The sequence below is a fragment of the Tinamus guttatus genome, unplaced genomic scaffold, assembly GCF_059628265.1.
Source record: "Tinamus guttatus ecotype Peru unplaced genomic scaffold, ASM5962826v1 Tinamus_guttatus_pri_ptg000524l, whole genome shotgun sequence".
Lineage (NCBI taxonomy): Eukaryota > Metazoa > Chordata > Aves > Tinamiformes > Tinamidae > Tinamus > Tinamus guttatus.
Window position 1 is genome coordinate 456,339 of NW_028289058.1, and position 72,089 is coordinate 528,427.

The following is a 72,089-nucleotide window of genomic DNA, read 5'->3' on the forward strand; positions in this document are numbered from 1 at the left end:
TAAAACTAAATCACAACTTTCATATTTTAGAAAGAGTTTATTTAAAAAGGTCTTATCTACTTAATTAAAGTAAAGAGACAGACAAACAAATTAATGTAATATGCCTCAGCATCTCCTGAGGAACTTAATTCGTTTTTAACAGAACCCTAACTTTAGCAACTAGCGTTGTAAAAATAAGTGCTTTGATTTTGTGAAAGTATAGGTACAGGCGGAAAAAATGAGCAAGTAGAATAGCATTCTGGTGCTCAGATGAAACCAGGCATTTAAATATTAAGGTAATTTTACTCTAATGAGGAAAAATAAGCATTTAGCAAATTAATCCTGGTGAACTGATGTTTTTCGGTGCTTTGATAACCAGCATGTTACTGAAGGATTCAAAGTAAAACTCTCTCTTAGAGAGAACTGTAGCAAAACGCCGAGTAATGTGGAAGATTGGTTCTGCCTACCCAATTAGGCAATGTTAATACAGTTCATGTACATACAAAATAAATTGGAGTTTATTGTGGTATGCGCGCAGCCATCTTTAATGTGCTGATTAGCAACATAATGCAGCCAAACACCATCATATATTTACATATTGTTGAGTGCAAATTAAGTCAAAGTACTCTTCTGTATTAATTGTGTTGAACAGTTGAGTTGTTTGGGGACTGAAGATCACCAGTAAATATTCCACAGGTGTTCCTGAGATGGAGACAAGTGTCTCAGCACCAAATAGGCTATTAATGGGATGTGTTAGTGGCTTAGGAAATAATTGGTTGCAATCAGTAAGACACAGGTAACTGTTGAAATGATTTTTTCCCTAAATCCCTGGTGGGAAGCCACAAATCTGGCAGCTGGGATGCGGAGAACGGCAGAAGTCTTGCAGAAGGCGGGAGGCAACCGTTTGCCTAGATGTTGTCACCATGAATTCTGGCTTGGTGCTTTCAGCCTTCTGGCCGTTCTCACCTCTGTTTTATTGGGAAGAGAAGGACTGGCCCAGGTCAGTCAGCCAGAGGGATGCTAGAGAGAAGAAACCCTCGGTTCATGGTCTGGCTCATACTTCCCATATTTCTGTTTGGTGGGACTTGCTTCTAGTTCCTGGGTTCCTAAGTGTGTCCCAGAAAATAAATCCCATGGGATTGCTTGCTTATATTTCTTTATTCTAATTGAAGGAGTTTATACTCTTGCCTCGCTTGCCTTGCTGACATCCACCTTGTCCCGAGCACTTGAAATACTGCAGTATAAAATTGAGCAGTCTCTTTCATCTGACTTCTCAGCAAGTTCTTCACTAGCTACACCAATGTCCCTTGGCTGGACTTCGTTTTTGTGCCATAGATGTGCAGAAGGAAACACTGCCGTTACTTGGAATGTGTTTCTTTTTCTTAATTTGCCTCTAATTATCTCAAGCAATTGAACCACCAGCATAATTCCTTTCATCGTAGCCCAACTATTAAATTCAATTTGCTAGGACTTTTTTTTTCCCCTGTATCTTTCATGACATGTATCAATAATATTAAAGCGTCTAGCAACGCATAGGTTTTGCTTGTACCTTCAAAGTGGTATTAATGTTTTGTTAACAGAGAGAGCAGCCTAATACGACGGATGCATTTATTTATTACCAAACTGTCCTTTCTCCCCGTGAGTTTTAGCATATGGCTTACTATTCACTACATGAAGCAAATTATTTCTTTTCACTAAAACCCAGCAGTGACATTCTCTGGAAGAATTTTACTCTTTAAGATTTATTTCCATAAAGGCCCAATTCTGAAGGGGGCTGGTCATGGTTAGTATGCTCTGCAAGGAGCACGTTTTGTGTGCACCATTCATGCACATGTGTAATTTGTATAGGGGTAGGGGCACAGAAGCAGAAAAGGAAGAATGCAGCCCAGGAGAGATTTTTAAAAAAGGAATAAATGTGCTTTGCTGCCCAGAATGAAAGCTGCCAGTGGCAGCAAATGCCTAGATATGATTTCTTTTGTGCTGGAATTCAAGCCTTATGCATATGCAAGTGCTACCCGGCAATTAAAAGGCAATTTGAGGGAAGTAACAACATCCTCAATGTCAAGAGAGCCAAGATTCACAGCCCCAACTGCTGGGCTTCCCCGACTCTCATTTCAGACTAGGTATTTCAGGGAGACATAATTTAAAAGATGGAACCATGCTACATGAGTTATGTAAATGACTCTAAATCATTATTCTGCCATCAATAATACAGCAATTTTAGGAACCTCTAATTTACTCAGTAGGAGAGATTTTGATGTGGCTCATGGAAACGAACGAGCCGTGTATGCCGCTCTTGTGCAAACCAGCGCTTTAGACTGTGCAATGAGCCTATAATGTCCTGGTTTTCTATACAAAAGTCCACATATCACAAAAGGATTTTTCTCAATCCTAAAATATCTGACCTTGACATTAGTGGTAAGTGGAGGAGTCTCACTTCCCTTGAAATAAGCCCTTTTTTTGACTATGTAGGCAATACACTGATTTTTATATTTAGATGCCACATTCAGAGCTGTATCTAAATGATATTAAAATGTTTTTTTTTTTCTTCTTTTAAGACACTGGCATATAAGAAACTATATCTTTCAACCCAGTATAAACTAACAAACTGCTGTTCACACCAGGTAAAATCAATCTATTGTGCAACAGCTGAAGATCGAGGATTTGATTTAAATACAAAATAAATGTTCATGATATACTGTAGAATTCTAATGAAGAAGAAATACAAAATACTTTAAGACTGCGTTTCCTTAATAGTAATTTAAACTTGAAATTCTTTATATATATACATATTAGCTACCTTGAATGTAAACATGGATCTTGAAAAATGTCAATTTACAGACAGAAAATATATTAAAAACCGTAAAATAGGTCACATCTGTGTGACAATCTTAATTAGCTGAAAATATCTTTCTTCTTTAAACAGGATAAATTTAAGAATTTAACAAAAAAATCAATGTTTAATTTAGTAAGAGTTAACTCAAAGTATGCTCAAGGTGCTTATGGACATTATCTGTATTTTGGACTGAGGGAAATTATGTCATAAATTTATTTAATATGGAGAGTTAGAAGGTAATATGTAACATTGCTTATAGAAAAACTTCCAAATCAATCTTTAGCACTTTTGCAGCATTGGGTATCTCCTTATAACAGAAGCTAGGAAAAACTCCACAGTGGGACAGCAGTGAAGGAAAATAAGTTGATAAATGAAAAATGCTAGAAGTATTACAGGATCAGGATGATTCACTGTTTGAAATAGGTGAGCATACCCTGGTAGACTGTGTGGATGGTATTAAATTTCTCATGAAATGCCATGCTAAAGTCAAGTCCCCAGGTTGCATTTATGCATATATGCATTTAAGAGATGTTTTGTATTTCTTTGAACAATACAAACTCCAACTTCCTATTTCTTTTTGCACAACACACCTGAGATATTTGTACGTGATTTTATGTCATGTTTTGAAGGTGTGCAGATTCCTCCCAAGTATTTTCTTTTCCTAATAGTCAAGAAAATTGGGAATAGGGCAAAACAGGAATAAAGAGGATGCAGGTTATAGATAGTTTGTGGGACTGTGATAAAATGAAAAAGTGAGAATTTTTTTGCGAATACAATTTCTGAAAACACAATATTAGCCGTTGTTGCAAGCCAAGCTAAAGACAAACTTTTGACAAGAAAGACTACTAAAAATTAAAAATGAAAAGGTTCACCTTTTTTTTTTTCCCCTCATGGTAAGGTCAGGCGAGTAAGGATCAGATGTCTGCTTTAACCTTGAAGGTAAAGAGAAAAAAGCAAGTAAATATTGAGCACAGCTGACCTGGACCATTGTGTGCCATTAATCTAACACTGACAGCAAGGGACATACAGCTAGGAAAGCCATATTGATCTCAATGTTGACCTAAGAGTGACATTTGCAATGGTACCTTGATGTGTCATTGAGAATGAGGACAATTTTATGACTTCGCTTGTCACTTCTGCATTCCTTTGACTTTTCTGTCCCCTCAAATAGCAAAAACCTGAATAATTTCCGTCAGAGAAGGTAACATTTGTGCAGTGTCAGCAGAACAAGGAGGTAACGTTGTTTTTTTAGTCTCCTTTGTGTTCCAAGGAGATGTGACTTTTTAAGAACAGCTGAAAGGAGGGGAAAGTGATATGATAGCTGCAGAGACAGAGATTGCAATTTTTGCAATGTGTCTGGACAACTTTATTTCAGATTGCATGCTGAGGGTAAATTGTGTAACAAATTCATATTCCCTACCAAAATCAGAAAAAAAAAATATGGAAGAATAATGACATAGGAAACCAAAATGATAAAACAATAAAGAGGAATTAGTAAATGATTAATAAATCCATATGCAGCCAGAACATCATCCTATAAACACTAGTCAATTAGTAAAAACCTTTCCTCTTACATCAGTAGTGAAGGTATCCCTGTTATCATAAGTCAGGTTCTGACACGGAGAACTAGAGCTATTATGTAATGACTAGGAGTCAACATTTCAAGTTTTTGAAGTGAACAACAAGGACATTACAAACCCAGTGTTATTGGGTCACCCATTTTTATTCCTTTTGCCATAACACATAATTAATCTTTTTTTATATTCCAGAGTTTTCTTTGATTTATTGTCAATTATAGTATTGATTTTACATGTTGTTTCTTTTCTCAAAGTTAGATGAAAATACGATGTTGATCATACTGTAATATTTAGATGCCTGAAGATGCTATCTGGTGCCAAATACTATTGCTGGCTGCTGCTCTACCACAGTCCCAGACTTGAGTGTTGAGCAGATCCCTTTCCATTTGCCTGGTAACATAGAGCTCTTGCCTAAAATAATATCATAAAGATATAAACACTTCAATATTTCAGCCTTCTGCAAGCTCTGTTCAGTAAATACTATTTGGTTGCATGTATGCACAAATCTTGAAAGCAACTGATGGAAGGAGACATGTATCGTAACCATGATGAAAGCAGAATGTCAGTATGAAACTACGATTTTTTGATTTTTCCTGTTTTTTTTTTTTTTCTTGACAGATAAACCACATTTTGTGTTCCTTGAAAGACTGCAGTGACCTGGGAAGAGTCATCTTTGCCTTCTAACAATCTTCCAGGCGTTTCTAGGAGGCACGAGGGTTTCAGCTTGTGGCCTCGATCAAGGTTTGATTTTGGCTGGCTCTCCAGTTCCCAGCCATCCTAGGAGTCAAGCCTTTCTACAGCGGATTGATCCCATGAGCTAAATAGCAGCATGATCACAGCGTGCTGGGTCTGCGTAGGCTGGAAGAAAAACACATCAAAGGAAGCTGTCTTGTAGCCTCTTGAGTTGGGGCAGCTCAAGTCAATGCTGGAGCAATGAGTTAACTGCCATGCTCTTAAGCGTAGGATTTGCTTCCCTTTTCATTAATTACTGCCCTGCATTTTTATTGATATTTCAACTGGCCAGTGATAAATATACCAGTAATAATGAATTGATTTGACTGTACAAGATAATTAAATGTTCCTTTGCAATCTCTTTTGCCTGAAAGCCTTGGATCAAAATAACACGGTATCAAATCTGCTGCGAAAGAGCATAAACACCTGCATTAGTATTTTATGTTTTAGTAGCTTGTTACTTTTGCCATCACATTATATTTATTCTATCTTGATTTCTAGTTCCAAGCATGATGAATGGATATACTCTTAATTTCTCATAAGTGTGGCAAGTACTGTAATAGATAACTTCAAAGCACAATAAAAAGGCAAATGCAATGAGCCATATTTAGGACTCTAACCATTTTCTTCTCATCAAATTGACGGATGAAAATGGAACAGTCTGATCTGTATGAATGTATAATCCTTTTTTTCTTTACTTGGGAGACTTCAAACAGTGCCTAGGCTTTTGAAAAGGCGTGATCACGACCAAATTGCACATTGCCAAGAAGCATTCAATATTTCCAAGAACATAGTAAAGTAAAATTACTCAGATTATTAATAGGTTATTGCTTATTTGAGCCATCAGGAAACCAGCTACAAAGTGACCATTAAAACAGCTTTCTCCTCATTCCTACATGCAGCTTTACATTTGCACATTCCTATTAACTTTGCAATTTGTTTCTGAAGACAGTATTATGCATAGTGTAGTAGAAATGAGGTTGATTTTTTTTCCAGGAAGACTGGTAGAGAAAAATTGATGGGCAGGCATCAGCTAGTGTTTTGAACATTATTTTAGATAAGTATTTTCACTTAGGGAGTAGGGAAAAATTAATTCAAAATCAGTATAGCTTTTGGACCTTTAAAACTGAACTTGCCTTGAAGAGGCTTCAAGTCTTTCAGGTGAACTATATACTAGAGCCACTAAATCAGAAATGCCAGTATTGTCCTGAAGAAAAGAGTGTGATAACTGATAAGCCAGCATATGGCTTTACAAGCTACATTATTTAAAATTCAGACAAAGACTTATTTTTTCTGACAGCCAGCTTTAACTTTCTGGGTAAGTGAAAACAAATTTTTCCCATTTCTTAAAGGGTCTTGGTGTAAGTTCAGACTTACACAAGAGCAGTGAAATGGACTTGGACAATATGAACATACAGGCAATTAAAAAGAAAAAGTCCTTGTTCTGAACTGCTTATTCACATAATTCCTTCTTGCATAAGGAGCCCAGCTACCTTCTAGAAATAGGTAAATCCAGTAGGAATTATGACTGTCACGTTTCAGAAGGGCTTATCTGAGGCTGTATGATGTGAAAATGAGCCCATGTCCAAAGCTTATCTCCAGAAGCATATGGTTGTTTGTATATTTAAAACTCATCCCTGAATTTCTGCCTCAGGACTGCTTGTGTGAAGTCATAACTTTACATGCGTATGCATGCTTGGGATGGGGGAGAACAAAACAGAAGAAGAGGAGAGAAACTTGTTTATAAGAACTGGCATTTTGTGATTTAACAGCTTGAGTCTGTGTTTTCAGTGCTTTCTGTATGTATTGAAAACTTTTTATCTTCCAGATAAATAGACTAAGCTGAAAAATTCCAATTTATTTCTAAATGGAAATGCACTAATGCTATCTTGATTTGTTTCCAGAAAATAGATGCACATTCAAGTAAAACTAAATACTTCATAGTTTATAAAAAAAATTTGGACAGCTATTTCCCTTATGGCTATAGTAGGATATTTGTATGTATTATCATGGTATTAAAGAAAAAGCATCAACTGTATTTGGATTATTGCCCCTGGGGTTTATTGATCCTGTGATTTATCATCATTTTACCACTGATTCCAATGGGAACTGTCCCAGGTCTTAACTATAGCAGGACTTAACTGTAGTTTGATCATGTCTATTGCCAGCTAAATTGAGACAGCACATTTTCTTGCAGATAAACATATGGATATACATATAAACACATGTAGATATTCCATTTGATAGAATCTGCAGGGAAACTAAAATTGCTTAGGATTGCACTTGCTTTTAGTTTGTGCTAATTAATGAAAAGGCTGCATGTGGTAGAGAGGGTTAAAAGGAAGGGCAATTAAGGAAACATCCCTTCCCACTTACGCACAGAAAGGCAAAGATGATAAATAGAATGATCTACATTTTCCAGCTTACTTTTAATCAATATCAAAACAGTAAGTTGCTATTTATATTCCGTGAATACTGGGGCATTTTACACTATCATCAGCACACTGTTGTATAACCAACCTCCTAGCCTGTTGGAGCACTAATATCAAACTGTATATGTGCCCTAAAATACATGTTAGATTCTCCTTCTGTTCTTCACTCTACCTACTTCTGTAAAAGGCCTGTTTTGCAATATTTAAAGCATTTTTCCCATGGTATAAATTGTAAATCTATTTGTAATGGAAGCATTTCACTGAATAAAAGTAGGGTTTTTTTTTTTGTTTGTTTGTTTTCAAAGCTGATGCTCTCAAAAATACAAAAATTTGTAAGAACTTCATTTAGGACAGGTAGATGTTACGGCCGTACCCTGCAATCTGTGGACATACATAAGTGAAGATGGCAAAAGGAATTGTTGCACTTCAGAAGCTCTCTACGCTCAGTTAATCTAGGCTTTCTCTGCAAGAAATTGAGGGGCGCAGAGAACGATGCAGATCTCCAGAGAGAGATGCATATCACCCATCGCAAGGGTTTGAAGAACACTGGCAGGAGATGGCTCCCTGAGAGCTGCCAAAGCAACTCGGTTAAATTAGAGGATACTACAAATACACTAATTAAATAGCATTTTTTCTGGAGGTGTTTTTTTGTTTGTTTTGTTTTGTTTCCTTCTTTTTGTGTCATTTCACAGCTCCTGAGGAATCGAAGTACAGGATTTTAGTTTAGTAATTCAATAAAACCTCTACGTCACCATGAAGTTCTTCTTTTTTTTTTTTTCCCTAGGCTGAAAGCTGCCATCCCACAGTTACTGATCACTGATTTTGTGCCTTTAATTTCATGTCACACATAGTTAGACAGCATTCTATAACTTCCCTGCCTCTTAGTTTGCTTTCCGCTTCTGCTTGTTTTAGCTTTATTTTGTTACCTGTGCCTAAAAGCTGTTTTGTTTTTCAGGTGGGAGCAGCCTGTGCCTCTTCTGATTCCTGACATATCTGTGGCCAGGAGCAGCTGAAGGTCCTGGTAACCTTCTTGGTTTTAACCTACATGGCTACCTAGATGAACCTCAAGTGATGGCCTTCAAAGATATGAGTGCTAATAGTCCTTACACGGGTTTGCAGTCAGATTGTTAGACTGATGTGAGATGAAGTATCTACTCTACAGATCCATAAATCCAGAATACTTATTGCGTCCTGCCTCCAACCTGATCAAAAAGTCCCATGCAGTCTCACTTGGGCATCACAGTTTCTGGGTAATGACAATGTCATTGTGTGGGACGTGTGTCCTGGAAATTCTAGTGAGGTCTGTCTGATTTTCTCCAGAGGAAAAAAACAATCATTAGGGAAAGTCAGCATTTTTTTTTTAACTTTTTGTGATTTTACGAGACATGAAAGGCAGCTGGGAGCATGTGCTGTGATGAAACTGCAGCTCCTTGCTGATGACAAGAGAGCTAGAGCAGTATTTGGCTCGCAGTGGAATTAGCTCGCAGGCTAGCACGTTAAGGTAATTAGCTAATTAACACTGATTCTGAGCTACCTCCATGTGCTGGGAAATAAGCAGCAGTGGCTGAGCAGCTGCTATATAGGGGATGCTAGAGGGGATGATGGCAGGTTGTTATAAGGTGGGGGATAGTGCAGTCAGTTGGAGTTGAGATAGTTTTTTTTTTTTTTTTTTTTATTTAAATTGATTGCTGCTCTCACATAAAGCTCTTAAGCAGTTGTGTTTCTTCTCGCAACAGTAGAAGGAGCAAAATATGAGTGTGGTGGTGCTTTTCAGGTAAAAAAAAAACCAATAAGGCTCCTATTGCTCTATGGACTTCTAAACTGAATTTTGTAGTTTGTTCAGTAAACATAGGTGCATGGTTAAATGATCTGGTTTAGGTATCCATGCTCCTCTTTGGCTGTCCTTTCTAGTAGTGGTTATCAACTGCTTGGGAAAATGTGAGGCTCCTAATAACAGAAAAGTAAGAAATTGAATTGACTCTGCTTTCTTTTATACAGCATTATTGCTCCAAAAAAAGAGTAATTGAAAAGCAAAAAAGAACATTTGCCAAGATTCATATTGTTTTAAGCAAATAAACAGACTAAAATGTAGGGTTTATTATTATTATTTTGAACCTGCGTGCAGCAGAATCTCATTTGTCCAAGAGCATCCATAGAATTGAGAGATGTTGGGGTGTTTTCATGTAGTACAGCATGAGCAGAGGAGTGGCTGTGGAGGACCTGATGCTCCCTCTGGTCTGCCCACCATGTCTTATCTACTTGTAATGGTATTTCCTGCTGTGGGCACCATGAAGATAATTCTTCTGCTATTCAGATAGGTATTTCTAAAGAGCATGTGTATTTGCCTTTGATAAATGCTTGATTTCAACAAATGCCTGACATTTTCAAATAATTTCCCTATGGAGTGTTATACTTGAGCTCTTCTGCTGTAGCGTTGTTCTCTGTTGGCAGATGCCTCATCTTTTTAATTCTGTTAATTCTAGCAGATTGCTCAGACTGTTTACATGTGCCAGCCGAAGGTTGCCAGGGTGTTCCTTGCTTCCTTACTCAGCCTTTGAGTTTTGGAAAGCATCATCCTGGGGTATTCAATAGATTTTTAACAGTCTGAGAAATCATTTTCCCGTGTTATTTTGTGCCTTAATAATTATGCAAAGAAAGGTGCTTCGGATAGTCACTGAGCATCATCAGATTTTGCTCTTGCTTTGCTTCCTATAACCCTCAATAAGTACTTGAGTTATTAAAAAACAACAATGGAACTCGTGGGACATTAAGGCAAACTTCCCTAATTACTATAATTTAAATTTACAACACTAATGCCCAGCAAACCTATTATAAATAAAAGCTTTTAAGCAGGAAAGAATTAAACCCACTAAATTCCATTAGTGACATCTGATATAGAAACACATTAAGAAGGCTAAACACCACCCTTGTTGTTTAGCTAGTTAAATCCATTAGCATTAAATACATGCTTTTCATCAGCTACTCGGTCTGAGGGATCCAAGCTTGAAATCCAGTCCTCTAAAATGAATAGGCGATTTATTTTCTTTCTTACATGAGAGGTGTTCAGTGACTGGTACCTCACAGGTTTTGCATATTATGTGTGTGCCTTTTCATTATAAAAGAAACAATGTGCAATTTTGACTTAACAGCATTCAAGAGCATGACTGTTGAGAAATACCTGTTCAGCAGAGCATGAAGCCAAAGCTGATGTAGCCTCGAATTAGCCCCCTTTCTAATACTGACTCCAAGAAAACCTTACCAAAAAAAAGAGAAAAGCCTTGGGAAGATACTAGCATTATTCTCCTGGAACTCAGCCCAAAGCATGGGAGAGAATGAATATCGTTTATTTCCTTTGGGTTTCATCAGGCTTGGGTTTTGTTGATTTTCAGTGAAGTCAAGCAGTTAAGAGAAAATGAAATTAAACGGACCTACAGCAGTATGCGCTTAGACTGCAGAGGGCTTGCAAACCTTAGAAAGGGTGAAATTCTCTGAAAACAACTGAAAAAGGTGTGGGAGAAGCAATAAGAAAGATATATTAGAAAGAAGAACTTAATGAATATGGTGTAGAGGGAGTAAATTGAAAAAAATAATTAAAAGAGGATGAGAAGGCAATAGAGGACAAGCCCATTGGGAGGTGAGCTGTTGAGTGGCCAAAGCCACTGATAGACTGTGAAGGCTCCTCAAAAATCCCCCTATGAGATGACTGATGATCAGACCAGAACGGTGATGGAAATCATGGAAGACACTCAAAATCTTTTCTGACAATTGAAGTTTTTCCAATGTATCAAGCTGTGTGTGTGTTTATACAGTGCTATGGGCCAATTTTCTTGAGTTACAGAAGAGTTTGGCATATAGTGGTATAATTTGCTTTTTAAAGTGGCAAGTATGTACTGTGCACATGCTGTTGTGCAGAGTTACACTATTTAAATTGGTTATTTGAAGGCAGTAATTATCTAGGAAGAATAGAATAATTTTACATATTTTTTCTACAGGCAATATAATTTCTGACCATTCCTTTGCCACTTACAGTGAACTGAAAGGACGGAATGTTTTCTTGATGGTTATTATTTCTGGAGCTTGTTTGGGATGTCTATATTTAGTTACCAGGAGCACACCTGCCATAGTTTCTCATCTGTCAGCTAATTGCCTGAAAAATGATGCAGAATTGTATACTAAAATGTACAGTTGCCGTCCATTTAATTTAATTTTCCTGCACACTAGAATGCTAAACTGAACATGTCCTGCTTAAAGTTTTTTTTTTTTTTTTAAACTTCTTGTTTTAATTATTCCTGTTTCTCTGGATTGTATATATGATACTTAGCAAGGAAGAAAAGATCAGGCGATCTGCTGCTGCTATATATTGACTGTTCATTTGCACTGAAATTAATTTTAGAGGTTATTTGTAAACAACACTACAGAGATATTTTTTCATAAGCAATGCAAATACCACATGTTCAAGATTTCCAGAACTAGTGCCTGTAAAACAATTCCTATAATCGCAGATGAAAAGACAAATTAATTTGTGGTAGCTATTGCATTCTTTTATTTAGAATTAATTGATAAAAGTCTTAGAGCAGTACATTAGCAGTAAATACGATTTCGTTGCAGTATGCTCCAGAGTTCCTCAGTCGGAGAAAATCTTCTGAGATAAAATCAGGTCATGTGTAGAGAGTGGGGAGAAACTTGAGAAAATAGCTAAAATGGGAAGACTGTTGCCATCTCCAGTAAGGAGGTGAGTAGGGTATGAGACTAGTGGGAAGCCTCTGAGAAGCTACTGACTACTCAAAGCTGGCAATTCTCAGGAGACATCTAAAATTTTCTCATGAGGTCATATATGTTCACATGCGAGTGGACGCATTTTTAATTATAAAAAACTAAATCTGTTTAAGATGCTCTAAACCTTGGAGTGGGCAATGTCAACTATTGACTGGCACCAGGACTGGGGAAAGTGTGTGGTGGTGGGGGAATAATTAGTTGTTTATGTACTGGGTGCTTCTTTCCCTACTTGTACAGCACCTTGGGCTGTTCCAAACGTGGCCTTCAGGTGCTAATGTTGCATCACCATTAACTAAAAATGAGGAGCAGATACTCTCTGTTTCCTGAGCCCTTTATCCAATTGGCTCATGTCATGTTCTTGCTTTTTCCCCATCCTGTGTTACTTGCCTTCATGGAAGCAGGTCAAGGCAGCAAATAGCTCAACTGACCATGGAAACTGCAAGAAATGAAGAAAGTGGGAATGAAGGGTACAGAACTTTCTTTGATATGAATTTTGCTTGAGCACATAAGAAATTATTCTCTAGAATACCTGAGCACAGGTAAGAGAAATAGTTTCTTTGATAGTTTTGCAGGCTTTTCCTTAAACTCTTGGCTCTTAAATGCATTTCTCACCAGCTATAATTTTCTCATGACAGTTTGGGAATCAGACTAAAAGGTATTGCACTATCATTAATGGCTTGATTTTTTAATTTTTTTTGTTGGATTTAGAGGTAATTATGCTTAATACTGTAATTATTTCAATTATCATGTGTACACAGTTGAGGCTTTATTTATATGTGCTTAGCTTGGCTGATGATTTGATAAGTGGTGTATTAGTGCTGCTATACTCCAAACTTCAGTCCAGCTTGTCATTAACGCCTCGACATCCACCAAACCTTTCCAAAATTAACTCTTGCAGCTCATGACTATTGTCCTGTGCTTAGGCCAAAAGTTTCCTTCTTAGATTTTTAAAATAAATGTGTTGTCTTTTTTATTTGTGGGAGAGGTCTCTTTCTTTAATTTTTTTAGACAATTCTGTGTAGCATTTGCGTGAATTCATTTGCATGAATTCAGTCTCCCAGTTCCAACTAAAAATGGAAATGTGAAGCTACAAGGAAAATCGAGCTGTCGCTGTATCCAGCTGTTCTTACTGCTCTGGTACGTGACTGCCTTACTAAATCTTGGAGACACGAACAAGAAACGCTCTCTCCTTTCTCTTTCAGGAGTTGTATTTTTGCTCACATTGATTATCAAGGGGATCACAACTCAATCAGGGATTTGCCAGCATAGGGCTAGAACAGCCTCAATGTGTTTAGGAAATGGCTGGATGGGAGCAGGCTCAAGCACTTATATTGTTTTCTGCAACTTTTTTCCCCCCAGGGCTCTTGCTCTGGGGCTAGTCTATCCCAAATGATTTTGTATTTGAGGCTTTTTGTGCACTGAAGCTCATTTCAGAGCCATGTGAAAGCCAGACTTGGGAGTAGCAATGTAATTATAAAGACCTTGATCAAAAGAGGGGAGGAGAAGAAAAAAAAAAAAAAAAAAAAAAAAAAACCTCCAAACCTTAAGATTTCACTCTGTCTTTCCTTCCAGACTCTGTTTTTTTGTTTGTTTGTTTTGTTTTTGTTTTTTTTCCTTTTGATCAGAAGTATTTGTTGATTTGTTAATTCCTGGATTGTTGGTAGGTCTACAGTTGCCTTGTAAAAAGCTCTGACAGAGCATAAGTAGGACTAAAATATAAGCAGCTTGGGGAAAAAGGGCAGCAGACCAGGTAAGAAGAGCAAGCCATAGGTTATTTCTACTTCCCAAATTATAGCTTGCTTGGATTAATAAATTATTTCTGTGTCAAGTGACTTAAAGAGGACTATTTCTGCTCTTCTATGTTGTGAATAGAAGTAGGCTTATTCCTAATTCTCTGGGTTTTTTGCTGTGATCCTGTGAACAACAGGAGGCAAATCTGCAGGGTTTTCCCATTAAATTCATCCTGGTATGTACTTTGCTGTCTGGTTTATTGTGGATAATGATAGCTTTCTGGGTGCAAAAGCCTGTGTTTTGACTTAAAATGTACATTAGAAAGGTGTTTTGGCTAGGAACTGTAAGTTTATTACCACAACAAGTATTAAAGGTGATTATTTTTTAAGACATTGTATATTTATCAGAGAATAACAGCCCTTTTCCAGAAGTTTACTGACATCAGAGTACCACAAATGTGTATCTGTTCCTTAAAGGAAAGGTTTGAAGACCTGACCTAAACTCATGTGTCCTAGGACATGTGAAATGTGATGTCTCATGGGCTGTGACATCCCTGCTGGAACCCATGTAATGATCCTCGTTGCAGGATCTGATGAAAAAGGGAGCAAAAGGGCTTCATGGTCATTGCCATAAGCAACTGAGATAATGATGCCTGAAGCAGCAGTAGCATAAGGTCTTGGGAAGAAAAAAAGGAGAAATATAGGAGTGGTTGCTTTGGGAAGACTGTGCCTTCTCTTGCAAAAAATAAAAAATGAGTTCTTAACAGCTCCAGCTTCTTATTTTGACCCAAACTCATGAAAGCTTATCTTAAAATTGTGAAAACTTTAGGGAAATGTGTTCTTCTTCATGTGCTTTCATATTCCTGGGTCATAGCATTACCCTAACAGATTTCTGCAAAGACCCTTGTAGGATTTATTTGGAGGAATAGGAGAAAAGTGCATCAGATTCATAGTAGTCTAGGTCTGTCCTGAGACCTTCAGCCTCTGATGGCAAAAAAGTATTAAGCTTGTCCAAAATGTAGATGGGTTTCTCCAGTTTTGATGTTCTGAACTGAACTTAGAGTTGCCAACTTTGGAATTTTCTTACTCCTTCCATGAAAGGATCTCTAACAAGCAAAGACAGTCAGTGACAGGAAATTGCTTTTTGGCTTCCTAGATTGAGGCAGAAATTATAGGCATGTGAAAAGGCAAAGTTATTACTGCTGCTCAGTTTTCTTACCACAGTAGAAGCTGGTTCAATGCACAGTAAATAAAGGAGGATGGTTAAAAAGTGGTGATTCATGCTTGGTTTTGAGCAATATATAAACTAGATTGGAGAGTAATGGTAGAGAAACAGTTGGATAGAGTGACTAATCTAATTAAGTTTAGTCAGGGTATGGAGTGAGTAATAAGGCAGAAAACAATAGGGAAGGACTTGGAATGTTAAGCCACAGTGATAGGAAAAGCAAGGGCAGGATTTGGACAGATTCTGTAAGAGCCAATAATAGGTTGAAAGGGGACCAAAGGAATTAGAAAGGGCTCAGGAGAAATTGTGGTGCATCCAGACGTTATGCCTATCACCTAGTGGAGGAAAAAAAAAAAAAAGGGGGGGGGGGGAAAAAAGCTATCATAAGAGAAAGGGTGAAGAAGATGAATATGAATAAACAAAAGCAGCAAACAAAATTAAGTGAAAACATGTCGCATTTTGTTCCAGGAAGAATGAGAACCCTGAGAGTTGGAAAGTGTTTGGGGAAAATGGCTAGGAAATTGAAATTAAATCAAGGCTTCATGGCAGTGTAGGCAATTAAGAAGGCATTTTTAGTATGTGTGTATATCTGTCTATATAAAAGCAGTGAGGTTCCTGAAAGGCAATGAGCGTAACTTAGTTATGGTAGAGATAAACGCTCCCTGGCACTGGAAGCTTATGGTTCTTCCAAGTGTTGTCAGGAGGGATGCTGGCACCATGTCAGGAGGAGAAATAGGCTTCTCATGTGTTGCTCATTCAAAGCTGCACCAGAAATCTTTTATCACATACTGAGTTCAAATTGCTAAGAGTCAAGTGTGCCTAGGGATTTTTTTTCCAGGCTGTTAGAGTTGGCCTCTGAGTTCTTAAAACAGTAGTAGGATGCAGAGCCAAGTATCTCGATATGTGAATGTATGGGCTCCTTTTCCTTTGGAAAGGAAAGAAAAAGGCAAAGAACAGTTTTCTGTCTGCTTCTATAGATGCTGTAGTGGTCACGCACATATGGGCATCCAATTAAAAAAAAAAATGCTGGGCAGTTTCAAGTCAAGGATGAGAGTTGTCCTTTCACATCACTTGAAACCCCATTGTTGTCACAGAAAATGTTTTTTGCGCAGCCAAAGGAAGTGCTGGTGTTTTCTTTCACCTTCCATGAGACTATTTTTGTACTAAGATATAGTTCAGTGCAAGGAAGAATCTCAAAATCAGACTTCAGCATAGACAGAAACCCTTTGACAAGTCAGATTCTAACACTTTTTTTTTTCCTTTCTAGGCTTTTTGCTGCAGAAAGACCTCTCATTTCAACAGAGCCAATTTAAAGTAGACGACAGAACATGAGCAGAGATTAAAAAGCCCTGAGTGAACCTCGAAGGATGTCTTAATATGAGATATTCTATTGCAACTTTGCCAAAAAGATTATTTTATAATCTGTCAACTGTTTAGCCATAATTACAGCTTCTCTATTTTTTTCCCTACATGGGAATTTGTTTCTCTTATAATTTCTAATTTCCCAGGAGCTCTCATTAACAGATGAAACCATTTGCTTGATTTCCCTTTACTAAATATACTGAAAAGTCAGCTGTCTAGAGAATAAAACACAATTTCGTAATTAGGAATATGTACTTATTCCTTGTACAGTATCTCAGCTTTATTCTTGTTTCTTCCTCTGCTCTGCAAGAAAGCATTTGGGATGGGGTAAGTAAACTTGGAAACAAGCAAAACTTATTCCATATATTTCTCCCAGTTGTTTTACTTGTTCCCATGCAACATATATTTCCTTTTGAATTATTTATAGAATTAGTAGGGTAATAAAGTACTAATGTGGAGTAGGTGAGAGTTTTTGGTCTCATAGCGAAGATTCTGCACGATGGGGGAAAAAAAACCCTTAGCTTTTCAGAGCCTACTCTTGTCCTTTGCTTTACAAGAGTTAATTTCCCCAAGTAACCATTTTTTCTTGATTTAGAAGAGACAGAGCATAGTGATAATGAAGCATCCAGCTAAGCTGAAGAGGCTCACAATGTATCTTTATTTTTTTTATATCAGCATTTATGTGGAGCTTGAATACTGTTTTCTGCTCCAATTTAATAATGTTACAGCTTGTTTTTATATCCCAGTATTATCTAGAAAGCTTAGGATCGCATAGGCTGTGTGTCCTACTGTGCTAACGCTGTGCACGGCAGGCAAATACGGTGCTGAGAACTGAAATGATTTGCCTGGCGTCGCAAGTCTAAATCGAGGATTAATCTTGCTTAATTAAACTTTCATTATGCATTTGATTAAAACACGCTCCTCCTGTGACTGAACATCATGCTCTTAGTCTTCAATTCTCCTTTGCTCCCAACAGCACAGCTCTTTAATCCTCAACTTTGGGGTTTACTGCGTTTTCCATGGGCAGAGTTTTTTGGTGTGATTCAGATGCTTGATAAACCCTTCATCCCTTCCTCGGTACTTCCTTGCGATCTCGGTTATGCAAGTCTTTGTGTCAGGACTTTATTAGTTGGTTTATTTTTCAGTGATACAAAGGGAGAGAGCGCAAATATGCATTATATATAAATAATACAAATTTATGTCTAGGGAGACTAAAAGCTGATTAAAAAAAAAAAAAAAAGAGGAGACCAGAGCAACCATGTTTCAAATGTCTGCAGGGTCGACTTTTTTTTTTTTCCTCTTTATTCTTTGGGCTTTGCATGATTGGAGACTTGCAAACTAAAAGGCCATGGAAGGTCATAAAAACATAAGAAATCCCTCTGGCATAATGGCAAAAGTTTGCAGGGCAATTCTGGGTGGATCATGAAGTTACACCCAGTCGCTGCTTGGTGCTGTCAGCAGGTCAATCTGCTGCTGTCTGGGTATGTTCTTGGAGCTTTTGATGACCCAAATCAGGCCAGTATGCACCAGACCTGCTGTCCTCGTTTGGTGGGGACAACTATGGCACAGGGAAGATCTTGGTGTGTTGGTAGTTGAGTTTCTGGCTCTGGAAAAGGTTGGTTGGTAGCAGTTGGTTAAATCAAGGAAAACAATAGACTTCCTCGTGGTTGAGCCTGAAGACAAGGCTGCTCTTTTCAGGATCAATTCTATTGTGTTACTTTATCAGCAAAGTTGGATTTGTTTTCTGCTTCTCTTCAAGATTTCCCATCTACTGAGTGCCTGTGAATAGCAGGGATGAGTGTATCTGAGTGGGAAACCTTGGGAATGCAGATAATGGACAGATGAGTCTCTCTCCCATCTCTGCAGTCAGCTCAGAGCTGGAGTGGGCAGCTTCGGGGAATTTACTGGAGGCCATTTGAGGAAGTTCTTGAGCATTAATTACTTTTTCTTTGCTTTCCCTTGGGTTTGGCTTGGAGCAGTGTTTTTTGTCTGTGACATGTAGATAGGCTTAGAATAAAAGGTAAGCCGGTGAGAAGAGTTGCTGACACTCTGTAGAGTCTGTGGATGGATTGGAGGACTTTTCTCACCCCCTCTGTCATACCAGGAGAAGTTGTTCTAAGTATGTTTGCAAATAATTCCTGCGAAGATGGTTTATTCTTTCCTTTAGCACTTTCCACAGACACGTTAGTCTTTGCATGGGAGACATGGTGCATCTTTCTTTCGGCAAGGCTATTTTAAGCCCTAGGTATGAATGTTTCTACTATATGAAACCATTCCCTGGGGGAGCTCGGAGTACTCTGTGAACACTTAAGCTTTTTATCACATTGGCTAAGAAAAACAACGTGTACAGTCAAAGTCTAGAAGGGGAAGGGAGCTAAAATTACTGTCAGTCAAAAGCTTAGACAAGTATTATGTGCTGCAAGGAAGCAAGATGAGCCTGCCTTTTAGTTACTTGGGTATAGAAGAGTCTCCAGAATTCTAACGAGGTGTCTGGATCTCCCTTTAGGGAGAAAAGAAAGTAAAGAACCGTTAAAGAAAAGATGTTAAGAAACCTTTACCAGGTATCTTATAAAGGGAACTTTTGAAGATGCCTCTATTCTGTGGTGGGGTTGTTTTGTTTTGTTGTTTTTTTTGTTGTTGTTTTTCTCTCCCATAGAGTTGAATCATGAATTTAGAATTAACCTTTTCAGCTCTGCCAGCACGAGGCTGTTTGAATCTTGGAGAACCTCTGAGCTGGATTAGAGTTGAGTGAGCTTGCAAACATTGGCTTGGGTTGTTTGGCTTAAGATAGCACTGCATTAATGCTAGTCACTTCTTGGCTCTGACCCCCAGGCATGACTACACAGATGTTTCTTTATTTTTTCTATCAGCATGCTTAAAATTTTCAGTTAAACACAGAAAATTACTTTCCTGAATGGCTGCAAGAAACAATGAATTCATTATTTTCAAAATGCATCTATATCCCTGCTGTGACTGTGTTTACTATCCTAAGGCAACAGAGAAATGATGATAAAGCCTATCGTTGTCTTGAAATGGTACAAAAGGAATAATGGTAATTAGATTCCATAACTCTCCCTTATTACAAGTAAAGAATGGCAAAAGTAATGAAAATAGAAACAGTGGAATAGATCCTATGGTTTATCTGTCTTTGAACCTGGCTGTCAGATTGTGTGAGGTTCAGAAATGTGTGTGAATCGCCTCAAAAATCATCAGTAGTAAGGGAAGTATTCTGAATAATGCCTGTGAAATCTATGTTTGTATTCTCCAGGCATAGTTACTTACAGAACTCCTTCTTCCTTACTATTTAGGAGGGTGTAATTAGCTTTGAAGATTATTTATTAGAGCATGCATCTGCATTCTAACAGATTTTGCCAACTGAAAAACATCATTGCTATGTGGTTGAACTAGGAAAGCTAAAGCCTGAAAACCCCTGAAACTCAGTATTAACCTTGATGTGTATCTAGCATAAACTGGGTTCATAAATCTATAAGTTTTCTCTCTTGCTTATAAACCTGAGTGTACAAAGCATTAAGGCATTAGGTATTGTGAAATGCTGGAGTAAAGCTGAGCCTTCTGATAGCTGCAAAAGCTGTTCCTTACTGCTAGATAGGTGCCAATGCAGCAAGTGTTACTCTTAAAGAGGTGAAATAACACAAGCTGTAACATAAAATATATTTACAGACGTATATATGTGTGTGTGTGTATATATATATATCTACTCTCCCACGAGGATTAACAAGGGCTGTGTTTCTGTTTTGTTAAGATATCCAGTGGACTAATTTTAGAGAATAAAATAGATGTATGAGATTATATATGATATACTCTTTGCAGCTCAAAAACATACAGCAGCTGGATCTATTTAAGTGAACTGCAGTGTTTGGCTCAGTATAGAGACCTATAGCGTGTCTTTCAGCATGCTGAAGATCAGTAAATAAACCCCTTTGGGAACTTCTTTTTAAATCTGTCATTTTCATTGCATTAACCTTATAAAAAGGAAGAAATGTGTTTTAAGAGGGAGAAATAGGAAGGACACGGCAGCAGCTGTGCTCATAAGTCTCTGCAGGTACAGAGTTAACTGCAGTTACTAATATGAAGCTGGGTGGATGCTCATACCCATGCCATGCAAATAAACTGCCTTAAATTGGCTGGTACAGATGCTTTAATTTTAATTAGGTGGAATTCTTCTCTTATCATACAATATAAAAGACTCTAAGGTGATTTATGTTACAGTTTGCCTGCATCTCATTGGTGTTTTCTGATTGTGAGGAAGATAAAAGCAGTGCAAATATTGTGGTGATTACTGAAGCAAGGTTCATGCTGTGGATTATGCTCGTTATTCATAATTATCTCTTCATGATTAGTCACCTGAATGACACATTGTTTTTCTACTCTAGCTTGGGTGATTAGAAGTGCAAGAAAAAATGGAATCATAAGTATTAGGCAGTAGAATTTTGTCTCTCCCAAAGAAAAGGAAATAGAAAGTTAAGGGAGCAGACTCCACTTATTGCAGCAAGATTCAGGGCATATCTATGGCCATTTGTTCTTTAGAGTAGAGCCTTATGCACCAAAAAAAAGAAAAAAAAATCACTACTTGGAGAGATAGAGGGAGGTAATTGGAATTCAAATTTAATTTTCTCTATGCTTCCATGTGAGCAGAACATAATTTCTTTAAGCGTTAGTATAAAGCAAAGGGAGGGAAAGGACATGACAATGTGATATATCTAATTTTCTAATTAATCTAATGTTGAGAATTTTTTTTACAATCTAGACCATGCTTCTGTTAATAGCACCGTGTAATAATATTTCAGTCACTGCAGATCCGTTTTCTTCTATTCAAAAAGTAGCAGGTCTTTTTTGGGGGAAAAAATCAAGAAATTAAACACAAGGCAAAATAGAGGGAACTGGGATATATATGTGAGTAGTGATGTGTTCTTTTTCATGACAGTAGGACTTGGTGTTTTGGATTTCTTTATTATAGTCTTCTCCCATCCCTCCCATCTTCCTCTGAAATTGTGGCTTCCAGTTCCACGGTAGCCCAGATATTCTGGTTCTTACTTACAGGACAGTAATTCCTACTGAGAAAGCAGAAGTTTAAGATGCCCTTGGCCTGGGCTTAGGCTTCTGATGTCAACCCTGCGTAGATATGGTATAAGGGCTCGTGAAATGGTATCACCACAGAGGAAGGAGACGAGGGGCACGTGGGACCTGGAAGAGAAATAAGATCTAGCCCCAAAAATCAACTTTATAAGAAGAATTTGTAACATCCATTAAGCACGGCATGTTCTGCAACCTGTGAAAAGGGAGCAAATAATTTGCAATGAATAATTCTTCTTACTAATTTGGCTGTTTATCACTCTGGATTTGGCTGTGGATCGCTCTGTAGAATACTGCAAGCAGACTGCTATGTTCTCAAAGCTTGACTCTGTGACTGGAAATGAAATATCTCCAAAACAAGTCGTCATGTTCAGTGTTTGCTTGGTTAGATGACAGGAGAAATGTATTTAGTAGGTGCCTTGGGTAAGGCCCATGCCTTCTGCTACTGAGTGTGTTTAAATGTGTCCTTCAGTAAGGAGAGCTATAGGAAAAGAACTATTGGAATCGGAGTATTTACTCACAAAGTCAACAGTTCTGTAGAGAATTTCCAGTTTCTATATTCTTTCAGGGCTAGAAGTCTCTGATTCACTGTTAGTTTTTGGGCATCCTAATTTATTCAGTATGACTTGTCCTAAGAGTTCCAACATTGTAGCCTATCTTTGTATAGGAAATACCAAAATAAAAAGAGAAAACATGTAGTGGGAACCTGAACATAGAGCTCTGCTAATTAACAGCTGCAGAAATAACCATGCCTTTCTTTGCAAAGTAATTACATGCAAAAACATAGTAGGTATACAAAAGAATAATTAACACAGAAAAGGCATAATTACATTGCATGCAAAGGAGTAATTAAATCTCTGCTCTTAAATGCCTTATGAACAGTGTCTAAAAGAAATGCCTGCACTTCTGGTGCCTATATGAATCATGAGTTCCAGGATGAATCCATGTTAATCTCCCATTGCTGCTGAATAAGGAAATTTGCTGTAGGAAGGAAATAAGGTACCTCTGCAAGGTTATGTGAGATAAAGATGAATGACACTGTCTGCAGACAGCTTAGTCTAACTTACCTGGTGCTGTAAATCCTTCGCTTTGATTAGTAATAAAGTCATGTCAAAATTAAAAGCTCACATCTTCTGAGCCTCCCTGCAAGCCTGGCTGCAGCTGGGGAGAATTACAAATTAGGCCCAGGTTAAGCTCCTAATCTTTCTGCAAGGGGAGCAATTTGAAGTGTTTACCAGACAAACTTAAAGCTTGTATTGGGTTGGGTTTCCTCCTGCTGTTGCAACGTTGTGACTTTATCCTTGAAAACAGCCCGATGGTTTTTGCATATTGAGGAAAAAAGATGATCTCTGAAATTTCATGTTGTTCTATAGTTCTAATGCCAAAAAGATGAAAAATCAGCACAAGTGCAAAGCTTTACTTCAGTCAGCAAAACGAACTTCAGTCTTTGAAGTTATTTAGGTACCCAATCTCTGTTGAATTAATGAGAATTAGAAGCATGAGGTAGGTTTAGACATCTTGCGGGTCTGGGCTGTTTATGAATTTTTGATTTAGCAGTCTTTGGATGTCCCTGGACAATTTAGTTCAATAGAATTTCTTTTGCCTGCATAACCTTTCGAGTCTCAGAAGCATTATTCTCTTGAAATCATCTTCCATCTCTGCCTATGATAGCAGAAAGGATGATTTCATTTATTTTTCTACTCTCTTTAAATCCTTACTCTAACAATGAGTTATTACACAATTTAAATACCTACTTTGCTGTGTAAGTTTGTTTTTTTTCTGTGAAGTATTTTGCTGGTTGCTTGGTAAACAGAGTACGGGAAAGTGGTGGGGAACAGGTCACAGGTGACAGACAAATCAAATGGAAAGTGCTTCAGATTAGCTTCATAATCTTATAAGAATCTTAGCATTCGATAGGTAAACAGACTGCATATTAAGGGCATTTATAAAGAATTTTTATACTAGTACCTACTATATATACTTGCCATTAAATAGTCATGAGACGTAGGCCACCTGAAGCAGTAAATCCATATTGAAGTTTGCCTTATGGCTCAAAATGCATAAGAAGATGTTAGAATTGGGGGAAAAAAACTCCATTTTCTGAATAAACTTCTTATTAATTTTATGAGAGAAGTGTGCTTGGTTGGAGTATGACCTTATATATGAATAATAGCACTAAAATTCAGAAGTTATAACACTGCAAGGGTGTGATGCTTTTGCTCTTTAGTTCCTACTGACATCAATGTTGCTGGATCCAGCCTTAAAATCTTCAGAATTCAGATAGGGCAAAAATATTAGAACACTTTAATATCATTATTTCTCAGTGCTTTTGCAGGAGGTAGCAGACATTTCTTTTTGTCTAATGCTTCAGATTTTAGTTTGCGGCTCTGTAAAAGTAATAATGTCATAGCACTGCTGCTGCTTACCAAAGACCTACATATTGTGACCTACATATGAAATCTCTGAAGTTCAAGCCAAAACCCAGAAATCTTCAAAGGGCTTTGGTTATAACAATGTGACTGCAAGAAATCAGTGCTGTTTCTTCTACAAACACGTAGCTCTCGCACAACGTTTGCACAGAAAGTTTTAGCGGGAGGTCAGCCTAATTCCATAAGATGACTTCTTCAAAAGTGACATAAAGAAATCAAAATTTGTTTATGCGTTATGGTTTTTTGTACAGGAGCACAACAAAATGACAAAGTGAGGTTTCTCTGTGCCTGTCCAAAGCTTTCAGTAGTGTGGAGTGAGGATCTGATGTCTTGCTATGCTCACAGCATGTTGCGCAGATGGGTTGTGTTTTCATTCAAAACATTTTGTGCTCTGAGATGTGTACTGAGAGCACAACTGCTATATTCCTCCTATTGCCTTTTCCATGCCTCCTCCTGCTTTCCCATCCTTTGGATTCCTGTGATTCCTGGATCCCATGAATCTGTCACTCTTCCATGTATGCTGCATGGTTTTCTGCTGTATTCATTGCATTCATTGCTGGCACCCTTTTTTAAATAGGAGAGATGAAGAAAAGCCCTGGAGATGTGTGGATTTTTTTTTTTAAGGGGGCAGGGGTGAGGGAGGGAAAACTCCAATTTCTCAGGAAGAGAATTCCAGTTTCATATGCTTGACAAACAGCTCCTTGAGGCTTTAATAAATGGAGGTGGAACATAGGGTGGGGAAAGAAGGAGGTAAAAAAAGGAGATGCGTTACTCTGACCAAGGAAATAGTCTTGGTTGAGCTAACAAGAAGCCTAATTGAAACCATTTATCTCTGCAGCAGGTTGATTAACACTCCACTGCTTGTCCATGTGTCAAGGTGGCTTTGCGCAGGAGCTAGTGGAGCATTCTGCTGTTCCTCCAGGTTATCTGCAAAAAAAAGAGCTGAAGCTTTAAATTATGGAGCCGCTCAAGTTAATTGAGTTCCTTCGGACCATCCTGAGCTTGCATCAGTTTTGTTCCCTTACTGCACGACAGGTTGTCTTCACCAAGGCAGGTAATTCTGTCTTTGTTGTGGACATCTCTGTTTTTCTGTCCCTTCAGCTGGCTACTCCCCTAAACAGTGTCCATGTGTCTTAGTGGATGCATGATATTGGGGACAGTACTGTTATTACAGCCTATGGCTTAAATGTCGTGTTGCTTTGAATTAGAGTTGATAAATGCGCCTTAATTCTCAAGAAAAGATCACACCAACCTAACAAAAATAATGAAGTATAACTGCTATTTTACTTGTTTGTTCTGTCACTCTTTTCTCCACAATTCATAATTTATCTGACATCTTCAACAGATGAGCTGAGAAAAACATCTCAGTATTTGTATAAGTCTTCAACATTAGAAATAGCATCATATTCATAACTTCAAGGCAATCAGTGTTTCCAGCTAGCATGGGATATTATGATAATTGAACTGCAGTCATAATTATAATAGAGAGTTGATTAAAAATTAATAAAGGAATTTATATCTTGCAGTGTAAATAGTACTGAGTTCATGATATCATTCTAGCATTCCTCCGTAAACAATTAGAGCTCGATAACAAATCTCATGCCTGTCTACCTTTCATTTTTTGCTTCAGTGCCACATTACTTGGGATAAGAGCAGGAAATAAATATTGAACTTATTTTTTTAGTGACGAGTTAATACAGGCAGGTATTGGGCTTGCAGCTGAGGTGGTAGAGGGCATTTGCATTTTTTAACACGGCAAATGATACAGATCTATGTGATAAATCAGGTTATGATAGAGACTAATAAAGACAGTCCTAAAACTATTTAAAGCTAAGGAAAACTGTGGAGAATTCAGAGGGGAGTTATTCTGAAAGTTCACTTTGGTGTTTAATATCAAGCACGATCCACAGAACCTTGCAAAGGGTACGAGGGTTGCCAGTGAGCTCAGCTGTCTCTTGTATCAGCTCACTAAAACTTGATTAAAAATTGCTTGGAGACCCACTCTGGATGAATTTACTGAATGAATAACTTCTATGGCTCAATCTGAAGGCAGTGTGATGAATTTTTCTGTCTAAAGCCTAACCCTGTGAAACTTCCTATGGATTGACTGGGAATTCTCCAGTAGAACTTGTCCACCACTGCCTGCTACAATGTAGTCATGGAGGGCAGCAGACTGTGTAAACCTGTTTAACCTATGAGTTATGAATTTACCTTTTTCATACACTGTTATAGCATGTCAAAGGCTACAGTGGAGAAATGCACTTGGTATTAAAGCTGAAAAATACAAATATTTTATAAACAACCCTTTCCCTTCTGGCAATTTATCCACTGAATCACATCCTGAACTCTATGAAGACCTCTTTCAGCACCTATAGTAGAGCATACAGATCATCCAGCTTAGAGCCATGGATACCGATTTGTTTGCCTTTTTAATTTTTTTCCCTATCTTTCCTATAATGTTACTGAGTTTTCAACATAGTTTTTCCTTTAGCTTTGAGAGAAGATGGAACTTATGGATGCGGTATAAAATATAATAATTGAGCATAATACATTTGAAAATTCTTTATATTGCCAGCACCACGCTGCTTGAGAGGTTTAAGTGCTAAAAGAGACTTTTCACAAATACAGGGGGAAAAAAGAGGGTTCCTCGCTCTCTTTCTGAATTCTGCGAGTGCAAGAGGATGCACTGGTAGGGTGGCTTTTGTTTTCCTATTCATCTTTGCCTTTAGTACTCAAGTATTTATGTGAGAATTCATAGTTTTATACTTACTCTCTCTGAGTGCAGGAACAGAGTTTCTTCCCACATTTGCTCCAGTGAATTATGTGACATGGGTGCCCTTTCCTTTTTCTTCCTTTCTTTAAAGCCAATGATATTCTCCTAATAGGATGGATAATAACAGTAAGTAGAGAGTGGAGCTGGAAACTCAGGTCCTACTTCTAAAAACTCTGTGTAGCAGCCCAATGATGCTGCCACTGACAAGATAAAAGATATATATATATTTTAATTTCACTAGGGTCTTATTTTTTTTCTTAAGCTTTCCTGTAAGAGTCTGAGTTTAAAGATAGTTTTCAGCTTCTTTGTAAATAGGTTTGATGTTGTTTTTCCTACTGGGAGGTGTAGCATGCTGTGTTACATTCCTGGAATGTACATTCCTGGAAGAGGGATGAGCATTGCAGGAGAAGGTTGGGAATTGAACCTGGGAGGTTATTATGTTGCTACCTTGAAGCCACGGTGCCCACGTCGGAATTTTCTCTAGGAAGCCGCTGCTCACCTAGTAGTGTTAAAATGCTCCCCCCTTTGCATGGGAATAGAAGTTTTGATGTGGCAGACGTACATTAGCATAAACCTTTGATCAGTGTAATTATCTCCCCGGCAAAAAAAAAAAAAGAGTTCTTTTCTTGCAAGTTAAATAATGTCTTGAATAGCATCAGTGGGACCAATGTGCCCCTAGCCTCATTCAAACCCGGTGCCTACCGCATGCAGCGGGGTGCTGCCACCGTAAGGATTTCTTAAATCCTCTTTCTGGCATTGATTTGTCACAGATTGGTTCTCATCAGATTTGTAGTCAAGGTGAACTGTACTTCAAAAGACTTCCCCCACCCCCCCCCACACACATATTCCTTGTTTTTGTAAATGACCTCTTTGTTTTGCTTGCTTTTTCTCTTAGCTTCATCTCTGGAGCAAATTCAATGAACTCGCAAATGTTCCAACGGGGACTAATTTGACCTCATATTCATTGTATTACTTGCTACGTTTCAAAGTAATGAGAATGAATTTGGCATATGAGAATAAAGTATCCTTCATTTAGGAGTTCTAATCCTTCAAGCCACTTCTATTGCTTTCATAAGTTGCCTCCTGGTGCCATTTGAGAGAACAGAAAGAAGCAGGAAGGGGTAAAACCATCCAGAGAAAAGGGTTTTGTTTCAGAGGGTAAATTCAATGAGGGCCATAAGGGCCACTTCATCCTACCTGAGGTAAAGGTGAAGGGAAAGAACTTAGCTGTAAAACTTCTTTTGTTGTTAGTTATCCTCATTATGTTGTTTTTCCAGTTTCCAGTTGGCATTTCATTGCAATTTGTTACATCTTTCTTGGCCATTATGTATTCTTCTTCAGTCATTTTTCTTTTTCTTTTTTAAATCGGAGTATTTGTACCATTTTAAAATGTCACTTCCTTAATAGTGCTGGGGTGGGAGGAGGGGAAGTCCATCAGAACATCTAACAGGGATTAGTAACTATATTTCACTGTATTTCTTGGAAAAATCAACTTTGTTTTTATAGGATACGATGGAGAAGGTGTTTGCTGCACTGAGTCGGCTGTTTTGTCATAAATTACAGCAGAGGAGAAAAGTTCTAAATCCTTACTATAAATAAGAAAAATCAATGACTCATCTCTGACCTCTGCAGAGTTGAAACAGGCAAACTCCAGGCTCTAGGGGAAAAAAAAGCACATTTTGAAAATCTTTGCACTCTTGCATGGCAAGCCTCACTTCCTAAATCTTTGCTCATTATGCTCATATGACTCACATGCCTATATATAAAGGTTATATTACCACCAGAAAGTAAAATCTTTTTTCCCTCTTTTATTTTATTTTTTTTTCTCTTCTCTCCCTTGTCATTGTCTCCTGTAGGGAATATCTTTTATGTCTTGAGTTATGGAGCTTCAAAAGAAAAAGCAACAGACATGATGGATATGTGCAATCAGTCTGGAAACCTGTTACCCATCCTTCACCCCCACAAGGCTTTCTTAGATTATTGAAGTCAGTTAAAAGCTGTTCCACTGGTATCAGGGTTCCTGAGAAGCAGCCTAGTTTAGGCAGGCTTCTGCTCCTGGTTTAAAAACAACAACAAAAAAACCCACTTTGTTTTCAGGCCAAATAAGCACTGTGTGCCAGTAAACAGATTTAAAGCTCTTGAAAATCTATCAGCTGAGAAGTGTAAGGTTTTTTTGAGGAAACTGTTTCATAAATGCACAAATAATACCGCAAAAACAATGTATTGAAGCCAAACTCCTCTGAAGTGTCCATTATTTGTATAAATCTGTTTATCCTTTTAATGTACTCACTGACAAAAGTTGAGTAATTCTAAAAAAGAATCTGTTTTATGTCCCATTTTAGATTTCTCTAAGGCAATTATTTTTTTATCTATCCTTAAAAAATAATGACCTGGGGGGAAAGAGATGGAAAAGAGATGTTTTGTTTCACCTCATTTGGGCATCTTCTGCTCGGATGCTGCAGCCTTGTCGAATCATCATTCCTCTATGATAAAAACAAATGAAGAGTGAGTATATTAATTGCTTACTCTTTTGGCTGAAATGCATCAATTATCTGAGTGTACATTGATGATAATTTTCCAAATACAAGTTCTTGAGTATTTTAGTTTGTTTTTGGTTTATTTTCAGATCCGTGTCTTCCTTTCAACTTGATGAGTTAGTTAAGGCCATGTGGAGTTCTAGTTTTCCCTCTGATTTGTCTTAAAAACGTGAACTTACATACCTGAATATCTGGAAGAGCCAACACCTGAACACCTATAGAGGAGGCAGGAAGGGGAAATGACTGCTTGAATTCTGACCAGAAAGCAAAATGTATGTGTCTCAAGCAGCCTTTTGCAAGCAATAACTCCTTCAGGAGTCATCCACACTGAAATACTCATAATAATAAATAATGATAAGAAATGCTTAAAATCAGCCAGAATTATATATATATATATATATATATGTATATATAGCTGACCTTTTTGAAATGTATGTAGTATTGTCCCAGTTCTACTTTAGCTTAAGGATTTAGGGTTTTAATTTGATCTGAGCTTCCCTGAACACAGACTAAATTAGTCCAGGTTTCAGTTACATCTTTTGTGACTTCATTCCCTCATGAAAGAAAAGCAAATCAAGTCAGGTTTGATTATTATCAGCTGTATGATTAATAAATCAAGGAACATAAATAATGGGGAAAAAGTTTTTTAAGGCATTAAATGCAGAATACTTGTTGCCCTTCACCTTTTCAGACACAGATCTCTAAATTAGTTAATTGAGGGGTGCATGTTGGTGGAGAGGGCAGTTACCAATTCTTCTCTGCTGCTCCTATCTAGAGCAAACCACTAGAATTATCAGTTTGGACAGTGCTCTTTCTCATTTAGAAACATAATTTCTTGGATTTGTGCCCTCCTTTTTTACAGATTTGCCCTTATGGCTATGAAGGGCAAATACTTTTATTTTAAAATGTTATAAGAATATTGCTTTAAGATATATTTTTTCACCTCTATTTACCAATATTTCCCATTTTTATTAAAAGCATGGCTGTGTGTGTGTGTGTGTGTGAGGGGGGAAATAATTTCCTGAGTAAAGCCATTGCGCTTTCAATAAACTGATGCTGTGCTAATAATTCCAAAGCGGAGAACAACATTCATTTCACAAGAAACATCTGGGAAAGCAGAGCACATTGCTGCCAGTCATATAGATTACCCCTCCAAAACCTGCTTTTGATAGAGAAGTAATGACCTAATTGCAGTATTCCATCCATCTATTTTTTTTCTTTTATTTTTTAATCCTATTTAAACATCTGAAGAACTCATCTATGCACTTATTTCATTGATGCATTTTTTTCTCTCTCTACCCTTCACATGGAAATATTTGCATGTGGCTCCCTCTAATTAACATAACTTATCTCTTGAACACATGAGAGCTGCTTATACTTTACATGAAAGAACCAAAAGAACTGTAGGAGCAGGAAGTTGCAGTAGATCCATATTTAATTGCATTTTGTATTTCTATGGTTCCTACTATCAAAAAAAAAAGAATTTTTGCTTTTTTCTGTCTCATGTTATTCTTTCGAGGTGACCTCCCGTTTATGCCACAAGCATCTGATCTCCTATCTCACTGCTGTCAGACCCTGGGAGGAAAGGGATCTAAAGGGAAAAAATGTAATAGTTCCTCACTGTTTCTCTGTTAGAGTATATAGTAATATGGGATAATTTTATCGGAACCTTTCTCATTAGAAATATTTAGGCTCTACTCTAGTGAGAAGTTTGCATAAAAAAAACCCAGTAATGTCCACAAGATCTCATGAAAGAAGTAAATAGTCTGAGTTATGACTCGTTTCATAAAAAGCTTTCCCATTGTCTTGGAAATGTGCTCTTACATGTGTTATATGTGTTGAGTAGAAGTATGGATTTATTTGGGGTCATTTGTGTGATTCATAGCTAATTTTCAGGACCTTTAAGACTGCTGTGAGAACTTCTTGCAGCTGAATGAGGTTGCCCTCCCTTCTTCTTAGGATCTTCATATATAATCAATAATTGATCATGTTAAACTACTGAAATAAAAGCAGATGATGTGTAAAATACTTTCTTAATTCCCCTGCAGGCCTCTCTCTACTTTTCATTATTTAACATAATTTTCTGTCAGTGAAAATTTCCTTCCTATGCTGGAATGGTCACTTCCCCTAAAATAACAATCAGAGTTCTGATGGATTTTATCACTTCCAATGAGGACCCTCTCCTGTGCAGTACTTATAAGCCTGGACTCCTCCCTGGGTGCACTTAGCCTCTTATAAGATCCAATCCTTCTATCCGGAATGAAGCAAATTAGTCATTTGAGTATGGACTTTAAAATTTATCTCATGCAGACCTTTAGGTTATGTTCTAGATCACAGAGAAATTTCAAGTCTTGGATTTGAGTTGACTCCGATATCAAAGTAGACGCATCCTCATGATTCCGATTCATAATAAAAATCTTAAAGAATATTTAGCATTGAATATTTTGGCTTCCACCTCATTGAATCATATTATTCTGTAATGACTTTTAAGTCTGGATGAGACTGTACGACTTACGGCTATATTTCAAAGTGTGTAATTTTTTCTCGTGCTCCTTTTGATGTTACAGAGTCGGACGGAATTATCTTTTTAGTGTTCAGCAGTGGATGACAAAAGCATCTCTCAAAGAAGACTTGTCACAAGCTGGATGCGGGATGATTCCAGGAAATCCATCATCTCTCCTACTTTGTCCTCATTTACATTTCCATGAAGGAGTGATGGACAGTGATAAGCTCGTTGCCAGTCTGATGCGATTAGTAAGCTGGCAGAGAAGTGTGTTTTGAACAGTTACACAAAACTCTCTGAGGTGGTAGGATTAAAAGGCATTACTGGCCTTCTTTGAGGGTAAAAAGAGCTGGAAAAGAAACTTTTAGTAACATTTTTTGCTAGATGTTTCTTTATTTTTTGCTTTTTGATAGCATAATACCTATATTAATTGTGTGTTTATGTAGACCTACACATTGCTCAATGTACACATATATATGTCATGTAACAATTGATTTTGGACTGTTTTTATTATTTATAACATTCTTTGCATCATTCCCCCTAATGTAATATTGGAAAGAGATTTTTATCTCCAAAGGATGTGGTCAAACAAGGATTCTTTTTTTTTTCTGAGAATTATAATCAATTTTTAGGCTAGAGCACATTCATTTAGAGAAATTCCATTACATCTGTGGTGTCATTATAACGGATGTGTAATTTTTGTACTTATGTCGCATTTATATTTAATAATCAAATTTCATTTGTAACATTTTGCCCCAGTGTAATATGAAATCTGGAATAGGTCTTTCATTCTTAAACTGCAGTTTTGGTCACAACTATCTTCCATTTTGGGTCACTGCTTTTTGATGTATTTATGTGTTCATTTTTCTTATTGTCAGAAATGGTTAATCTAAAAAACCATTGTATAATATTTTCTATTCTGTATCTGCCCGTTAATTATGCAGAATGTGTTTATTCATTGAGAGAAGGATGGCTTTAACTAACAGAACAATTAGGTTGAATTAAGGACTAGCAGCTCTTTCCTTCTCTCAGATCATTTGTTGAAATTGTAGTTGATAGCTTACTCATTTTGTTGATAGCAGTAGCTACTTGTCTTTTCTGCTGTTTGTGCCATACACTGAAATTCTATCACATGAGATGCTGTATTTTTAGCATAATGAATGCTATTAATTGTAAAAATGCAATGCTGAAATCAAGTAAGGATGCTATCCTATAAAATAATAGTAATTTGGGGCTATAGAAAGACTTTCTCTGGAAATAGTGTTTCCTTTCTGTGTTCTCACCTCTGTGAGGACTGGGTAGAAATAGGATTTTTTTTCAGCATTTACATATTGAGAACTTCAAGTACTAACAGCAAAACATGACATGGGTTATTTCTATAGCATAGTTAACTCCTTATAGCTGGGGAGCAAAATTCGGTTCTCAGTCCAGTGTTTGGTTTCCTGCAGTACATGGAGGATCCCCACTGTTTCTCTTTTTGCTTTTATATTCTGTTAGAAGTCACTAAATGATTTCTACCATATAATATCTGAGAAGATGGAAGATATTTATAATTCATTGCATGATCTCTTCTGAAAATGAATAAAACATAGCATGCAAGCATGCATCAAAAGGCCTCTTGTATTCTTGTGAAGCCATCAATTATTACCTCTGAAGAGGATTCTCTCTCTTGTGTAGTGAAAATCCTGCATTTTTAGTACTTTTTTTTTTTTTTTCTCTCCTCAAAGAGTGACCAAGGAGTTTCCCTTTTCTACCTCTTCTTAGCAGGAGTAAAGAGAATTCCATTAACTGCAGTGTGTTTTTTGGAGAAGGTCTGTTTATGGAACAACCAAAGATAAAACGCAGTGTATGCTGAAAAAAAAACCATTACAAGTATATTTGATATGACAAATGGACACCATTGATTTTGTAGTGCTCTTCATAAAGATCATCTGTATAGAGGAGGAGTCAATTAAATGCTGAAGAGCCTGGAAAGGTTTAAAGCTGTTGAAGTTGGAGTCTTTCATGGGAGAGAAGCTGAGAAAGCAGCTCAGGATCAACTGTATCCTCTCCCAGCTGTGAAAACGGGAGTGGAAGGCTTAAATAGAAGGAGTTTAAGGCACTGTAACAGACAGTCAATGTTGTTTATTGATACGAAGCTACGAGGAGTCTGAAAATGTTGCAGGGCTGTTTTGATGCAGATTCAGTGATGGAGAAGTAAGATCAGAGGAAGAAGGAAAGCTTGAGGGTCCTCCCTTTCTGAAACAGCTAGTATGGCTTAAATTTTTTCAGTGTAAAGAGCTGGGAAAGCTGATGGCACGCAACGTGTATATTTCCGGCAGAGAAATACATTTTTTTCACTGAATGCAAATAAAACATGCTAGAGAGAAACAATAAAGGCGACTGATCTCATGTCTTGCTTCTACAATAGTTATTCTAAAGGAGTATTTCTAAAAATTTTGCAAGGACATATGCCACAACTACAAAGCATTTTACCTTTTATAAAATAGATTATTTAGAGGCTGTTTAAAAAACAATACAGCAATTTGCTTTTCTTTTTAAGGCCTGTTGTAGCCGAGTACTGCCATTGAAGAGCTTCATCACTTGCATGCACTGAAGCCAAAGACTCAAGGTTAGGATTTTGCTTGAGTTGCTTTGAAAATTGAAGCACAGGTTAGCTTTAATCATGGGAAATTAAGTATCTTGTCTAATTTACGCTGCTACTGCTACTATTAATAGAGGAAGTGATAGGGGCCTCTTTATCAGCCCCTTCCCTCCCTGCGTTCTTTTTCTCTTTCTGCTCATGCAGAGGAATACTTTATAGCAGGGTTATTATTTCTGTCATGTTTTATACGGGTTATATAATAAAACTTTATATGCCAGCCCAATGATGGACTCTGTGTGGCTTGGCTTTTATGAGGAGCCAAAGGCTCTGAAATCACATTGATTTGCCAAAGGCTTTCAACATCCAGGCTCCCTGGCATCTGGTGAAAACTGTAGACCTTTTTAATATGTATATATTTTATTTTATTGTTAAATGGCTGCATTTAGAAAATAATAGTAAAAATTCACCTGTACTCCTGTGCTCAAATAGGCACATCTCCAGGATTGATATAAATGATAGGACTTAGCAAAGATCTTATGCTAGCAGGAGAATTTTTCAGTGTTCTCAAGTGCTGTTTGCTGTCACGTTCACCTGATGCATGTGACTAAGGACACCTTGGAGGAGATTTATTTGGCCTGGTATGTATGGCAATGATTGTCTCTTATAATTACTTTATATGACCACCAAGTTCTTCATGTATATTACATAATCCTCCTTTGATAATTTTCCCTGCTTAAGAGGGAATCTCATCAAAATTCCTAACCTCCTCATAAATAATTCACTTTTCTCTTTTCCTATTAGCATACAAAAAGTTTCTAAGAAGTCATTTAACTGTCGACAACCTAACTCTGCCTAAAGATTTTTAATAGCTGTTTTGTAAATCTTTTTTGGGGGGAGGGATATTTTTTTTGCATGTGCCTCTGATCTTATTTGGAAATAGTTACATGCATTGAATACTTGCCTGAATCACTTGAATTAGGGACTAGAAAGCAAGACTGTTTCTTTCAATTTTCATGTAGATTACTTTCTGATTGTAAACAACCCTGGAAGACTACATACTGTGATACCATCTTATTACTTTTTATATAGCTTAAGGAAGAAAAAAAGGTATAAAAAGAAATTTAAGTATTACTGAGAAATATATATATGGACAACAATTATGGATAGCTAAGAAGCAACCTGAAGTTAATGACTGATGGAATAAATTCTCTAATGCAGAGTAGGGGAATTTTGATGTATCCCTGTTGCAAATGTCACTCCTACTATGTCTTCCAAACCCACAGCTTTCAACCCAGCACGGTGCAGCCTTATCCAGCACAATGAATATTTGCTTTCTACTTTACAGTGTTATTGACTGCAGGATTTTATGACAAAACTTCTGCAGTAAATACTGGTACTAGAAAACCTTTCCAATTAAAATGGGAAATTTGCTGGCTATCTATAAATAGGAACAGCTTTAGCCGCAGGAATATCATCTCGCTTGTCAATATTCTTCAATCGTTACCTGAAAGCATTTAGATACTAAAACCGAAAGAAAGCAATGAAAAAGAAAGAAAAAAAAAACATATCCCAATTTCCACATCTTTATTCTCTGAGAGCACAAGTGCCAGTAACAACATTTGCTACATGATGGTAAGTATTAGGAGCTCATAAAGAGTGCCTAGACCTTGCCAAAGAGTTGTCATCTAAATGTTAATTTTTTCTCCAAACCCACACCCCTCTAATTTTCAAGGTATGTGCTCATTGAGTCTATTAAGAAATTTTGTGTGTTGAGGGTAAAAAAACCCAAACACATAAGAGTTCATCGGTTCTTATTCTAAATTAAGAAGATTTACTCATATAATCCTCTATTTTTCAACAAGAGTGATATGCAAAATATTTTATTTTAGATACTAAGGGATCTTAAAAAAAGAAAGACCTGAAATGATATGGCATCTTCTTCCATTCACGAGTCTAATAGTAAGCAAGGAGGAAAAATATCATGGTACTTGTCTCCAGTTCCTCTGAGAAATTTATTTGACTTTTATTCCACTCTTCCTATTACAGTGGGATACATCTAAAGGGTAAATATTTACAATGCAGCCACCTCTAAGTTACTTGCCCATATTTCATTTCCAATTAATGGAGGGAAACAGATGTTTTGAAGACTTAAGTCATCTTATCCTTAAAATACAAGTCTAATTCAAGCCTAGTGTATCATATTTTATTTGTAAAAGAATACCAGTTAGCTCAGACACTCTGTACCTCAGGAGTTAGCTGGAGTGAATCTCCTACACAGCCCAGCTGCCCTGCTGTGGAGCCTGGACTGTAAATCCACTTTCATAGGCAAACGGGGGAATGTTTTTCCATGAATGCTGACCTTGTGTTTTGAAAAGCAAGAGAAAAAACATCTCAGCTCATTGACACCGAGGCACATAATTTCATGCTTCTGGGAGAACGGAGTAAGACGCTCCAGCAAATAAGCTAATTAATTTCGTTTTGTGGGAAGTATTCCGAAGGGCGTTACATATTCAAAATAAGGCATAAGATATTCTTGGGTTTTTTTCTATGGTGTGTGTTTTTTGCGGTGTTCTTTTTTGTTTTCTGTTTTCTTTTATTATTATTTTGTTCTATTCCTTCTTTCTCTGTTCATAATTGGTACTTTGGAGACGGAGCATAAGACCATCCATGAGATGAGAAATTCTATACAGTCATTTAATGACCTGTATTAATTTTTTTTTTAAATCAGGTGGTGGCAATGTATTTTAGTCTTTATTAATTGTATATCCCCTTTTCATGGTCCTTTCCATGGTCTAATGTGTTACATGTTTTCAGCTTACTTTTCTCTGATATGGTGCAATCATAAATAGGAAGCAGTTAGCAACAGAAACATGTGCCCTTCCTTCTTCTTAGCAAGAAAATATATGTTTAATTGCATCATTTTCAGGATGCTGTCTACTGCAGTTCCTCAATCTATTGCTTTTTTCCTGGAGCCAGTCCTGAGCATCAGGTTTGCATTCGTACAAACATTCGTTCATTAATTTAATACAAATCTTTTGTTCCAAATGCTAAGAAAACCTTCATTCTCATGCTTCACATCATCAGAGCATTTGATTTGCATTATAACTTTCAACTGCCTGATATTCCTTTTTTTCAAAAACATATAATATTTTATTCTTCTAAATGCAGCATGCAAGCCTAGCACTCAAATTAGTCTACAGCTCTAGCTAAGAGATAGGCTTTTCTCTTTTATAAGATTGACTTTTACATTATTATCATATTCATGCTTCAAATATTTCTTGAAGTGAATAACAAAATTGGACAAGGCAAATAACATTTTGACAGTTTTTTCCTCAAAACGGTAGAGCATAAAGGAAAACATGTTTGTAATGTATCAGCAATTTCGATTTATTCTCTAGGCTCAAGATATCTTTAAGAATATTACACCAGTATTATACTTCTGGAGATGAATGACTTCTCTTTTCATAAGAAATAAGTCTTAAAATTGTCTAAGTCAGTGAATAGAAATCCATGTCATTTTAAATCAAGGGCAATTTGAGCTGTCTATGCAGTATTAATGAGAACCACCAGATGGCAAAGGAAAATGAAGCTCCTTAATAGAACTTTGTGAATATTTTCTTTTTTTGGTGGGGGGTTACTGTTGTTTTGAAGTAAAATCTTTTTTCCTGTTTGATATTGGAATGTTTAAAAACCAGTTAAGTGTTTTTGTTGTTGTTGTGTTTGGTTTTTTGTTTTGTTTTCAAAAGCTAAATTCCTTCACTCTGAGCCACCACAAAGGTGGTGGTCAGGAAAGGACTGTGGTGAGCTTGGCATGTTCATAATGCTGGAGATAATTGGAGATAATTTCCATTTAGAAACACCCCTATTGATCTTCCATCAATGCCTTCAGTGAGTTCAGAGAGAAGTGCAAATAAATGAAAGGCCTATTCTCTTTTTCTTCACTTTTAATAACTCTTTTAACAAGTTTTCTAGGCTAGGGAAAGGCTTAGGAAATTGGATTATAGTGAGTTAAACATTCAGCGTAGCCTAAGGAAGATATTAATTTTTAACATACTAATTTATCCTCACAGAAGTCGCATTTAATTGTTTCCAAGTCCACTCTACAGCATTTTTATTGAAGCTAAAAGGGGGTCAGGGTTTAAATGCATCCGTGTGTCAAGTTCACTGGTAATTAGCTGAGCTACTGCACTTAGCAGCATGTCTTGGAGCCATTACTCCAAGCCTGATTCCCCTAACCCTAAAGTCCAGCAAAAACTCCTGCTGACATTACGTGAACCATGATCCAGTCTCCGTGCTTGGCCAAAACGTCTTTGGGTTAAATGGGACAGCACCTTTGTTGGGGAAGTTTGCATGGAATAATAAGAATTTGGGCATTATTTTCCTTATTTGCGTTCCGGTGACTTTCCAGCAATCCACAAGAAAATGAAAAATCCCTGCAGGCCTGTTCCCTGACACCTCTGCCTTGCTATGAGCACTTTTCTGGTTTGAAATTTGATGGAGTAATGAGAATTTCTTACAGCTTGGTCCCACAGATGTTTACTTGATTTTTAAATAGGAATGGCAACAATATTTCATATTCTCTTGATTTATCTCAGGCAGGGTTGATCTTTACAGTTCAGGAATTGAGAGGAAAATCTCAATGCAGTTCTCAGTTTTCTCCATAAAGAAGGCCTTCTTTTTGGTTCAAAATTAATAGTTACTTTTGCTAAATAAATATACTCCCACTTTTATACCAGGCCAAAGACAATTTTTTTTTCCCTCTTTTAATGAGAATTTCCCAGGTTCTGAATTCCTAGAATCCTTTAATATAAATGCATATATTAGAGCACACCCAAGCAGGGGAATTATCTTTTATTATTCTCTGTTTGTTTCAGGTAGAGTGATGTGTCCTAAGGTAATTGGGACACTCTGCAAATAATTATAATTTATTTTACTATAAAAGCAAATACTAAGGAATGATTACGAGGTGTTCTAGCAGATGAGGGTATATATACAGTCTCTTTGTAAGCAGCAGGATTTGTGCAAGTGTTTATGATAGTATAAGACAACTTTTTCTAATGGGTCATCTCCAAAAGGAGGAAACAAACCATCTAGTCAGCTTAAAATCTAGGCTGTAATCAAAAGATCACATGTGTAGTCAAAAGCACACATCTCTCAGGCATCTGCTTAATCCCAAAACTCTTGATTCTGATTAATTTTGGGGGGATATTTTCAACTTTTCCTCCTAATTCTGGACTGAAAAAATTATAAAAATAGAAAACTGAAATTTTGATGGAATGATAAAATATCAGTTTCTTCAAACAAATTATTTTGTAGTTTCCTCTACCTGTGCAGCAAACTGACATCCTGAGCTCCGCTGCTCAATGACTCTGAATCAACATTTTACTTTGCCTGGACTGAAGATAGATAACGTGTTTCAATGTGGGTTTGTATTCTGGGCATTCACTGCAATTCAGCTTTGTGTTATGTGCTGGGTTGGGTTTTAATCAAATAGAGTAATGGGAATTAGTAATAGGAATTCTGATTATGGAGCCAGGGCTTTGCTACTGATCAGAGAGAGAACAGTACTGACATTTGTAGCTGTTGATCCCAAATTTGATGAGACTAACAATATCATTAAACAGATTAAACAATCTGTATCTGTACTTTGAATCTTGAGTCTTCAATTCTCATTTTTATTTCATGTCACAGGATGGGATTTTGCTGTTTTCTTCTGGCACATTTCCCAAATGTTCATCAGAAAATTAAATACTTGTCAGCCATAGAATGCCTCAATAAATTAAAAAAAAAGCTTGCCCTGTCCCATAGTTAAACTTTTAAATAGTGCTGTTATTCTAATTTAATAGTAAATAATTCAATATAATTCAATACTATAATTTAATAGTAAATAATTCAATATAATTCAATGCTATAAATTAATGAGAAATGCAGCATGTGGAAAGTTGATGGGACAAAAAAAGCCCAGTTTTCAATTTCTGGCAAATAAGCCTGATGTCCTGTAGCACCAAGAATAATTCGCAGTTTAGCTGTCTCTTCACCAAGTGTCTTTAAAGCAACAAAAGTGATTTCTTCCTAGTATAGCGTGACTAATAGTCAGCTCTCTCACAGATCAACTTTAAATTCTGGGGCAAATGTACATTTATTTATCTGGTTTCAAGAAAAAATATATTAAGAATACCTTTTTCTTATATCTCTACTCATCATGGTAGAGAAAATCCTGCTTCTCCCACTCATAAGATTTCTTTGGAGGCAATAGAGCGACTCACATTTGGATTTGGCTCAGAAGTATGATACGAAGCGCGCCTAACTTTTCATCAAATCATTGCATGAATAAAACATACATGTTTCTAGTCACATAAGAGAAATACTGATTCTAAGGAAAAAGTAATACTTTTAGTCTTAGGATGACATTTATCAGAGATAACAGGCCAAATTCTGTTTTTCTTTTACCTTGCAGCTTTTCTATATTTTTGATAAAATACAGTTCCTGTCTTAAACTAAAAACTTGATTTTAAAATTCACCAAAAGAAAATTAGGCTTCCAGAGACAAGTTGTTTCAAAACTTAATATCCCACTAAAAAAAAAAATTCTTTAAATCTCTACAAGTCTTGTATTAACTTCAAATATTGGGTCATAGTATATATTCTTTTGCTAATTTAAGGAGATGTTTTCAGAAGGCTTCAAATGGGTTACTGTGAACCACTCTTGATCTTTCTCTCTTGTAACATAAACTTTTCTTCAAGCCTTCTTTTTCATTTTTTTTCTGTAATAGCTCCTGCTTCAGGAGCTGATGGTGTATTGGAGGTAGCTCACTCATGAGTCTACGTGACAAAATCTATTAAGCCTATCATTGAAAAATGGTTAATATAACCATAATACTTTTTGTACTAGTTTTTCTATATTAAAAACAATCCAAGAAGAGTTAAGAAAATAAAGACCTCCTTATGTGGCATTGATTGATTTTTATTTGGATTATCCTACACCAAGATAGAAGTGATGTTGTTGTCCCATTGTGACTTACAGGAATCTCTTGGGAATTTTTAGCAATGCTGTTTTAGGGGACTGATACACCCGCCTGCTACATTATCTGACTTCTGTCCTTTCCATATATATATATATATATAAAAGGAAATAGAAAAGAAAAATTCAGCTTGAAGAATAACTCATCTTTCTTGTAAATTAATTTTGTTTCCATAAATAGAACCTTGATTTTAGCTCTACTGTACTTCAAATTCTTTTCACAGCATTAGTAGCTCTGTATGCCTGACATTTGTCATTTTGAGAATGAAGTCATTAAAACAAATCTCTAACAGCTTTTCTTTTCTGAGTTTTTCATGTGTAATATTGCAGTGGTGTTTGTAAACTCCCAATATTCTCTCAAAGAGTGTGTTGTGGATATTTTTCCTAGAGACCCAGTTTTCTGGACCTACAGACCTACGCACAGGACAAGGGAACATGCAGGGAATGCTGCAGTTACTTTAAAGATCTGCCCAAGACCTGTTACTTCTTTGCAGCTCCATAGAGAACAGGGATTTGGAGCATCTTCTAGGGAGCCTTAGAGAATGGAACTTTTCCAGAGTCCAATCCTATATGTTTCAGTTTATTTATAGATCTTGCTATAGGCACATAGCACGGAGCTGCCTACTCAGTTCTAAGACATCTGATGTTTTCAGGAGTTCATTTTTACTTCATGCTCTAAGTTGGTTCGAGTACTGCTTTTTCAAAGCCAGGGGTAAACTGGCCAGTTCTCTGTTTCCTTTAGATTGTTGATCTCAGTGCAAAGCCAGCATCATTATGGTCCAGTAGCAGATATCAAAAGCAACAAGAATTATTCTTTGCATCAAGTAATGACTGTTATTTATTTCTAAGCCAAGAGCTCCGTGGCCATCTGTGTTACTAATGCTATGTTAGTAATGACTGGGGGGTAAAAAAAATGTGTTTTTTTTTTTTTTTTTTATCTATATTGTATCATTTAATCCCGTGATCTTAGAAAATCTTCTAATGATTCAGGGATTTAATTTTAATGGTAGCACCATCTTCAGAGAGGACCGACAAATCCTGTGATGAAAGCTGAGGATTTCCAACATTGACTTGGTTGGTTTTGTTAGAATGTGAAACATCATTCTCATCTTCCCTGGAGTGCAGAGTGGACAGAGGGACAGACAGAATCCATCCTCCTGTGTTCAACAGAAAAATGATTTTTATCTATGATTTGGGCACCTTTTTTTCCTTTTCGCTCCTATTCTAAAACTCCATTGTCAGTAATAAAAGACAAGGTTGATCATTCAGTTCATTCTTAATGGAGTGACAGAGCAGTAATCCCTCTAGAGACCAGCCCAATTTGTATCACAGGACCTCAGTGAGAGCTGGGTTGCCTCGTGGCTGTTGTAGTGACAGGAATCCCTGCTTGCTCATGAAAACCACAGCCCGTTCTTAAAATCAAACAGACTGCAGCAGTCTAAGGTAATTGAGTGCAAGCGAGCCTTTTCTTGAATGATAAATTCATAAGTCTTGCCTGGATGTAAAATCCATCTTTCTGCTGTGTCATGCTGCAAAGTGTATGAATGTTTGTGTCAGGCTCGCTGTGAAATTACTGCACAAGGTATGAATGAGAGAGTGATTCTAAACTCCCCCTTTCTTTCTCATTTTTATCATTTTAATTATTTCAAGGAGAAGACTGCAGGAAAATAAAAGGAGCAATATAAAGAGTTATTGTGCGGAGCAAATACAAAACGCAGTGTCACGAGCAGCAGGCATACTGCAGATATGGCTCTAAATTTCAAAGTACAGGTCAATAAGATAAGATCATACATTCTCAAATCCCTGCTGATGCTAATACCATGCAAATTAATTGTCTGTCTATTCTTGTACTTAGTTATCTATCCCGGAATTTTCACAATAATTAATTATTGCTTTTGGCAATGGTGGTGCTTTTTGAAATATAAACAGTGTCTGTGAAGTGTGTTTTTTGAACGCCTATCAAAGAGGCCACCCACTAAAATATGGTGTTATGTTACTAAGGTGCTGATCAGGACCGTGTTTATTCTCCGCCTCACTCTGCCAAGCATAAGAAGTGCCAAACAGCAGCAACACGTGGTCACTGAAGATGGCAAAGTTTTATCATGATCGTTCTGTTAGACAGGCCAAGACTTTGCATGATTTTACAGTGACAGCTTATGTCTGATGCTTTTTAGGATCTCCTCTTGCTTTATTACTTTTTTCTCCGTGTACTTTCTGGTTAGAGAAATCACCTTCACCCGGCTTACTACTCTTGTGAATACTGATCAAGTCCACCTGCATCTCACATGAGGTCCTTAAATACTTCTATGGAGTTGAGACTTTTGAGATAGATGCAATGGTGATGCATTCCTCTATCCCTCGTTAGTACAGCAGAAATTGTGTGATGGGAGCGCTGCAGGGCTTGTGTTCAAAGCCAAAGCCAGAGCATTGGATGTGTGGCTGGAAAAAACAGCACTATTCCACTTATTATGCTGTCAGGTAAACCTGATTACACTGGCTATTAAGTCCACTGTGTTTTTTTTTATCAGCAAATAAACATTGAATGGAAGTTCTGTGAGAACAAATGCAGGGAAGGTAGAGGCCAGAGGCATTTTCGTGGTTGATTTCTGGATATGTTGGCTCCATAAGGTGAACTCATATGTTGGAGAGGGTTTGCTGTGACACCCTCTTCTGTCCTGCAGAATCCTGATGGATTTTTCTTCATCTTTTTTTTCTTGGATGAACACACATGCCCTGTAGATCTTGGCTAATGTGGCAGCAGGGTCCAGGCTTGTACAGGGAAGGAAATTTGGACACAACGCTTAAGCTTTCATTGGGGACAGGGGGTGAGCTTCCATTAAATTTACCAGCCTTTTCTCTGTTTGTTCCACTTTGGGATGAAAATTTCCTGCCCTAATGGTGCAGGAAGAGGGGTCATCCTTTCCTTTTCCTTGTTTTCCTTCCTAACTGGGTTGTGTAGGATCTCCAGTCTCTTGGGTCCCCTTGTGAAATGGAGGCCTTTGAAAATGCAGCGTAGTGGTTTCCTTAACCTGAGTTACCCTATGCCTTCCTATGGAGCAGGCATGACTTAACGTCATGTCATTTCTTAATTTTCAGACCAAAAGTGAAGTGTTTACTACTAAAAGCAGTACTTCTCCATGCATATAGCAAACTGTGCTTCTCAGGTCTCTCCCCTTTGAGAGCTCAGAAAACCTTGTTTTTTATGAATGTTTTTTATGTATATAGTTTGCTGCGTATAGGACGCATAAGGCAGACAGGGCTCAGGTGCTGGGCAATGTCTATTTTGACTCCCTCCCTGCAGCTCTGCAGGTGTTTGGGGTTAAGCAGATGACAAAGCAGCTGCTTGCAGGGCTGGAGCCTTTTGGAATGGAGGCTCCGTGCTGTAAAGGTGGGAGTGAGTCAGGGTAGTGCTTGCTCTCCTGTAGCTGGGATTTTTTTTAAAATTTTTTTGTTTTTAAGAAACTGTGTAGAAAGGCAAGAACAAATTTGGCCAAATTTGCACTATGCTGAGGTGATTCTCCTGGGCACAAGCTATCTGCTTCTGTTTCCCTTTTGTATGTATTATTTCTTGTATTTATGCAATATTTTATATAATTTATTTAGTGGTTTTACATATGTGTTTTCTGTTGCACGCTGTGGTTTGCTACAGGGAAAAACATGCTTGTCAATTCCTTTGGGCAATGGTTACCCTGGTATTTGCTTGTAGTTAAATAATTGCTTTGCTTTTACACTGTGCTCGTACCTAAACTTCCAAGCTCTGACATAGGCAGGAAAAAGATTCAGGGCTTTCTAACAACTAAAGGAATTACTGCAGCAACAACAAATGCTTTTATCAACTGCTCTTTATAAATAAGTGCTTTAAGAGCAAACAACAGGGGAAGGCAACACTCCCTAAATGGACAAATGCCTCTTTCCTGTAGATATCCAGCAGAAAAAGCTGCTTGCAGGGGAATTTGCTGAGGACTTGTCATGCTCTAGCTGAGCAGCACCCCGTGTGCCTGGTCCTAACGTGGGTTATGGCGAGGCTGGGTGGCTGGATGCTTTGGAACAGGAGCTCTTTTGTATTTGAGGTACTTTTTTAAGAATATGGTGCAAGGTAGCTGAAGTGATGAGTACCAGTAACCCTGAGTACAGCGTGTGGCAATGACCTAACCCGGTGGTCCCAAGCACTGCAAGCCCAAAACAAAGCCGAGCTACAAAATAGGCTCAAAAAGCCACCCCTACAAGCTTGCAGCAAGCAGCTTCTTGCTGTTTCCAAGGTCTTTGTAGAGCAGATGTGGATTTTCAGGCAGCCTGTGTAGTTTAAAAACCCCAGCACATCTTTCGCCGACCGCTTCTTGGCTGTCTCTTAGCTGCGCTCTGCTAATTTAAGCAACTGCAGTTTAAGGGCACAGCCTCGTAGCCTACATCAAATAACAAGGCTGCTAGCCAAGGGTCTGGAGCTAGCAGATATGTTATCCTAATTAGCAAATGAATGAATTTATAAAATCCAGTGAACTCAGCGGCATCCAGTGTTGTACATGATAGAATCACTAAAAACAAATGAGATTTTTTGCTAATTGCTATAGGCAGAGTACGGGTGAGTGTGTGTATGCACCTATGTATAGCAAGAGTGTTTCTTCTGGGGGCTTAACTTGTTGTGTGTGCTAATCCAGTTTATTCTCCGAGCAATTAATTGATAATTACCTTCTGCTGTCCTGCAGTAATACTTACAAGAGTCCTTACAGCTGATTTTTGAGCCATTATATTCAATATTATTGTCATCAGTTTATAAGGTAATTCATCTTTATCACCAGAACCCTGCTGTTTAGCAGCAAAGAAGGGTCAGAAAGTTTTGTAGCTCTTGTGTTGGGGCTAGGAAATTCACTATTTGCAGAACCCTTTTTTCTGTGTATTTGACCAGAAGTGCTGTCAGGTACTTCAATGAAGCTCTGCTGGGGCTTATTGATGTAACTTGTATAGGAACAAGATTTAAGATGTTTAAATGGTGTTTTAGTGTTCAATGCACTTTGCATATTTTGCATATTTTTTAATTACTATTTTTTGTCTAGATACCTCCCCCAGATACTTTATCTTTTGCACAATGTTTTTGGGATGTTTGTATGCAATGCCGAGGATGTTTCAGATGTTGCCATTCCCTGCTTCGTACCTGCTGGAACAAGTATTTTCTTATGATTGGCTCAGTAATCAAAAGCTGTAGTACAAGAAGGCAGAAGGTCATACGCTATAAAACAAGTCAAGAAGCAGAACAGAAACCTTTTCTTGTATTTTTGACATGTCAAAATTGTAGTCTTGGCCTAAACAAAATTCCAGAATTCCAGGGAGTTGAAGAGAAATGGTAACCTGCTAATTGAACAAGCTGGTGTTCTTGGGACCTGCAAGTGAAGCAATTGAGAATGATTGGGGTGATAATTGGAGACACATGAGCAGTTTGCACTGAGGTGTGAATTTGCTCAACATAAGGGGAGATGGAGGTTGTTCTGCTCACTAAAGAGCATTTGGTGCTTTTTAATCTGTAGTTCTCATGCAGATGAAGTTTACTTGTAACAGTTCTAAAATTAATTAAAAAAAAATCTTATGGACCAGGTAGAATAATAACTTTTTTTTGTAGATTTCTTTTGATATTATAAGAAAATATTTCAAAGCTAGATCATTGTGCCAGCTGCATTCGTAAATACTATGTTATCGACCAAACTATACATAAACTGCTTTTGGCTTTAGACCATCTGCTGAAGAAACCTGAACACATTTGCTGCTGCTTTACTTCTCATTTGCAAAGGTATATACAAAGATTGCAACTAAAGAACCTATGATTTGAAGATTTACCTATTTTTCTCTTTGCTTTTAAAATCATTGTGGTTAGTGACTATTGCAGAGCACTGTGGTTTTGAGTCTTGTCCTCTTAAATTGTAGAAGCTGTGCTTTATTTATTTATGTGGCTTTAAAAACCCCATTTAACAGATATAGAACTTTTCATCTTTTTCTTCTTGTTATCAAGTGAATGTTTTCATAAAGTGGTGAGAGAGAAAGGAGAGGTCATAATCCACACATTCATTACATGCAGTTCTTGATTTTATACTGGATGAAATTAGTTGTGCATTGGATCTAAGCAATGTGAAGTAACATTTCCTTCAATGTGCCAGAAATGAGTCCTAGACTCCTAAGATTTAACAGTCAAGATACATTTCCTCCTCTCTAATTTCAAGCATCTTTCTTGGCATGCTTATGAGGAATATAGTAAGAGCTTTAATAAAACCCATTTTTTAAATTAAATTACTGAGTTATCTTTATTTGGGACTTTATTTCCCCTCTGTGTAGTTTAAACTCCAGCAAAGCACTGCAGTTCAAGGGATTTTTGTCTTGTATCTAAACTGATGGCTGCTTTAAGTGATGATTTAGCTCTCTCTGTGCGTAGGGAAGAGAAACCACCATGAAGTTAGTGGATTATTGCAGATCTGACAACTTGTATTCAGCGAAATTTGCTTAAATGTCGGAAGAGAAAGAGGGACATGCCGATGCTTTGAAACTATTTCATGACAAGCCAGATGACATTTGTAGTGGTGTCCTACGCATAAAAATTGTGAATTATGGCAAGGCATAAATGTGCTAATGTTCACTTAATCGCAAAAAGACTGAGAAATCTGGACTTTATTCTGTAATGTTTATACGACTGTACTCATTGAATGTAAATGAAACAGAATGAGGATAAGCCAGAGGAGCTGCACATAGGATCAAGCTAAGGTACTGTTCATGACATAGCAGCTGTCCATCCAGTAACTGTTTCAGTGCTTGGACTAAGAAGACATTAATATGTTCTAATATTTTATTACAGCAACTGATGTATCTTGTTTTTATAGTGCGTCTGTACAAATATGTATGCCGTTTGACTTATTATTTTGAGATATCTTAATGTCTTTTCTCCTTAGATTATCTATATTAAGCTGACATATTGGTCGTGAAATATGCATTAATTTAGAATGGGAATTGCTTCTTCGGTGCTCTTCGAAACGGACATATCTCCAGAGCCCTCTGCTTTTCTGAACTATTTGCTGCATGAAAGAGGGCTAGTTCACAAGGACACCATCTCTGCATGACCAGCATAGACTTTGCTTTCTCTCCCCACACTGCATTTTTTTGCTAATTTAAAATTTGATTCACATGTTTAGAGATAAGAACTATGTAGGCAAATGAGGGCCTGGACTTCCAACCTTCTTTTTCCCTCAAGCAGGGTATAAATATTCTCTGGGTCTTTCCCATTCCTCCTTTGGACCTCTTGGCTAAAGCACATAGCTTATGCCAGGTCAGAAGTGACTTAAAATTGTACAGCCTTAGCACTTGGCTACTCTAGGGGAATTGCAGGGTATAACCCATGTCCTGAAGATTAATCCAATCTTTCAGGACTGAGTAACTGAACAAGCTATCGCCAAGTACCTTTTCCATGAAACCTTCTAATTGTGCCAGCCCACAACAGTCTGTGTGTGTGAGAGGTGGCTCAGATACGAAGAGCAAAGAACAGAAGCATGTTAGGGTCAAGCTCAAAGATGACTGGGCTAGGTCTGGCTCTCACCTGGAGAATGAACTCTCCAATTTGCTTTGGCAGGTGATTCTTTTGGTATCTACTGTTTTGACACTCAACAAAAATAACTTACCTCCTCTAACATTGTCATATCTATACCTCTTTGAATCTCTGTGGCTGTCAAGGTTTCCTACATCTTGTTTTTTCATTTACTACTTTTAACCTCAACTTTTTTTTTGTTACACATTTAATAGCACTAATCTTAATTTTCATGGTCATATCTAAAAGTGAAAATCCAAGTAACTCCATTCTCCTGCCTTTTTAGTGAAGTTTAGATGTACAGCTGAAACCATGCATCTTTTTCAGGCTATATTTGAATAGTAACATATATAAACTACTCATCATACATGGAAATATCAACTTTGCTTTCTCTCCATTTACTAAGTGAAGGGGAATTGTCTTTTTTCCGAGGAAAAACTTAATTTCTACTGACATAATTATTTCTGTTTTGCTTTGATTTTGCCTCTTCCTCTGTCTAGCCTGTTGGAATGAGTGTTTCTACCTGTTTTGTATTATTTTTGCCCAAGGTGGTAGGATGCAAGTTGATGCTGGCATGATTTTGCTACAAAGCTGTCATGAGATAATACAGAGATGCTGAGAGGTGCACGGCTTGGAGGTTGTTATTTCTGAGATTCAGCTGGCATCAGGGTAACGACTTGCTTCTGCCATGGCTGTAGCACACTCAAATTTTACTGTTCTGAAATAGGTAATGTTTTTAACTTGTGCTTCATATCTACTGAGGCTTTGGCCTATAGAGATGGAAGGAAGAGAAACAAACTGGGGAGAGGATAGGGGAAAGGAAGAAAGAGGCCTAGTGTGGGTCAGGTGTTTTGTGTGTGTATGTAATATATATTTTTGTTTGTTTGTATCTGTATTAAAATCTGCAAGTGGAAGTGAAAGGGAAGATAAGGTGCTGACAGCCGTGCAGCTCTGCCGGCTAGACTGTTACCACTTATTCATTAAAATATAATGAAAGAAATTCTCTGACCTGCTTGTTGGCTGTTAATTTAGCCCAGTGCTGCTGAAGTACCTAAGGACCTAGTCTACCTTCATTAGACCATCCATCTGAAGATGCAGATTTATTACCCTATCTTCAGCCAAATTACTTATAGTAGGCTGTTAGGGAAGTGTTCATTTGGTTCTTGTGAATTTTTAGCATGTGATATTAGCTCCACTGCTCAAAGTTGGAGCAGGTTGTGTATAGAGTGCAACAGCAATAGAAATGCAACCGGGCAGATGTTGATGCTCAAATTTGAAAGGACCTAGAGGGAAGAAAAGCATCTCAGTACTGCTGTGCAGAGAAACACTTCCATGTGACCTTCCAGTGTGATATGGGGATGGAGGCTGCAATTATTTTAATTTATCTCTGGGATATTGGACTTGTGCGAGTCAATATGCAGATCTGGAAAAAGTTTGGATGTGTTTTTTGTATCACCTCAAACTTGTTTCCAGCTACCTTTTCTTTCAGAAAATATCAAATATTGATCTCTATCCAAAGAGCATCAGGAAGAGGCATTAATTCATCCATAGCTGTAGGGTTTTATAATGGTAATGCAAGTAACAGAATGAGTTTTGCTCCTGTTAATACTCTTAATGCAGAACAAGGGATGAAGCTCTGTGTGCACAAGTGTAAGATCTCAAACTTTCAATTTAAAGGGCCTTTTTAATTCTCATTTAGTTTTCTCTAAGTATCATCAACTTGTATGTAATAAGTGCTCTTAGCTTCCATACTATTCATTACTTATAATGTGCTTAAAGCATGTGGGCATTTTAGTAGTGTGATCAGTGATTTGCTTGCACCGCTTGTTCTGTTTCAAGAGTCTTTAAACAGGTAAGAGCTTTTACTCGTCTTATGCATAGAGAATTTACCAGCCTATGAAGTACGCTCACCTTTGCCAGTGGTATCCAACCAGGCTCATATAAGCCTAGGTTTTAACACATTTTTATAGCGAGGTTTCAATAAATGTTCTTGACCTTTGAAGCCAGCCTTCAAAGAAGTGAACATCTTTTATACGGAAAATACCATCGTGGGTCATAAAACATATTTAAGATTTTCATGGTGCTTTTTAGTTCCTGATTTCTCAAATATTCTTTCAAGTTTTTTTTAAAAAAATAAAAATCAGCATATGTTATCCAAGTTCCTTGTAGATGCAAATCAGTTATGTGGTCCAAGAATACATGGCTCTACACTTTGATCAATATGACTATTTTTTAGAGAATTTGGCCATGGAGCTTTCAGTATGTACTGATTAAAACAGGCTACTGTGGTACTGCAGAAATTGGCTTTTTGAGTGTTATGGTAACAAACAGGTATTCCTCCTTTCAATTCCTATTTGCGCTAAGTAATACACGTGCCTAACAGTGCTAATACGCAGAACTAGTAATTGGTTTTAGTAGCAAAGGAGCAAACCAGTTATAAAAGATGGATGGAAAAGCTATAATATTAAAGGTCATGGTTCCATCTTGTCCTTTAGCCACTGCCACAGTGGCTTTGGTTCTGATTTCCTGCTCTTCTATCTTGTATTTTCTGTCCTCCAGTGGATAATGCCACAGACCTACCGAAATCTGTATCTTGTAAAGCAAACTTGGGAGTAAATCTGTATCTGTGCCCAGTTCCAAAGCAAATAGGATGAAATGTAGATTTCTGCCATTGTCTAGGGATGATGATAAACTTAATTTCCTGAAATGGAGTCTCTGGTTACTGTGCAGAGGGAAATGTTTTTGTCTCCAAATGACAACTGGGCTAACAGATACAATTTAAATGTCATTTGCAGCTGCTAATGACATCAGTTAAATTGCATTTGTGTAGATAAGTCTCTGCAGTTTGTAAGGGTGGAAAAAAATTCTCAGTAAAGCTGGCAATCTGTTTGCTGTAAGGAACTTAAACTTTTTGCTGTCTATTTCTTCACAAAGAATGAGAACTTTAAATGATGAGACATTTAAAAACTCATAGAGAGAGAAGAAGTAAAAAAAAAAAAAAAAAAAAAAAAAAAAGATTTATAGAGGGATATGGAGGGAAGAGCTGGAAGCGTCAAACTGGTGCGCGAAATGATGTAGCTGCAGCACCATGTTTCCTGAGAGATAAGGAGCAGCTGCGGAGCGAGCTCTGCCAAGGGGAATTGGAGCCGCAAAGTGCCAGAAACAGACTCGGGAAGCATCAGGTGAATTTAATTTAAGGTTTACCTGATGTGATCTGCGTTTCCTTGGAGAGGTCTCCCCCACCTCCGCTAATAACATGAAGTGGAGATGCGGAGCTTCTGCCTCTCTGTTTTTTCTTGGCCCATGTTTCCTTCCTTAGGAGAGGGGGTTGGGAAAAAAAAAAAGGGTTTGCAGAAGAGATTTCATGGTCTCCTTTCAGGAATACATTTGCTCCAGATTCTGCTTTCAGTTAAAAAGCAAAATGCACCTTTCAGTGTAGCAAAAAGAATCACTGTTGTAGGCTATGCTATTCCTGCTCTGGAGCAATCGGAGATGCAATGATTCTAATTTCTGCCTTAGATCTCTGCAGTCAGTTACCCGAGTAAAGGGAGCAGAAACACGGGCTGCAGCTCCTGATGCGTGGCTGAGGCTGTGTGAATACAGCTGCAGGTCCCCAGTCCCTGCCATTAGAGCTGACTAGGAGGCTTTTTTCCAAGCTCTTTCAAAATTTATCAGTATCGGAGACAGACAAGGAATGCTAAAGGTGCAAAAAATTGATAAACTGCAGGGGAACTTTGTGTTTCCACAAAAGAAACTCCTGCCTGGAAGTTTTATGTTGGGAATTTTCCAACGTAAATTTAAGCTTCCACTGCAGTGATCGTGCAAAGCTTGGGTCAGGGTTTTGGGAAACATCAAAGGTGCTTCCCAAAGGGATTTAGAATATTCTCAGTTCAGCAAGCCAAAAGTTTGCACCCATACTGCATTTTATACACGAGCAAGAGTTGGCGATTTCTCCAAGCCCTGGAAAAATGAAAACCCAACTTGCAGCCAAGCAGCAGAGTATTAGAAAGGTTGTCTGAAATCCTGAGCTTGACTGTCCCTTTCCTTCTGCAATTGATCCCAGTTTGCAAGCTTACAGATGAGCGTAAAGTACAACATAAAGGTTGAAGTGGTGGAAATTGCAGAGATTCAAGGTATATGCTAACATCTTGAGTCTGTCTGTGCTGTGGTTTGTTTGGCTAATATCTAGGCACCTTCATTTCTCTAGGGGCATAGTGCAATCGTATCAAAGAAAACTGGATTGGATTTTCAGCATAGCAAGGAAAATAGTGTACTGCCTGCACCTTTTTGCTATATATAATTTGTATGGAATTGTGCAGTTTTCCACTTTAGTAAATGTGGAAAAACTGCATTATGTAGTAGCTTTTTTTTTTTTTTTAATAAAGCACACTTTCAACTTTTATGCGTTCAATGGTAGTAGCTTTCCAAAAATCTCTTTTCACTGAAAATCAAAAGTAGAGCCTTCCTTTCCCTTGAAAGCCTAAATATGCAGCTAGGAGCTGTGTTTTATACGCCTTCTTAAATCATCTTATGTTTTATCCTGCTTACAAGTTCTGCACCTTTTCTTTCATCTTTCTTTTATTAAAAATGAAGCCAGGACTGCTCTAGGATATTTGGGTGGACTAAACTCCTGGCATCCTTCCACTAATGCATGCACGCTGGATTTCATAGTGCCCTTAAAAAGGGACAAGTTCTCTCCCCTTCTGCTCTTTCCCCACTGCTATATCAACACTAATGCATAGCTTCCACCTCTAAGAACTTCTAAACCTTTGAAAATAGCTGGACTAAGATTTAAAAAAAAAAAAAAAAAAAAAAAAAAAAATGTACCAGAGTTAATTATCTGCCCAAGCTAATCGTGCAGTGAGGAGACTTGCACAAATTTAATTAGCTTTTTCTTTTGGTGGTGTTAGCATTTGTTGCTCATTATTTCATGAGCGGTACATATATCTGCGTTACCTAGTGAGGATACTGGTGAATTAGAATCCTGTTTTGCTGGCAAAAAGTACTTTGTTTATCATATTTAAAGATACAGCAGATAAGCTTTTCTGCTTAGTGCCAGCACCTGTTCAGGAAAATATATATATGTATTTTAAGTCATGCTACTGTTTAGATGAGAGTCCTAGAAAAAGCAAATAAGGTCCTTGTGCACAAACCTTGAGCTAGAGTTGCTGGAGGAATAAAGAAAACTCTTATGGCCAAAAGAAGCTGTTTCAGCAAAAGTCAGCGGTCAACAGAGGTTATCAGATGACTCCTGGCTTCAGCTGCAAAAAGAAAATGTAAAATATATCTGAGATTCAAAAGAGCTGGGCTCTGGATATGTAGTCTCCAAATGCTATACATGACATTTTTTGTGTTCACAAGCAAACGAAACTTAATGACTCTAGTGGCTGTGAGCCTGGATACAGTTTTATAGTATTTTTTTAGTATTGCCTAAAAGTTGGTACATGCCTGAAATGCATTTCTTCCAAGACTGAGTTAACAGAATTATGTACCTTCTCTAGAGTAAATATACACTGCAAAAATGTTTACTTTAACCTAAAAATAATCTGAAGAAGGATTTATATTTGGAATGAATGATGACCTAATGTTTCTTAACAGCCAGAAGTGTTGTTGGTGGTGGGGGGATCCTGATTTCCAGCCGTCACAATATCTGTCATTTTTATGACCCTGGGATATAGAGTAGAGCATATTTAATCCAGGTGCCACATGCAACCTAAGTATTTAGGTAGAAGCATAATACATAAATAAATGCTTGTATTTATTATATGGTAGCATAGAGCATGTTAGCCTTTAGATAATTTTAAATTTGAGTCCCTTTTAAAAGTACAGAAAGAAGTGGCCTCCAAAAGAATGAGCAAACTAAAACCACCCATTGCGTTCAAGGAGAAGGAAAGGGCATTTAGCCATAATTTTGTTCTTAGACCCAGCTAGCTGCTTTCTGTTGTTTTTTTGGATGATTTGTTGAGGTTCCTTGAGAATAACTGCTCCTTGTAGCTTTGAAAACATTGAAAAAACTTGAGGATTTTTTTTTTCCTTTTTTTTCTTTCAGGTAAGCAACGACTCCTGGAGTCTTTAAGAGTCCGTATCTAAATACGTATGTATGCCAAATACAACCCCATCTTTAATGATTTGCACAGAGCCACCAGATTGGACTAGACAACCTCTACAGTTCTATTATACTTTGAGGCTTTTTCAGCAGATATTTAAAATAAAATTGAAAAAAAGAATAATAATGTCAATTTGCCAGTTTTTCTTTGATATAGATAGATGCTGTATGAAATGCCTGTCTGCAACTTCTGCAATGTAGAATTGCACATGTACAGTGCAATATTTAATTTACATAATTGCCTGGCTAATTTACTCATTTGGTTAATTGAGACTGGACTACTTTGTGGTCTATTAATCTTTCTATCTTTGATTTAAAAGACCTCAAGATATTGATAGCAGGACAGTTTCAGAAAACAGTTGACTTTGCTTGCAAGCAGGTACATGGTTTTAGGGACTTGTGAACTTGAAGACTGGTTGTGAAAGTAAGTAGTAGGTGGGAGAGCGCTGCCTTCACTATAGGGAATTATTTTGTTCAGAACTATTTTATTCCAGAAGTAAGATAGGATCCATTAGGGCTGTGTGTCATGAGCATGGAAGAAGCAAAGAATCCTGAGGCTTGAGGCTATGTCAGATACAAAAAGTTCGCTCCAAGGATCTTTGGTCCTTTTAAGTCTTGTCATCCTCATGGAGTTCAGCAGACCAAAGTGTATGGGAATGTGTGTTTAAAATACTCGTCCCTTGCCTGACTTGTGAAATGCTTCACCACCCTCTAGTAACAAGAGCAACCCTCTGGGCTGAGGCAGAAAACTACCTCTGTGGGTGAACAATATTGAAAATTCCCTTGAGAGGCAACGAGCTAATTAAGTTGCCTACACTCATATTGACTCTTAGTGCAACCGTAATGCAAAGGAAGACTGATGGTGCAGGATCTACTCCGAAGGGAGTAAAACCTGTGGAAGTTATTACCGTGGTGACCAAGGCTCTTCATCAAGAAAGGGCTTGCTCCAGCATGGCTCTATTGCAGCTTCGCCTCATCTGCATCGTGAAAGTGCCTCTGGTTTCTGGCTTTTCTTAAGCCTTGTGTACCAAGTGCAGGGTGTAGGGAAGGAGATGCCCATATTTCCTTTTGTAGAAGCTCTTTTGCTTTGGATGGGGGCAACTGCTTAGCTCTTGGCTTGGCGACTGTGTTGTGAGGTCTTGTGGTAGGTTCCCAAGCTCTCTGGCATAGCAACTGTATAGCCAATATTGCAAGTTTTCAGATGTCATAGATTTTTAATGAAAATGCTGAGAGCGGATGCCACTGGGGAAGAGGATGTTTCGAACAGTACGCACTGTGTAACAAGAAATAATGGGAAGCAAAGGAGTTCTTTTGATTGGAAGAAACCCCCTTTTTTATGTTACAGAGCCCTCTCGAGAAACAGGGGATCCATTTGGGGAATTACAAATAAGACTGAGCAGCCAATTGCAGATATTATTTAAGGAGACATTAGTACTGAGCATTACTTATATAGGTAGGGAAAATGATTATTTTTATTGCACTCCATTTTATGACATTTATAAATAAATTGCAGTGTTGACTTGTGTGCTTAGAAAATGAAGTCGGTTTACCCCGTTCTCCATCTCAGGGGCACACCGCATTTAGCAAGAGAGCACATGTTGATCTTAACCGATTAATACATTTCTAGTATTTGAGTAAGTTTAGCGGGAGACGAATTAGCATGATTAATGAGTGAGAATCAATTCTGTGATGGGTCAGTGACTTTCCATATGCTATGTGTTCACATATCTGGTAGAAATGAATATTTTCCAGGGCAAGCTGAAAAGACAGATTTTTCATAACCTACTGTTGAGACCCAATTTTGTAAGAATCTGGACATGCATCTTTAGCAGGTGAACTTCACAAGATCACTAAACCCCTTTTGCAGCCTTTTCAGAACCTAAAGCATATTTGCTAATGTCCTCCTTGGCAATAACTCCTTGGTTAGGTCAAGATCTAAACTAGAGAGAAGAACCCCACAGACAGAAACCCTGCTGGAAGAAGAAAAGTTTCCCCCCCCACCACCTTTCTTGTTGTCTCTCTCTAGCAGAGCCTTCAGTTTTGTGTTGTAAGGATGTATATTGTGCTTCCCAAAGCACGATAAGTATTCCAAGATAGGTGTCTTAATGCATATCTCCATCTTTTACTGTGCATAAACAGTGCATATTATTGCAAGGAATATACTATACTATGAAAGGAAAGGAATGCAAAACTTCCAGTTAAGTATTTTTGGAGCTGTTTAAACAGTCATTATCTTGGTGGCAGTGGAACATGTATTGCTGGATAGTTCATTCTTGTCAGGGCAGCTGCGCAGCAGAAAGAAAAATAAATGTACAGTTTTATCTCCTGGGGTGGGAGGGGGACACCCACTGTGTTTTGACTTAAAACTAGTCTTGCTGCCATTATGCTAAAGTGTAGGGAAATGCTAAATTATAGCCACGATCAGCTTCCTTCTGAAACGACGTTAAACAACGTTATTTAAAAACTTCATTAAAAACACAGTAGATAAGCTACTGTAAAATAGCTGTCCTGATTCTTATTCTCTTGATGTTTTTTTCTCTTGTCTAATTCTGCAAGGCACAAAAATAGCAAGGACTACTTGTACTGGTTATTTGCGATCGTATTTAGAGCTGCTGCTGTCAGCTCCTTTAGCATTGACCCACGGCACATCCAAAGTCTGGGGATGTGATAGGGAGCTTTGCAACCCTCCTATGCACCTCCCTGGGGCAAAGGGCACCTCTTGCAGAGGTGGGGTATGTATAGGTGTTTATGTATAAATTGTGAAGCTTTATTGTAATTGATTCGTGTGGTGGTTGGGGTTTTCTACGGCTATGGGGTTTTTTATGGCTTGGCCAAGCCTTGTGGCCCTTTTGTGCATTTATTGGTTTCTTTCTTTTTTTTTTTTTTTTCTTTGTTTTTTGAATAGATTCAGTATACGCTGCATCTTGTTTGCAAGAACAGTCCTGAATATAACTGAGCCTAAATAAAGAAATCCAAAGGAACTAGGCATGTGCAATCAGCAACGTGAGACGGAAGTGCCAGTCAGATTTATCTCCAGATTACATTGCATAGGAGATTAAACAAGACATAAAGATACATCAGTATGGAAAGAAGGAATAACTATAGAAAAAATCATCTTGCAGTGTTGTATATCTCCGACAGAGCTGCATCTGAACAGAACAAAACATAAAAATTTACCAAAGAATGAGCAAGGAGAAATGTGTATTGTAAAGGAGGCACAGTGAGTGTTGCTGTAGATCTTGGCTCAGGATCAGTCCTGGCTGTCCACCTTTTTGATATGAGATGTATGTTTTTTGTGTGTATGTGTTTAAACATATTTTAGATCAAGCAGCAGCTTATTATAGCTGATGTGCCAAAGGAAAATGACTTGTTATCATACATGAGAAGTAAAGCAAAGGAACTGAAAAAAATGAATATTTCAAGCTGTATTGACATTGACTTTGATTTCATTATGTGCACTTTACGGCTTGTGTTTGGGAGATAATGAAGACTTTTAAGGATGCCTTCGGATCTTCTTCCAGCTAGGTAGTCGCCAGTGATTTTGCGGAATTCAACTCAATTTCACCCAAACTATTTTAGTCTTATGCTTCTGTTATTTTGCAGCTGACTATCAGGTTGCTTGCAAACAATGCTATGAACACCAGAAGTAATACTTATGTGGAAGGCTAGTTCTGTCTCACATCAGCTGCTTCTGCATTTTATGACATATAATTTCAGGTTAAATGTAAAACTTGAAAGTTTCTTCTGGACCACAGTTAAAGGTATTTAATTATAGTCTGGAGTGTGCTGTGCTGGGATTTAACAAAATTATTGAGGATAAAAGCACTCTTAACCAGCAACAAATCTGAGTTATGTCTACTTTGCCCTTTATTTTTGGCCAGTGTGCTCCCACGTGCTAAGGTTTAAATCTGAGCACATAACAAATTATATATGTGTATCAAAAGAATCAAGTGAGTGGTGTAAAAGATCAACTAGAGGGCTACAAATATTGCAGGAGTGAAAGACTCAAAAAGCAGAACGAAAATGCAGAAAGCGAAGGTGAAAGATGAAAGGAAGGTTGTAGAAAAGGTTATGGTAAATAATAAGAAATTTATAAGCAGCGAAAGGTCAGTAAAGGAGACGGTCAGACCTCGGTTCGATAGCAGCAGTAATTTATTGACAAAAGCAAATAGAGTGCTAAGAAATGAATTCTGTTTCAGGACTTGCAAAGGAGAATCGGGGTTAGATGCCAGAACTAGTAATAAATTTCCTAAGAGCAAAGAGTGGTAGCAAATAAAACGGGTTGTGCCAAAATAGATGCTTTAGAAATTAGTGTGTCCAAACCTGAGAGCAAGCACCAGCCTCACTGAAGCTTGGGCCTGCCTCAAAGACACACTTAGCACAGCTATGGGGACCTTTGCCTATTCCTTGATGATTTATATTTACCTATTTTTGTCTCCTCTGCAGACATAAAATTCCATTTTAGGTAGGAAAGCAGGACTCAGTGTCTTGTTGATGCCGAGTTGCTTCTTAGAACGGTAGAACTGAAGGTTTTGCTGGTCGGTGTTCATGGCAGTCATCTCCAAGGCTCATGCAGTTGGTAAAGGGCCGTAGATGCTCTGGGGCATCCAGAGGCTTGTCCTGTGGCTGGATTATGTGCAAGAGATGATTTATCCTCTGGAAATAGTTATTTCCCTTGATTAGATTATCAGTTTGTGGAGTTTTAACTTGGCTTTAGATGCTTATAGCGTAGATGCCTCCATTAGGATAACATGACTCTCATGTTTATTAGCTTTTGGAGTAAGAGGATTTGAGTTTGCTTTGCTGTTATAACTGGGATGTTTTTGATGACCACCTCACTTTGCATGGGGTGTGTTTAGTAATGCAGATATGGGGGATTTTCAGGGTCAGAATTAGTAGAACAGCTTTTCCCTTTATGATCAACAGCATTTTTTTCTCTCATGATTGAAAAAGTAACATTTTCCTCACCTTTTTTAGCATCACTTTTTTTCCCTTCCCCTCCTCAAGAAGAGGGGAGTTCTGTGCCATATCTCCCCCAAGCAAACACAGTGTCTAATATTTCAATTTTCTAGGCACTAGAGTCTAAAGTTCTCCTTATCTGTTTCTCTGCTCTTTGCTTTCCGGGTGCATTTTAGTTTTGGTGGCTGAGCTCGGATCCTCGCTTTGGCTATTCACGGGACGGACAGCGAGGTGGCTGTCCCTGCAACACAGTTAAAGCTGGCCTGATATTGGACTCCTACTGCAGCCCGGAGGAGCCGGAGGCCGGCCGGCTGCCAAGGCCAGCCCAAGGTCTCTTCCAATCTCAACCGTTCTGGGATTCTCTGACTTCCAAGTAGCTGTCAGGCAGCATCCCCAGCACTGAGGCTCAGCTCCCAGCTGCCAGAAGTTGAAATAAGGAAATCTTGGCTGAATGAAGCAGCAAACCGTTGCTTGGGCAATGGAGGAACTGCTTCATTCAAATGCAAAATTGTGTTTTCTTTGCTCTGCCCCCGAATGAATTTGAAGGGTGCTTCTGAACTTGGATAAGGCAGCTGCAATGAAAGAGCTGCGAGAGGGATTGTGTAATTTTACAGTGGTCTGATGTGGAGCTGGGATGTAGACTTGAGAGGTTGAGCAATGAAAAATAAAACTCACATCCCTAACACTGAAAAATTTACTGTGCTGTAAAATCTGCTTCGACTGGAAAAACAGTGACTGAACTAGTGCTTCCCAACATGGCATCATTTTTGGTTGCAATAGATTCCTTCAATCTTTTAATTCTTCAGGCATTTTGTCAGGCTTAATAATTTAAAGGCCTGATGTATTGTGATAACTAGCATTTTGCTGATTCAAGTGCTGAGCATGTTAGCATCCTTAGTCTTTGTAAAGAATATTGAGATATTCTTTGCGGTAAAGGCAGGATAGAAGCGTTAAAAATATTACTGCGTAGTGATGGAAACTCTTTTAAAAGTTAATCCTATATTTAGAATTCTCACTAATGATATTTTTCTACCTATGTAATAGGCGATGTCAGAGCAAGTCCATTTATCTCTGAATTTGCATTTTAATAACACGAAGCAGAAGGGCAGGGAAGCAATACTGGGGAAAAACGAAATCCCAGGCTGGGACAACACATCCAATAGAAGTGTTTTTATGCTGCTGACAGCTACTTCCCGAGTTCAGTGGTGCCAAACAGCAGAGCCGAGCTGCTGATCGGCGGCTTGGCAGGGCTCCGCTGAGGAGGCCAGCCCTGTGTGGGGTTGGTGAAAACACAGGCTCTGGTGAAGGAGCAATGACTTTTTCAATTAACTTAATAAAGACCCTTGCCCCCATGTCCTCTCTTAGTGGATGTTGGCCTTGGTTTTTCTCTGATGGGCATGTTGGGAGCCAAAGGTGTTGAGCAAGCGCCGAAGTGAACTAGCAGGAACCATCCAAGTTGTCAACGGCCTCTGGATGGTCTTTACGGGGACCCTTCTCACCTTTCTCTCCAAGTATTTTCCATGACATAGAGGGATGTTTTGGTTTCATGCAAGCGATTTGAAAATATGGTACCATTTTTATTTTTTCCTTTTCCAGTAAAGGGAAGGGACAGGAGTATTGGAGTATCTTTCATGAGGAAAGGCTGGAAGAGCTGGGACTCTTCAGCATGCAAAGCTCTTAAGCTTAGGGTGTGTTCAGCCTCTCGACAGATACATTTTTAAAAAGTGCATCTTTATAGTCTATAAAACATGAAAGTCTGAACGAAACTGTAAAGTTTTGATGACTGCTGAGTGAAGTGCAAGACTAGCAGGATCTTCAGAAAGTTTTAGATTTAGGTGGCCTAATTTTAGCCTCAAGACTACCCGTAATGCTTCTTGCTAGTTAAATCTGTCCTCTGTCATTATTATTATGTTGTTATTGTTATTAGACCTAGATTATTGACTTTATATGACTTGAAGGTTTTTAATGTATCCCAAGCAGCGCTGAGAAGAGCAGTTAAAACAACCAGCATTCCTCAAAGGTGATTTGTACTGATAGTACCTCAGTAAAACTCTACAAATATGCAGCTGGCTTGGTAGCTTGCTTGTCAGTTTAAGGTAGTTTCAAGCATTTCTTCTGGGAATTTAAAGATGGCAAGCTCTAAGAGCAACTGTACAATAGAGAAGTGCTGTATTATTGTGCATCCAATATAATGAAATAATGTTATCTCAGAGTTGTTGCCTTCCAGCATCTTTCTGATTTAAAATCTTTTCTTACCAGGCTTATCCCAGGCGGGCTAAGTTTAGGCAGCCCAGTATGCTCGGAAGCATTGTTTGATTAATGAACACTTATTTGGAGTTATTCATTAGATTTCTTGCCTTTGAGACTCTCTTAATTAGCTAAGTGGAAAGGCTCTCCTATCAGTACACAGACAGATTGTGATATTTTGATGACACAAATAGGATAAAAATAATGTTAATCATGTTCAAATAACTAGGGAAGGGATGGGAGATTGTTCAGGGTGTTATTCTTTCAGGACATTTTGTCTAAGGAGAGAGATGGATCTGGCAGTGAGTGCTTAGCATTGCCAGATTTTTCAGTATTGCAAATAGGATGAACAATACCAAAATCCATTTCATTTCATAGGGACCTTAACTTTTGAAGGAAGACGAGGGGTAGCTTTGGTTTGGGGCTAAATTACATTTGCTAGAAGACTTCAGAAGTAGAAGAGGTGAAGCCCCATGGGCAGGTTCCTTCTGTAGAGAGAAGGATGGATGAATCTCTCTGAGCTTGTTAATTGGAAGCAAGTTCAGTTAAACCAGAAATCAAACATTCTGTTATCAATATTGATGAATCTCAGGTTTTCTCTTGACTATGGCAACATGGACACAGACATGCGTACATGGATCTCTGCAGGGGGACAAATGTAAACTCTTTCCTGATACACCAATGAATTCCTGCAGGGACTTTTGCCTTTCAGAATAGCTAGGCAACCTATGGAGTTTGGGTGGCAAGACAGGGCCACTTGAGCAGCAGTTCATGCTAGTCCATTGATTTTTTTTTCACTCACAAGAACATGTATCTCTTCCTATAAGCCTTCTGTCACTCAAAGAACTCCTCACAAGGACTCTGTTTTATACTTACATATACTCTATTAAAGGTTTTGGATTGAAGCAACTTAATTCACTTGAGCTCATATGTCACTCTTCCCTTTGCTGCATGTGTGTGTTTTTAATATCATTATCAGTTTTGATTTCCATCAAGCTGGCATGGAAATTTCAAATAAGTCCAATACTCTTAGCACTTGCCAAAACTGGTGCAAAATAAGAATACTCCTCTTATAAGTTTTCTCACATGAATGTGAGAAACTATGCCAGAAATGTATCTAATGATCCTGATCAGCTTACAGTTTATAATTGCAGCCAAGCATGTCTCTGAAATCAAAGGCTTTGAAATCATTATTGTTGTCAGAATTGAGCAATGCATTTACTGTTTTGCCCTTCAATAGGCTGAAGGTACTGATCTCCTTAGTTTGTTCTCTACTTGGAGCTGATTCAAGAATTAAAATTGAATTATTTTGAAGTGTTGAATATATGTTCCAGAAACATTTTAACCATCTCTAGAACACCCAAGATATAGGGTACTGAAGGAAGAGCCAGGCATTCAACATTAATTTGAGGTTCTTCATTCTGATTAAAACTAAATTAAAAATTCCCCAAGCCCTAGCAAAGCGGCTTCAATCTGGACTTAAAAAAAAAAAAAAAAAAAAAAAAAAAATCCTGATAACTCACAGAAACGGTAGTTAAAAAGATGCTGTCTTATGACCTTGCATCTCAAATGCTGTTTTTTTTTGGCTCAAATGAAAAGAATAATATATTCCTTTTCATTAGTGAGATCTCTGATTCAATATTGGCAAATATTTAAAACTTTTTAGATTTTTCAACCCAACAAATGATGTAAATATATGTCAAAAAATGCAGTTAAAACCTCTGCTCCTCTGTTCCTAACTCATGAAGTATGTATGTGTGTTTCATATTTTAAGTTGTTAGGTGTTGAGAGCCCCCTCTCCGTGTATAGTTTGTCCTTTATGATAGTGTTAATTACATGGTGTTTACAGCTGCCCATCATGGATGACATAGGTGTCAGGCAGTCTATACACTCTGGTTTGTTTTCCAGGTCTTTCCTTGTGTTAGGAAAAATGACATGAATAGCAAATGGAATTAGACTTTTCCGCTCTTATTTTGTAACCCGAGGCCTGGTGTGCTGCAGTTAAGTACATAAGGAGATTATGTCACATTAATCTGGAAATGGAGGGATGCTTTAGGTAAACAACAATGTGCCTCACTGAAGCTGGGGGTGTTTGGTTGTTTTTTTATTATTATTATTTTATTATTATTTTTTTAACTCTTCCTCTTCACTAATGTTATCATGAACTGTGGAGAATCACATAAGAGGCCTGAAGACCCCAAATGCTGGTGAACCTCACCATGGACAGGACCTCACCAAAAGGAGATCTGTCTGAGGCTGTGTTATTTTGTGAAGGATGTAAAATTTAATTGCTAATCTTTTCTTCTGCCCCTATCTTTGAATATTCTGGCTAAACAGCAGATTATGCTTCACTCGACCTGGTAATTCTTTCTTACCAAGATCCAGAAAGACTGGGCAACTTTCAGGTGCTCAAGAATTCCCTACTAAAATTAACCTACTAAAACTAACTCTGCCTGTTGTAGAAATAGAAGAGACTCTCCCTCAATGGAAAATAATTGACACTTTTGCCTTTCTGAAATATCTTTGCAGTCTCAGATGATAATTTCTCAAAGTATGGCTAAACGTATGCTGGATAGTGATGGCTACTGCTCACCAGTCCTCCAAGATTTTTACATGGTAACGTGTCTGGTATCCTGAAGGAGCGATTTGCATTCAGCAAACCAACTGCATCTCATTTGCCTTTTCCTTTGATGCGGTACTACATTCATAATGAAAATCAGATCATTAGCTGGGTCTGTGGACTAGCAGCTCTGTTTCTTAAGGCAGGGAATAAATCTTTCCCACTTGCTCGTGGCTTGCTTTGAGTGGTTGGAGCATACTCCAATAACATGAGAAATGAGCATGACTGATGGATGGACTTCCTTCTGGTTTAATTCTGTGGGTTTTTTAATGAAGTAATTGCAGCACAGGCTGCTATCCTGAGAAAGCTTTCCAGTATTGCATTGTTCATAGTGTGGTTGTTTAAGCAAAAATTCGTGGTGGCAGCCCTCTATGAACCTTGAGCAGTACATGATAATTAACAGTCCTATATCCACATTTTTTTTTCTCTCTGTCAATGTTATACCCAAAGTTATACTCATATTTATTACTTTCAGTAATGCACTGAAGATGCAGGTGTTCAGGGGGACTTTATGCTGAAGGTCAAGTGCTAAGTTTGGAGCCTCTGGCCAAAGATCTTTAACTGCAGTAGTTCCAAAGCTGAGGAAGAGCTTGCTCAGACCTTCCTACAGTAGCTTACAAGCGAAAGCTGCGTGTGGAAGCCTTTGAGGCAAGTTAGATGCTATGTGACAAATAATAGCCTTAAAGCCTTGGGAATCATGTGTGTGCTCTCTTGAGATCAGAGGGGGGCAGTTATTTGAAGATCATGCTTAGGAGCATACTCTAGTGCCCAATCTCAAGGGATTCACAGCAGTTCTGCTATCAGTAACGCGAGCTTCGTTTACTGCCCTGCACAACTGCTCTCGCAGTGTGTGTGGTTGTGTAGGTGAAAAACAGCTTAAATGGCTAATGCTGACAGGCAGCAAGTAACTGTGTATGCGTGTCCGAAACGGAGCTGAAGAAATTGCAAGTGCAAACCTGCTGCTTCTAGCTGCAACTGGTATAGGCTTGCTCCAGATTTTGTTAAGACCTGGACCAAAGAATTGCAGGTTTTGGGCTGCGTTGCTCTTGACAGAGAGATGGAGGTGAAAGCAAGCCATGGGGCTGAGCACACATCCTGCTTCTGTCTGCAGGCTCTCTGAGTTAGGACAAGTGAGGGCAGACCCTTCACCTTCTGGCTGGAGGAGACATCCTGTACGATCCTGGACGTCAGGAAAGGATGGGAGGAATGGATGGGACAGCAGGAACCAATGGGACTTTCTGCCTGATCTTTCCAGAGCAGAGGAAGGGAGTGGAGACCTGGGGAGGGAGATGCTGGGGGCAGGGAGCAAAGGCGAAAGCTCCAACCTCGTTGGTTTGCAAACAAACCCCTGCACTCGGTTCCCCTGTGGGTTGTCACTTGCTCTGCCTGGCGTCTGACAGCGATGCCCAAGGATATAGAGGCCTAAGATGTCTCACAGGAGAGCTCTTAAAGCAAGAAGAAAATTCATCTTGCCTGCATAGGTGTCTTTGTCAGTGGAGGAGTTGAGAATAGGGCCCGTAAGGAGTTCTCCTACATGACTGCTCTGTGCGAGATTGCTCTGGTGGGATGTTACCAAAAAGCTGCTCGTTTCAGAAGTTAACAGTGTAAATGTCCTCCGAGTCTGTACAACGCTGAATAAATAGAGGCAGAAACTCTGCTGATCCAGCTGTGTGCAGTGTATTAGATTAGGGATGTGGGATCCACAATGAAGAAAATGGTTCATCTGCAGTTAGCCACAAAGACAAAATTCAGATTTTCCTATTTTTAAAGAAAAACTCTTCACCATTAAGGTTACATATTTCTATTTCTTGAAAGATAACAGGTACACATGTCAAAACTGTATTTAGATGCTATGGGGAAAGGCAGGGCTGCAACGAGAAATTCGTCTGTGTATAGCAAGCAGATGGTGGCTGGTGGTTGAACTTGTTAGGGAACACTGAATTAGCAGCAGCGCTGTGTTGCTTTTTGCAATATCACATTTTCTGATACTGAAATGTATTACTAAACTCAAGGTTTTGTAGGCATACAAATAGATTTGTATAATAACTTTGCAAAAAAAAAAGAAGAAAAACACAAAGAAAAACATTTTAAAAAGTAATGCTAGCCTTAGGCAGCCCGAACAGGGTGTTACACAGTATGTACACTTAGAGGGGAATGGCAAAGCACCCATGCTGTGTTTTAAAATAAAAAATTAAGTGAAAATAAGCAGACTGGAGCAGTCTTTTCTTCTCCCTACCTATGCAGCTAAAGCAGTAATTGAAGATGGAGATAATTGGATGTCACAGCAGTGATATTCATACTGATATATGAGAGATCAGAATCCCTAATAAGTTTTCTAGACTTGATATTCATCACCTGATCTGGTAAGCAGATCATTGGCTCCTTAAAGTGCTAAACTGATTTAATGTGTGCATTATTGTAAATAAGATTATTTCCACCTCTAATCTAAGAGATGCATCATGGATTATCACAACTGTCTTCAATATTTCACTTTTTTTTTTTTAATCTTAAAAATTGCCAGAACTGGAAAAAATCCCAAACCAAAAATTTATAGCTAAGTTGAAAAATTATGCTAGTATCAACCTAAGTTATCTTAACAGACTGATATAATTCTTCTTCTGTAAAAAGGGCAAATATGCAGCAGGGCACCAGGTAGAATCAAGTAATACAGATGGAATCCTTCAGTTATTAAAATTTTTGCTTCCATGTGGAAAAGCTCTGTACAAGAACAAGGCAAAGGACTGGTTTTGAAAATGTGTGGCAGTAGAAGTCTGTGCCTAGTCAGTCCTGAACCTGAATAGGGCCGTTGAGTCCCTTGGGAGTTATTAAAAAACAAAAGAATGTCTCTTAAAGCATCTTCTCTTTTAGAAAGGAAAAACTGGACTTCTTTCACAGGGTCTGAGAGAAATTAATATTTTCCATCCATTTCTATAGGTATAAACAGTTATGCATGAGGTAAGAAGAAGAAAATGTCCCTATGCCTTTGTGCCATTGAGGTCTATATGTAATGCACCAAAAAGTTCTCTGGGTGCTTCTTGCAAAATGATCAGTGATCCATTAGAGTGGGAAATATAGTTTACAGGTTAGGTTAAAACAATACATAGTACGGATACCCTCAATAACTACAAATGGCCAAAAGGTACTTGGAACATAAGGTGAAGGTATGTTCCAAATAGCATTACTTATCTTTCAGTTTCTTGTTACTTCTTCAGCACTTAGAAAAATACCTGGGCCCAAATGCGGTGGATGTGGGAGAAGAAACTAAAATGTTGTATGTGTAGCACAGATGCGTAGGCAAGGTGCTAAAGAGTAAGTGATGTACTGCAGGCCCTGTGCAAGCTGGTATCCAGCAAATTCCTGGTTATTATTCTTGGGTTGCTAAACATGCTGCATTTGAGAACTACTTGTTCCCAGGATGCAATGGCAGTTGGTTTTCTTTTTTTTTCTTTTTCTTTCTTTTTTCTTTTTTTTTTCCCCTCTCCCCTTTACTTATTTATTTACAGTGTTATTTACAGTGAAAATACAGTGTTTTTTCAACCTTTTCTTAATGGTCGTATCAGCAGCATAACCTTTACAGTGCCTTATTTATATTAGCTTTTTATCAGTCTTGGTAGCTGCTACTTTTCCCCCCACTCCCTGTATCTATAGTTCTAGAAATCTGGCCTTGTGTGGGAGCTTTTGGATTTAGCAGTATGTGCTAGGTTTGCTGTCACATGTGCTGTATTAAGTATTTGTTATTGCCTGTGCCTAGAATACAATCTAAATTTGTGCTCTTGTAATCTGTGCAATTAAATTTAAAAGACTATTAAAATTTGGCTGTAGTGAAAATCAATGCATCTCAAAATCCCATCTTCCTGACGGAAACGCTTACTCAAACAATCCGTAATGTGATTAAATATCATCTTCCCACCTTGCTGTGCAGTGAGGGGGGACTGTTGAAGAGAGCTCTGCCAACTCCAAGTGCTTACTTGCAGTGGTGGCAGCTGCTGTAGGCAACACAAGATAAGCTGGGATATATATATATGTGTGTGTGTGTGTGTGTATATATATATATATAGAGAGAGAGAGAGAGAGAGAGAGAGAGGTGTCCTACATAGTGCTATTGCTCCTCAAAGTTGCTTTATGCTCCTAGGGAATCATATAGTTTCTTCTAGCAGAAGTGAAAGAGGTTGCCAGACCAAGGAAGCTGCAAGGAACCTTCAGCAAAGGTCCTCGCTATAGGTGAAGGTCACATATATGGTGTGAAGGTCACATATACGGTGTCAAGTCCAAGTTGTGCCCAAGTGGCCATGGCTGGTCATGGGGCAGTCTTGTTGAGCAGAGTCAGTGGGAGAGGAGCAGCATGTGGTGTGTTGGAAAGGGACCCGTCCAAGATGCTGGGGATGCTCTGGGCCTGTGACTTCAAGAGAACTCTAGAAAAGTTGTTAAAAGAAATCTGGAAGGGATCGTATGAAAATCTGAATGGTCTTCGCTTCTTGGCTTCCAATATTTTGCCCTTCAGTTAAGGGAATGGCAGCTGGTCCTCTTCTTCACCCAATATCAGAAGCAGGGCCAGAAGTCTGAACTGCTTTTATGTCCTCCTGAAATATTTTATGCAATAAATCTCTTGTATTAATTAAAAAATACTGAACGCAGGAACTCCTGAGAACTAAAAAGTAAACATGATTTAAATCAACTAGTGGCATTTTGTGTAATGTACTGTCCTACTGAAGTAGGAGCAGAATAACCTTTCAACCTAAGTAAAGAGAAAGGGGAAGTTCAACTTAGTGATGTGGAGTAGTTTTAGTAGATTTATGCAAGAGGTAATAACTGTCGTCTTCACTATTGCATGAGAGCCTGAGGGAAAATGAGTAAATTAAAAAAGGTATATTTAACTTCATTATGCTTTAAATATCCCAATTTAGATTGAGCTTTGTCCGCTATTGCTATGCAAATGTCTTGGTGTATGTGTACGTTTAACAAAGCCAAATCCTTTATACAGTTCTCTGATCCATAGCAGCCTGCCAAAACTTGTCAAACTCGGATCTTCAAACTCAGATCTTATGTGACGCCACTGACAAAAGTAACATTTAGCTGCAGTGGGGGACAACTGATGTGGTGGATGGAGGCTTCTATAACCACAGAAAAAGCATTTCCCCTCAACTGGAAGCCAAGGCGTTAATATTGCATCTATAGGATCAGCCAGCTAGGAAGCCACATTGGATTTTGATGCCGTGGTAGAGGGATGGAACTGCTGGGGGACTTTTGTTTTATTATTCTGTTGCACGCAATGCAGCTCTTTCATCGTCATCTTTTTCATGAGCTTTCCCTTTTGTAAAACTGCTTCCTTTCAGTAAAACTGAGTATCAAAAAGTCCTCTTGTCCTTTCCTGTATCTTTTGTTTTAACTAGAGCTACTTTCATTTTTATCTTTTATTTAAGCAAAATCAATTAAAAATACGTATTTTTTAATGCTCAATGGAGGTTATTTCAAGTTTCTGATTTAGTGAAAAAAAATCTTATGGAAGGAAAAGAGAAGGGAAAACTTCTAAAATCTTGCTATCCTCTTAGGGATGGAAAATCCGTTTCCAGGTTTCCATCCCAACCACAGGGCTTGCTTGAAGATGTGCAACATGGGAACTGTCAGATCTTCTTATTCTCAAGAAATCACACCTGAATGACTTCATATTCTGACCTTTATTTTGCACCCACTCTCTGCCCATCCCAAGACACTGCCCAGTCATTTAGAGTGCTGGTATCCAAGCAAGTTTGCCATTTAAATTGATGACTTAAGTGTGATGATCCATCACGCTATGTGCAATGAGGGAGGAGGTGATATAAATACATCTAGGTGACATATCTGCAAGACAAGTGATACAGGGATAAATCTGGTGACTTAAATGCATATTTTTACTGTATTTGCCGTGTTCCTAGCAGTGGTCTTTATGTGCACGCTTGCAGCTAGTGGATTTTGGAGTTTCTCCTGATGATGTTCAAGAAGCAATGCTTTGGCCCTCTTCTCATTATTTTTATCACAGAATTACAGAGCGGTTAAGGTTGGAAGGGACCTCTAGAGATATCCAACTCATTGCTAGTGTCATTAGGGATCATTCAAAAACAGCAGCGCCCTTATATCATAAATATTTCAAAATAAAAAAGTTTCATTGCTGAAAAACTTGACTCACAGAGCAGGAAACTTCAGGCGTTCCTTACAACAACCTCATTTCTTGCAGTGCAAGCTCAGCCTGGTTTTATCTGTGAATTATCTACTCAGCTGCGACTTTCCCTCAAGATCGCACAGTTATAGAAACGAAAGATGTGAAGTGCTGTAACTGGAGAAAAGTTATTCTGTTTTCTGCTGTCTCCACTGGGAAGGAAGGGAAGGAATTAAGACTATGAGGGCAAGAGAGCCCATTGAAACTAGGATTGATTTCTTTTTTCCTATCGAGTAAATTTTGTACCTTGAACTTGAGGTTTGCAGAGTTCAAACTTTGAGAGCCCCTGAGACTTTGACAGGAATCTAGCATTGCCACGTGTGCTTCAGATGACTGTAAAAGAAACAGAGTGTGGCTTTGTAGCCCTCAGCATTTTGACCTTGCACGCACTGGTGGCAGAGCTCCTCTGGCAGCCCGGCTTCAGAGCAGCTCTGTGGGCACCGTTTCCATCCGACCTCAAATGATGTCTCGAACAGCAATGAGATACTCGAGCAAAGAGGTTCAAGGAAGGGGCCACTTGGCCTGAGTGCTATTTTAAACGTGTTTTAAGTTTTCGAGCAACTTTCTCTTACCTATTAGCACGTTACAGGAGACGGAAACACAGGGACATGTGGATGTCCAAAGGGGAAGTGCAGAAATATTTATTGCCCTGTGATGTCCTAGGGTACCTGTTAACTGAGCCAGCAGCACATATTTATTTTCAGCTGGTGCAATGCATCTTCCCAACGTGCATCCTGACTATTAGACAGCAATTTGCAGCTTGTATTTCTCTGGTAACTTGTCCAGTTTTTGGTTTAGTTCTTTGAAGTAGATTGACAAG